The sequence below is a fragment of the Telopea speciosissima genome, chromosome 10 (assembly GCF_018873765.1).
Source record: "Telopea speciosissima isolate NSW1024214 ecotype Mountain lineage chromosome 10, Tspe_v1, whole genome shotgun sequence".
In the NCBI taxonomy this organism is placed as follows: domain Eukaryota; kingdom Viridiplantae; phylum Streptophyta; class Magnoliopsida; order Proteales; family Proteaceae; genus Telopea; species Telopea speciosissima.
Genome location: NC_057925.1, coordinates 44,074,766 through 44,146,854, shown reverse-complemented (window position 1 = coordinate 44,146,854; position 72,089 = coordinate 44,074,766). Strand labels below are relative to the sequence as shown.

The 72,089-nt window shown below is 40.1% G+C and overlaps 3 protein-coding genes and 1 long non-coding RNA gene across 4 annotated transcripts; 1 reads left to right on the top strand and 3 right to left on the bottom strand.

The window, feature by feature from the left end:
- Window positions 1-16,874: 16,874 nt before the first annotated feature.
- LOC122643617 (xylan glycosyltransferase MUCI21-like) lies at window positions 16,875-19,919 on the top strand. The gene is made up of 3 exons (XM_043837226.1): window positions 16,875-16,983; window positions 17,101-17,259; window positions 18,685-19,919. Exons 1-3 carry the CDS (start codon window positions 16,875-16,877, stop codon window positions 19,917-19,919), a joined length of 1,503 nt encoding a protein of 500 aa, XP_043693161.1.
- Window positions 19,920-26,983: 7,064 nt separating this feature from the next.
- On the bottom strand, window positions 26,984-47,508 carry LOC122641426. The gene is made up of 3 exons (XR_006329900.1): window positions 47,498-47,508; window positions 30,879-30,882; window positions 26,984-27,227 (listed from the first exon to the last, which is right to left on the bottom strand). It is a non-coding gene; the product is annotated as an uncharacterized LOC122641426 (long non-coding RNA).
- Window positions 47,509-56,856: 9,348 nt separating this feature from the next.
- On the bottom strand, window positions 56,857-64,952 carry LOC122643615 (peroxidase 29-like). Its single transcript, XM_043837225.1, has 6 exons — window positions 64,760-64,952; window positions 64,277-64,653; window positions 61,197-61,496; window positions 58,895-59,252; window positions 57,707-58,131; window positions 56,857-56,905 (listed from the first exon to the last, which is right to left on the bottom strand). The coding sequence occupies exons 1-5, from the start codon at window positions 64,950-64,952 to the stop codon at window positions 57,725-57,727; spliced, it is 1,635 nt and encodes a 544-aa protein (XP_043693160.1). The 3' UTR covers window positions 56,857-56,905; window positions 57,707-57,724.
- Window positions 64,953-68,641: 3,689 nt separating this feature from the next.
- Window positions 68,642-69,204, bottom strand: LOC122642129. Its single transcript, XM_043835550.1, has one exon. It carries the CDS (start codon window positions 69,137-69,139, stop codon window positions 68,774-68,776), a length of 366 nt encoding a protein of 121 aa, XP_043691485.1. The 5' UTR covers window positions 69,140-69,204; the 3' UTR covers window positions 68,642-68,773.
- Window positions 69,205-72,089: the final 2,885 nt, after the last annotated feature.

Genomic DNA, 72,089 nt, shown 5'->3' with positions numbered 1-72,089 from the left:
GGAGTAGACAAGAAGGTGGTCTCTATGTGCTAGCTGGGTCACCCTTTCAAGCCAACTTCTCCACCAGATTTTGGGTAACAACTGTAGATATTTGGCATCACAGACTCGGTCATCCATAGAGACTGGTTATTGATCTTTTAGCTTCTACAGGGGCTATTTCTATTTCTACTAAGAGACTGACGTTTTGTCCTAGTTGTCAGCTCAGCAAGAGCTCTAAGCTCCCATTTGTTACTTCTTTTACACATAGTACAACACCTTTATAGAGGATACACTGTGATCTCTGGGGACCGGCCCCTGTTACTTCTGTTCAAAGATATAGATATTACATATTGTTTGTTGATGATTTTTCAAAGTTTAGTTGGATATACCCTATTAAAAGAAAGTCTGATTTCCTGTCTCAGTTTCTCATTTTTCAACGCATGGTAGAGAATCAATTTGATAGTCAAATTAAAGTTTTCCAGTCAGATGGGGGTGGTGAATTCTCGGATCATAAGTTTAGACATCACCTTCATTCTCAAGGAATTATCCACCAATTCTCTTGGCCTTCCACTCCGGAACAGAATAGTATTGCTGAGAGGGAACACCGTCATATTATTGAGCTTGGGTTGGCAATGATGTTTCATGCTTCAGTTCCCCGCTATTACTGGGTTGAGGCTTTTAGTATAGCTATCTTCTTGATCAATCGGCTGCCCTCCAAGCCCCTTAATTTTGATTCTCCTCTTCATGTTCTTTTTGGAAAAGACCCGGATTATACTATGCTTCGCATTTTTGGATCTCAGTGTTTTCCATACATTCGCCATGCTACTTCCAACAAGTTTGAGCCACGGTCCTTGCCGTGTGTATTTTTGGGATATAGTACCCATCACAAGGGCTACCGATGTCTTTCCCTGCCCTCTGGGCGGGTCTACATATCTCGCCATATTGTTTTTAATGAGGCTCTATTCCCATTTCAGCATAGTAGTGTTGCTAATTCTTCTTCTCATCCCATTACAGGTGATATTAGTACCTTCACTGAATGGCAGCACCCTCCTGATGCAGATATTCCTAGCCCATTGGAGGCCCATGTTGACCCTTCTCCACTTCAGCCTTTTATACAAGCTGAGGTCCCTATTCCAAATGTACAGGCTGCTGAGCCCATCACTCCTTTGCCGGTTACTGGGCTACCTACTACTTTACCAACTGATGAGTCCACTGCTTCTTTGCAACTTACTGGGTCACCTTCTACTTGGGCTCCTACTGAGCCAGAGGCTGAGCCCATTAATGCTTCGCAAGGTCCTTGGCCTATGGGTTCTCCGCTCCTTGCTCCATGGGAATCTTCTACTGTGCCTCCAACAACACCTATATCTGCTGTACTTCATGCTCCTGCTTCTCCTACACATGGGATCCTCACTCGGAGCAAACATGGGATTGTCAAGCCTAACCCCAAGTATGCACTGGTTTCTTCTTCTATCCCCACTGAGCCTTGGTCGGTTAAGTTTGCTCTTTGTGATAGTGGCTGGAAATCTACGATGGAAGCCGAAATAGCTGCTCTCCATTGCAATAACACATGGGACTTAGTTCCCTCATTACCCACTCAAAATGTGGTTGGCTGTCGTTGGGTCTTTAAGACCAAATTATGTGCGGATGGTTCTCTTGAAAGGCTTAAAGCCTGGCTTGTTGCGAAGGGTTTCCACCAGCAACCAGGGGTTGATTTTTTGGAAACTTTCAGTCCTGTTATCAAGCCCAGCTCGATCCGTCTTATACTCACCCTTGCCACGGTGAAGGGGTGGCCCCTACGGCAGCTCGATGTGAAAAATGCCTTTCTCCATGGGCATCTTACCACTCCTGTGTACATGACTCAGCCCCCTGGTTTCATCAATACAGCTCACCCAGACTATGTTTGTCGTCTCAAGCGCGCTCTATATGGGCTCAAACAAGCCCCCCATGCGTGGTTTGATCGGTTCAGCCATTTCCTCTTATCATTTGGTTTTCTCTGCTGCACATATGATTCATCACTGTTTATCTATCATCACTTTGGAAAGACCCTCTTTCTGCTTCTTTATGTCGATGACATTGTGCTCACAGGTAGTGATCCCATCCTTCTCTCCAGCCTTGTTTCCCAATTGAGTTCTACATTCTCTATGACTGATCTTGGCTATCTCCATTATTTCTTGGGGGTAGAAGTCTCACACACCTCACAGGGTCTTTTCCTTTGTCAAGCAAAATATGCTCAGGACCTCCTAGACTGGTGTCACATGAGTAACATTAAACCCATCTCTACCCCCTAGCCATAAAACCATCCTCTGCCCCTGATGACAATGACCCTTTCCCTGATCCCACTTTGTTTTGGAGCATTGTCGGGGCCCTTCAATATCTTACCCTTACTCGGCCTGACCTCTCCTATTCGGTTAACTCTGTTTGTCAACACATGCATGCTCCCACCCAGGCTCATTTTCGAATGGTTAAACGCCTGCTGTGTTTTATTTGTGGCTCTCTTGATCATGGCCTTCATATTTCTCGACAGAGTTCCCTTAATCTCTATGCCTTTGCCGATTCTGATCGGGCTGGTTGCCCCACTACCAGACGGTCTACCTCGGGTTTTTGCACGTTTTTAGGCTCTAATCTCATCTCTTGGAGTGCAAAGAAGCAACCCACCGTCGCCCAGTCCAGTGCGGAGGCTGAGCACCGTGCTATGGCCTCCGCAACAGCCAAAATCACATGGCTTTCTTATCTTCTCCGTGATCTTGGGGTTGTTCAACTCCAGCCACCTACATTGTTTGGGGACAATAATAGCGCCCTTTACCTCACTATCAATCCTGTATTCCATGCTCAAACCAAACACATTGAAATCGATTACCACTTTGTGCGTGAGAAAGTGGCCCTTGGATCATTGGTCACTAAGTTTGTGCCTTCTAACCAACAACTTGCTGATCTCTTTACAAAACCTCTACCTCGTGCTGTATTTCACAGTCTTTGCTTAAAACTGGGCTTGTTCTCCCAATCCACACTCAGTTTGAGGGGGACTAATGAGGATACCATCTCAGCATTACACATCATCAGAGTACAGGGGCCCACCATGACTACATCAGTGCTTCCGCAGCGCAAGACTCAGCACACTAGCTCACGTGGTTCAGCTGTAACAACTTCCTTGGTTACCTAGAACCATTCATCTTGTAACTAATTGATTGCTTTATATCTGACCATTCATCTTGTAACTAATATACTGTATAGTCTATAAAAGGGAACTAATACACTGCTTCTCATTGAGAAAGATTTTCATAATTCTGAGTATTCATCTCTGTCTTTAGTATGCACTTTTTGGCCTTTCTCGCATGTTTAGAAGGTGAAACAGCCTGCCGAAGATTCAACAGTACTTTCTGGATTAGAACTGAGGAGATCAAGCTTCACCAATAACGAGAGAGAGAGAGAGAGAGAGAGAGAGAGAGAGAGAGAGAGAGAGAGAGATTATAATTATCTAAGACAGCCTCTTAGGCTGTTGTTGTTTTCACAGTTTCAAGTTCTGAGCAAAGCGATCAGCTCTAGAGGTTAAGTCTTGAAAAGGAAAATGGGGAAGAAGGCTGCAGAACCAACCAGGGTGGGGGTGACTGCTGCAACAATAATATGTTTTCTTCTTATTCCTCTCATATACACCATATCCCTTTCCCTACTCGATTTCTGTAATTCACCCATCTTTCTCTCTTTACATGTTTTCTTTTCTCAATCCATGTCTTGGTTTCTGAATTGATGCTTTGGAAACCAATTCATCCAGTAACTAAAGATATTTGACGCCTATATATATGTTGTTTTTTTATTTGGTTTTGAAGGGAAGCAAGTACCAAATAAGTGTGATGGTGGTGTAGGTGAAGCACATGCTGTAGCTGCTACTGCTTCTCCTGCTCCAGTTGCAAGCAGTGGAAACATCAAAGATGGCCACAGCAGTGAAGAAGATGATTCACTAACATCTCTGCTAGGAAGTCTATTACAAGGTTTTCCTCCGCATATGCTTATTGGTTGTTGTAGGTTGTATTTCTCTTGATCTATCTACTTCATTCAAATACCTTGTTTTGTCCTTTTTGTTTTTGAAGGAAAAATTCGAAAATAATTTTATTGTTTTAAGTTGGAAAACAATTCTTACATCCATTAATTTAGCTGTTTACTAACCAGCAAAATTTTTTTTTGAAAAATTCTTTAGAAATGCATGCCTGTAAACTAATCTTAATCCCAACAGCCACAAATAATTTATTCACCCAAAAAATAATTTTAGATAATTTTTATTTCCGACCCAATATTATTTAAGGGGAGATTGCAATGTCCAAGATGTGTTTTTTATTAGTCATAAGTTGCACTTGTCAAGTTTCCGATGACCTTAACAAAACCTAAAACTTTTCCCTAGTCTCTCCAGATCTTCCTGATTTCATTTCCTAGCCAATTTCACCAGAAGTTATTCTTCATATAATTATTAGAGGTGGGTTATAATTCTCCTTTGCAGATAAGTAGTCTTATGGAAGATGTTGTTCATCTCTGTAATCAACTTGTTTCTGTATCTTTTTCTTTTATTTCAAGAGAGAAAAACAGCGTTGCTGACTCCTAGCTAGGAGGGCGCCGTTAATTTCATATAAGACAGTTTGATTCAATAACATTCCTTGACTTTTAGATTTTGATCCAGATCCTCTACAGTGCGGGCTGCCCCAACTGCCATGCTGCGTAGACATAGAGCTGCATGCAATAAACACCTTACCCCTGCCCGAGAGCCTTGAGTGGGTGGGGGGAAGGCGGTCATTGCGCATAGCCTTGTGTCTTGCGTAGCACGGGGCAGTTGGGGTAACGCGCCGTAGAAGATCCAGATTGTTTAGATTTATGTTCTAGTCTTGCCATGAGTTTATATGAATCTTAATAAATCAGGAAACTTGGCATGGGAGACCTTCTCTCATGCCATGTTTCCTTCTTTTGACCGGATATGGTCCACTACAGTTTCCACTTAGTTAAGAGGTTATTATTCTGGTCATATTATACAGAGGACCTCAAATCCATCTCATTGGTCAAGTTTGAGCCTAGATTAAGCTTTTGAAGTTGTAAAAAGTCAGTATAATGGTTTATACAACAACGAGAAGAACACTTCTTTGCAATAAAGACTAATGGTATCTACTCTTTTTTTTTCATGGAACTTCCTCTACTTGTTTTGGACCAAAACTTCATTACTAAGACGATAGAGTGTGAGGTGTGGTAATTGTCTAGCACAGTGGTTGTAGTTTCGACTCTCCCTATCACCACATCTTGGTGTACGTACGTCTTTGTGGCACACCCTTTCCCCCTCCCCCACAAGGTCCTTCGGGTGCCCAATCCCTCTCTGGACCCAAAAAAAAGATATGGGTGTGGGGTCCTTGTCAATTTGGCAAACACCAAATGGAAACCAAGCTTGATGATGGTATAAGGATAGGTTTCCAAACTCAAGATTCAATTTCTCTCCATCCATGTTGAATAGTGAATCTCTTCATCCATCCCGTTTAATTTTTCAATTGAATTGAAAAAAAAAAAGATATTTTCAATCATAAACAATAATAAAGGGTGGGAGTTAGTGATGAATTTAGAGTTCAATCATAGCGTAAAGGATATCTTGTTTTCATATTTTGTTTGTTGTATTTTCAACTTTGTTCCATGGGAGACTAATAGCTTGGCTGGCTCCCTGAATTGGAGAGCACTGTCTGTGATGTATACGATGATTTGACCCAATTTCATTCCACGAATCCGGGAGATATGCTCTTCTCCTTCCTTTCGTGTTTCCCGTTGATTTTAATAAGACTTTTATTACCAAAAATTCATAGCGTCACGTTGTTAATCATACTTTTCTCATCTAAGTAGTGTGATAAACTATAGGCCTATTCTCTTACCAAAAAAATTTTAAAAGTTGTAACTCAATCTCATCTCCCCACGTGCCCTTGTAATATTTTGAAAATTCTTTGATAGAAAAACAAATATTTGAATGTTATAATTTAGAATTTTAGATTCCATTCCAATTTTAAACTCTAAAAGTGAGAAACGAATTTCAAACAGGGAAAGATCGAACGGAGCTAGAGACCACCGGATTTGCGTGTAAATCTGATCCAGAAAACGATGTCTGTGTTTCAAATCAACCCGTCTGGATAAAGACAGAAATGGGCGCCTTGACCGTATACCTCTCGTCGTCAAACAATGAGAGCCAGAACCTTCAACTCCCAGAATTGCAGCAGCAGATGCCACGCATGGTGAGGCCATATGTGAAGAAGAACGATGACCATGCCCGTAGATACGTCAAAGAGATTACCATTCAGTCGTACAACTACACAATCAATAATACTATCCCACCTACCTGCGATGTCACCCACGATGTCCCCGCCGTCGTCTTCTCCTCCGGTCTCATCGGGAACGTTTTCCACGAACTCAATGAGATCATAATCCCACTCTTTATCACCTGCCGTCACTTCCACTCTCGACTTCATTTCGTCGTCTCCGATTTCAATCACCTCTGGGTTACCAAGTTCCGTCAGGTTCTCTCTCATCTCTCCGACTATGAAATCATTAATGCTTCAGAAGACACTAGGGTCCACTGCTTCCCTGGAATCGTCACTGGCCTTCACTTCCACAACGACAACCTTATCTGCAAGAATAGTGAATTGCCCGTCAACTGTTCGATGCTTGACTTCAGACAATTCCTCCGAGAAGCATTCCACCTCAAAATCAAGAACATCGCTCAGCTGAACAAGAATATTTCCACTAGTTCTAATCAAGACCAGAAGAAGAAGCGAAAACCTGTTCTTATCATTCTCTCACGATTTCACTCTCGCAGGTTCTTGAACGAAGATGAGATGGTGAAGGTGGCGTCTCAATTAGGGTTTCGAGTTTTAGTGGCAAAGCCTGATCTAACGTCGAATCTAGACAAGTTCTCACGCGTGGTGAACAGGTGTGATGTTCTGGTGGGTGCCCATGGAGCGGGGCTTACCAACGAGGTGTTCTTGCCGGAAGGTGCGGTGCTGGTGCAGGTGGTACCTTTGGGCCTGCAGTGGGCCTCCACCCACTATTATGGGATTCCAACGGGGGAGATGGGTGTTCAGTATTTGGAATACCAGATCAGTCCCCAGGAGAGCTCGCTCATGGACGTGTATGGTCCCAATCATCCAGTGATCATTGATCCTGATTCCATACACCGCCAGGGTTACAATCTCAGTAGGCCTATCTATATTGACGGCCAAGATCTCAGACTTGATCTCTCCAAGTTTAGGGACACCCTTGTGCAAGCACTTAAACTTCTTGATGCAGTTTCTCTTCATCCACGGTGAAGCAAAATGGGTCTGGTGTCATGGGATGGGCATTAAAACAGTGGAAAAGGCATTATCAGATTCGTGTTGTGGGCTGACAAATTATGACCTGGATATGGATTTACTTTTGCATCACTTCTTATGTAAATTATGGGAAAAGTACATGTGCTATGTATGTGGCTCTCCTCCTTGAGACCCTATATGGCCCATCATAAGAATCTTGCAGCTTGCGAGTAATCCTCTACCCACGATTTCATTCACTACAGTGTCTGATGGGCAGGAGAGGGTATTGAGAGGGTGTTTTGAGAAAATATTAAAATCCTATAGGGGTTTGCGAACCCTAGGATGGTGGGTGAACAATCCTCTAAGAGTGGAGGAAAACTTTGTGCTATTTAGATTGAGAAAAATATTCACATGAAGCTAGAATGGGGATTGCAAATTATGGGAAGAGGAGTGCATGTGTATAGGGCAGCAACAGGGTCGGGTTGGGCCGGGCTTTATAGAACTCTATTCCAACCCTGAGTCCCTTTAGCTAGGCCTAGGCCCGACCCATCCCTGACTCAGAGCGTGAAAAATCCAATCCTGACCCGCCCTCAAGGTTGGGCCAGGTTGACCCTGATTGGCCCTGATCATGGGGAGGGGGAAGGAAATGCATGGGCTTGAATGGGCCTGGGAGAAAATGATTAATTTTATGTAAAATAAGACTATAATAAAATGCATTATATCGCTTATTATCTTCACATATAATATATTATATAACAAAATGTGGGTTACATTTAAAGTTTATACTATATATATCATATCAATATATATTTTATAGTATAACTTAAAACAGGGTCGCGCCGGGCCAGGTTTGGCTTGGCCAAGGCCTCAACCCTGGCTCGACCCGACCCTGACTCAGGGCCAGAAATTTTCAACCCTGACCCGCCCTCAGGGCTAAATATCTCAGCCCAAACCCTGTTCGGACCGACAGGGCCAAACTTGCACCCCTACATGTGTAGATCTCTCTCTCTCTCTCTCTCCTCCATGTCAATGTGGATTCTTATAGGAATCTTGAGGCACCTCATTCTAAGCACCCATTGGCTTGGCGTGGGCGATCATATTCATTACAGAGGATTATTTATAATGGGAAAAAGATCCGACAATGTTGTAGTGGGAATTCCCTCCCTTGCCTTCTCACACAATGAGCCGTGGAATTCATATTCTCATGCTGACACTCTCTGTCCTCATACAAAATGTGATCCCATTGATACTATACAAATCCATCTCCTACCTTCTCACTAGTGCGGTTTCACACTTGATGAACATATTTATATGTGGATTTAAACCTTTATCTTCTTGTATTTTCATGCTTGAACAGAGCTACTCGAGTTGTTTTTATGTGTTTTCAGGTTTTAGGTCCATTCTTGAAAGAGAAGCCCAAATTATGCTAAGAAACCTTTGTGGAACTGAAATGCAAGGAATCAAGTTTTAAAGAAGCCCATGCCTATAGGCCCAAGAATTAATTTCATATATGAGCTGGACCATTGGGCCATGAAGACCCAAGCAAGCACATTCGAAATTCAATAGGGGCAATATTCCCATCGAAAATTTTAAGGGGTATTTTTATCCAAGTGCATTGTTGGTGACATCTAGCATTTTCAATTGTGGAGTAGAACCCAAGTCAAAGCAAGCTACTCAAAACTTGGAAGATTGAAAAGATTTTCTTTGTGATTTGATTGAGATCTTCTATTTTTGGAGTTTTGGATTCAATCTCCACCTCCCTCTCTATTCTTGGATAAAAATCTCAATTTCTCTCTCTTTCTTCTTTAAAAAAATCAAATCTAGAATTTCTTGGCTGAAAAATATTGACCTAGGGAGTCTCTCCCTTGGCTGGCCGAATTTTGCAAGGGGGATTGGGGGTTGTGTTTATAAAAAAGTGGTCTTCTTCCCCTTGAAATTCATTCATTCCCTCTTTAGTTTTTGGTTTTAGCATTCTTTCTCTTGTTTTTTCCTTTCTAGTTTATTTGTCTAAACTTAGAACTTTGATGTAAATTTGTCTTTTTCATTCCTAGATCTAATGTAATTTAGGACTTTTAATTTTCTCCCCTTCTTACATTCAAGTTGTTGATTCAAGTTTAAGGCTGAACATTTTTCTTCAATGGTTCATGTTCAAGTTCTACACAAGCTAAGTTCTTTTATCTTTTGATTTTATTTTTTATAGTTTAGTTTTAATGTTCTCCTAATCAACCTCCTCTCCTTCTATCGTTTTTCCCATAGCCAACTAAACCCTCAATTCTTGGGGTAGGATGAAGCCATGAGGGAAGGATGAGTTAATGATTTACACGCTTGTGTATTAATGGACATGTTCATTGTTTGGGCTTACAATTGTTGACCGCCGCATTGTGCATGTCATCCTAATGGACTATCTGCAATATTACCGTCATGACCATTGTGACACCATTCATGTTCATGATTTTTAGATCTAATTGTGTATTGAATGTGTTCTACTCATAGGATATGTTAACTCTTTTCGCCGCTTCTCTTATAGACCTAGACCATGATATATGCAATGCTTTGATGTGTTGATCATTGACTTACCCTAACCTTGTAGTGGATTTGATGCAGACCCAAAATTGATAACGGAACAAGTGGCGACCCAACACAACCATCCTAAAAATACTTAAATGATCCAAACGACTAAAGGCCAAGAAAACAAGTTGAGGTTAGTTTGGAGCCAAAACAGCTGGTCCAGCTACTAGGCTGTTTGGTCCCAACACCAAGATGTAAAAGTGAGCATTGACTCTTGATCGAGTATGAGAACATATCTTGTTCTTTTAGTTTGTCACGTTTTTACTAGTTTTCTTATCTTATGGAGTTCCTATCTTTTAGTTTCCATTTGTCTTTTAGTTTTTCACAGTTTTATCTAGAAAGATTTTTCTTACTTATTTTATTCTCAACCATTTGATTATAAGGGAGTTGAGATTGAGTGTTGGGATTCTTAAACTTTCTGTTTTTTTTAAAGTGCTAAGGAGAGTTTGAACTGAAGTTTGAACTCATGACTTCTTAATTGTGGTTCTTAATTGTAAGATGGAGATTTTCATTGACGAGCGAGAGGATTAAAAAACAAAGAATGATTTGAGTTTCGATATGTATACTTTTTCCATGCCATGATCCTTATACCGTTGCATTTTGAAGTTATATAATAATTAATATTTTTCTAATTTAATCACCAGATACAAGGGAAAGCAAATCTGATTGAACACCAGGGACCAGATCTGGGTGAATATCTTTATCGCAAAGGCCATGACCTATATTCATTTTAATTAGAACCGACTTTGGAAGATACAATTATACAAAGAGCGCCATAGACTTTTGAGCTCTCGAGATATATGGCAGATCTGACAAGCTTCCAATGATCTCATCAATTCCCTTTATGTTTAAAAGAAGGTTATAAGACCGAGAGTTGCGGGTTCAAAGATTGATTTTATTGATCGTCAAACCTCTCTTAAATGAATCCCTGCCTTTTAAGAATTCAATTGTCCACCAAACATTTGAAAGAATAAAAAGACGTCATTGTCTTTGTTTTATGATTGGATTCTTAAGTGTGATGCACTGGATAATGTGAATATCGCACTTGAGAGGATGAAAATCCAATCCTCTCTCAAAAACTTAATCCTTATTATTCCACAACGACTAGCCTTGAGGGTGTGCCAACCTCAAAGCTATTGAATATTTCTTCTCGTTTTGATGGAGAAGATGGAACAGCTGCTCTATGGCACCCCTTGATCAACCAAATGAAGTAATTGGATGGCATGGATGATGGATCCAGGTATCGATATTGTATTGGCCATTTTGGCTGATACATATTTGTATTGTTGGACTTGATACCGATATGGGTAGTGAGTATCAGTCAAAAAGTAGAGCGTTTTTTGAATTTATGGTCCGATCTATATCGTATTAGTCTCGGTATCAATGATGTCCAATACAACCATTGATACCAAGACCAATAGTTTTGCTGGATAATGGACCAACCCCAACTTCGCCTTGAGGTTCTTTGAGAAAGAAGCATCACTATAGGAAACAATCCATCTTAGTGGTGAAACAAGGCCGGATTGGGTTAGGTTTGTCAAAACCCTAGCCAAACCCTGAGTCTTCTTAGTTTAGCCCAAGCCCCAACTGGCATTGAGGTCAGGTATATCTCAACCCAAGTCCAACCCTATTGAGCTCAGCCCAACCCAGCGCGGCCCTAATTGAACCAGATCAGGCCAGGTTGGCCTTGATTAACCCTAATTTGGCTAGGATTGGGCAGGCCCTGATTGACCTTTACTAGCCTTTTTTTTGCCATGTGTGTCTTTAAATGCATTAAAACAAAAAAAAGGCAAAAAAAACAAGATAGCATCACGATCGATCATTTTTTTAAATAATCCTAAAAGGGTTAAAGCTTTAAGTGTAATATGTAATAACTAATATATAGTTGGCCAGGCTCAACCTGATGCTTCACCCCAGGCCCAACCTCGAGCTAAAAATCCTAAACCAGGTCCACTTTGTGGGCTGAAAAATCCATCCTAAGCTCTTATTCGGGCTCAGGGCAAGCTCAAGTTCATAGGGCCAAACTTTACAACCCTAATCCATCCTTTGGCTCCATCTAATTGCAAAGGAAAAATTGAAGGATTGAAAATTTTTAAATTTGAAAAAGAAATTTGTATAAGTATTGCTTAATATAATTTAATTTGATTATTAAATTTTACTTTATTAAAAATTTAAATCGATTATACAATATTGTCAGGTAATGATTACCAATTTTTAAAAAAAACCAATTTCACTTTCCTTCCTTTTCCTTTAATTGCAATTAACGGAATTATAATATTAAATTGATCAAGATTTCTGTGCCAACTATAGTAATTGATTCTTAAAGTAAATAGAGCGGATTGTGCATATATATATATGGAAGTATAAATATAAATTGAAGAAGTGATGCATATGGAACTTATTAAAACAATAGAGTAATGATGCACATGGCTCTACCAAAAAAGAAAAAAGAATGATGCACATGGAATTATGTAATAAATAAAGCAAATAGTGCACATGACCTATTGTAATAATGCAGTAAGTGATGCACGTAAACCTAGTAAGCTTCTTTTTTTTTTGGGGGGGGGGGGTAAACAACCTATTAAACTAAATAGAGCAAATGATTTACATGGAATTATGGAAGCATACACAAGCATCCCTCCTACCCCCAAAGCTAAAAACAAAGAAAATGGAATCATAGGTACGTAAGAGATTTTCAATATTATATTACGTGATTTTTAATATTATATTAAATTTAATTAATTATACCTCAGCTATTGGTGTGGGTTCATAGGCATAAAATTCAGCTTGAGATCACTTTAAGGTTAATGGCAATATACTAATCTTTTCCATTGTGGTGGTGGATAGGATGTATTCAGGATTATCTATCTTTAAGTGATCAATTTCAAGCAATGCATTTTGTGCATGTATATCATCAGGCGAATTCAATTGCTTTTATCCTCTCCTGTTACAGCATGGTACTGTACTGCATCGTGCGACGGCTGTAGAGGTCATATGCACCATGTGGGGCCCACTGTGCCACATGACCTCTGCAACATCGCACGATGCAATACAGCACCGTGCTGTAACAGGAAAAGATAACGATTCATCTTTTAGCCAATTTTAATTCTAGTAATTGTCATTTTGTGTATTGAAACCTAACCCCTCCCCCCTTTTATCTCCCAAACTCTCCTCTTTAATAGTTGTAACATTGTCTAGTTGTTTTATCAAAAAATAAAAAATAAAAAATAAAAAAAATTGTCCAGTTGTCCTCCCCCATGAAGTGAGAGGCTTTTTCAATAAATTTCTTTCTTTACTAAAAAACAAGAAAAAATAGTCTATACGTACTCTCTCTCTCTCTTCCGAGGGTTGGTTGAAAACATATCCCAATCAGTGCCCAATGAAGCATTGAAAGATAACACACGTAATATTCTAATCTAATGGTTAGAATAAAAACCGCATATTTCAGATGCGCCAAAACCCATCTTTTTACTAAACCCAACTATACCTCTGACCAAACGGATGGGACTAGAAATTAGGATCACATTTTCCTCTTTTTTGTTTCAAACCCATGGAATCCTTTTTTTATTAACTTGTTACGTTTTTTTTGAACATTAACTTGTTACGTTGGATTGAGAGATGTTGATTTTTTTTTCTTTTTTAATACTTTTCAGTTCCTGGAATGGGAGAAACGTGTTGGGTTTTTTATTAACTAATTCTTTTTATTTAATCTCTCCAGGCTGTCTTATTTTTTTTGGTAAATTCTCTATAGGCTGCCGATCTCTTCTTTCAAGGTCGATGCTATTTTTAAGGGTCAATTGTCTATGAAGAAGTCACAACGGCTTGCTTAGCTTGACATTTACCCCCCAAAAAAAATTAAAAACTTACTTGACTTGGGATCTTTATCCCCTCAATTTTCTCAAGTCCATCTAATAAGGGGTTAGAAATGATCACCTTATTCTTTGTCTAAACACATTGCCTGCGGTGGGATCCACCTCCTTCTATTAGAGAGAATTGAAAAAATTGACGAACAAACAAATTGAGGTGATATTTTTCCCTTGACTTGACAGTTTATGATTGGATCAAATAAGACAAAAGGTTTATATAAAAGGGAAAAAAAAAGTTTTATACAAAACCAACTCAAAAAATGAAATTCTACATCCTCTCAGAGTCTCACATATTACTGTTCATATGAGGGCTGATATGTCATAAATACTTTCTCCTTTTGTCATATTTCAAAGGGGGTTTTCTTATTCACCTGAAAATGCACTCATAAACCTTTTCCCCTGGAACAAAAAAAAAAAAAAAAAGAAGCTAAATTTTGGGTACCTCCTATTTGATAGATTACATTTTTTAGGGAAAAAGATTGCTAACTGGTTGCGTTGTTCTTGTGTAGACACAAGATCATGCAAAATTACAACTCAACCCCCAATAAACTAAAAATTTTCATTCAGTCAAATGCTCCTGCATGCGTTCTTATTGGCCCCCACGTTGGTGTATGTGCTACATGATCGAACAACGATCTTTGCCCTTACATTTAATAGAGTGTTTTTTTTTTGGAGGGGGGGAATTATTCTTTGTTAGGGAGTGTGGCTTCTACTCCTGCACGAGACCCAATCGATGCCTTATTTTGGTTCAATCTATGGGGTTAGGGAGGTCCTTTTATAGAGAGGAGGAGAGAGATAGACACGAGTTAAAGAAACTTTCTTCCTATTTATTTTATAGGGAAGCAGTTTTCTGTACGGGAGTGTGGCCTATGCCAGCACTCCCATGTGTCTATCTCTCTCTTCAATAAAACAAGGGGGTAGAGATGTCTTTTCACATGGGGAGGAGAAAGATAGACTTATGGGAGTGCTGGCATAGGCCACACTCCCGGACAGAGAACTTTTTCCCTTTTTTATATTTCCAACTTTACCTATAGCACCATCTCCAAAAACTCTTTCATACCCTTGCTGACCCCACTGTTACATCGCTCCCATCAAGATCTCCATGGATGCAGTGCGCCATTGGCTCTTGCAAATACCTTCTTCCACACCTCTCTCTCCAGGAATCGTTATCCTCTCCTGTTACAGCACGGTGTTGTAACGCATCGTGCGACGTTACAGAGGCCATGTGGCACAACAGGCCCCACATGGTGCACATGGCCTCTGCAGTTGTTGCATGATGCATTACAGCACCGTGCTGTAACAAGAGAGAATAAAAATTCCTCTCTAGTGCACTTTCTATTTTTCTCTCTCTCCTCCCTTTTGTTTTTTACTCTCTCTCTCTCTCTCTCTCTCTCTCTCTCTCTCTCTCTCTCGGAAGGGGTGTCAGAAGGGTGTTGCTAAGTATAATATCATCTATGAATTGGAAATATGAAAAAGGAATCCCAAACATAACATTTATGAAGCGTGTCGTACCCCAAACATAATAGTAATAATACGTGAGATACCCCAAACATATATGGTATATCCAACGTGAAATACCGCAGTCGTAGTTTCCTATATTGTAATTCACCCAAATAAATAAAGAAAAAAAGGTAATTATATAATTTGATTGTACGGAAATTTTTAATTAGATGTGTAATACTATTTTTGCCTCCTAAAGGTAAAGGTGTCAAACGGTGCGGTTTTGATTATACGATATGGTTTTGGTTGGATGCATATTTTGTAACGTAAAAATCAAAATCGCACTGGATAAGAATCATCCAAAATCAGAATCGTTTTATATGCGATGCAGTTTTAGTGGTTTCTATTTGGTTTTTGTTATCCGGTTTACATGCAGTTTATAATACCAGTTTACCTTTGTACCTTTTAATTTTATTTACCATATCCTTGTTATGTGAGAGAAATTATATTGTTTCATACACATCTAAGTCTAGACAAAGATCACTTAGACATGCTAGTTGCAATGATAATTTTAAGTGATTACTCAAGGCCACAAAGTATCGCAAGGGAAACCAACCTAAGGACATCACCAATCCATACCCCACTCAATTCATTAACAAAGTCCACTAAGACATGCTCGTACTAAAACATTCCGTCCTTTAATGAATTTGGCACTCAAAGTGAAATTAAAAAAAAACATCCCACTAAGGAGTTCTAATAATTTAGAGTTCTTAATTCCATTCTTAAACAAATAAGAATATTCATAATCTTAGTTTTCTACTCGATTTCTAATCGGTAACTGACAGTTTTTCGGTTTTGAAACAAACCAAACCGATAATAAAACCTATAAAATCAGAATTGTATCGTTTTTATACGGTGCGGTTTGATTCGATTGTAAACGATTGGTTCCAGTTCCGACAATCGGTTTTGGTTCCATTTTGACACCCTTACCTAAAGGAAAAAGAACTACCCTTAAATGTCCAAAAGAGAGAAACTTCAGTATAATTTACGGTCATAGTGTAACAAAGTAGAATTCTAGAATGTATTTTCTTATCTCACAAGAAGATTTGGCCAGTCAGCCAGTCCGCCTAACACAAAATTGGAAGTAGAGATTGTGCATTTCACATATATAGAAAGTAGTGATTGCTAAGAATAAAAGAGGTAACAGACTATTATCACGTTCCCTTCCTTAGAAGTTAACTCAATATTGGTCAATATTCTTCCATCATCATTATTGAGTCATTACATTCAACTCTTCTCTACTAATTATCTGTACTAATTAAACAACATTAATTCATTAAACTATATCCCTTGGTCAATTCTTTCATGCAGCGTTAACCACAAAGCTCGGGATGTTTCTCCCTTACAGCTCACATTTGACAATATTTCTCTTTCGAAGCTTCTTCTTCTTCTTCTTCTTCTTCTTCTTCTTCTTCGTCAAATTTATTAGTAATCAAGTAGAGAAAACTTGTATGAAGACATGCTTTTCACATGGAAGACCGAGAGAAAGCATGTCCACTAGTATCTGAAGGATTATAATTAGTCAAAGAGATCTCTGATTTCCTTCAAGAGTTCTATTTCTTCTTCTCCTCCTTCTTCTCCTACTCCTCTTGGGCTAATGTTGTTTTCACAGTTTCAAGTTGGGAGCAAAGAGATCAGCTCTAAAGATCAAATCTTGAAAAGGAGAATGGGGAAGGGAGCAGAACCAACGAGGGTGGGAGTCACTGTTGCAACAACAATATGTTTGCTTCTTATGCCTCTGACATACACCATTTCCCTCTCCCCGCTCGATTTCTGTAATTAACCTTTTCTTCTCATTCCTTCCTTTCTCCTTTTCTGTTACATGTTTTTCTTTACTCAATCTATGTCTTATTTGAAGTTTAAATCGTTTTTTTTTTTTTCTTTTTTTGTAGTACCAAATAGGTGTGGTCACGGTGGGAGTGAAGCTCATGCTGTTGCTGTTGCTGTTGCTGTTGTTGCTGATCCAGAAGCAAGCAGTGGAAGCATCAACGATGGCGGCAGCCGTGAAGAAGAAGATTCACTGACGTCTCTGCTAGGAAGTCTATTACAAGGTTTTTCTCCTCCCACCTTTGCTTGGTTTTTATTGTTTGTAATTCTATTTTTCTATCTATTCCATTCAAAGCTACCAACTGCTTAGGTATACTTGGTAACGGCTCTGTTTGTCAAAGCAGAGGCTGATGGCATGTTTCCTGTTCCAGACTTCTCACCCCAGCCCCATACAAGGTTTTAGAATTGCGATCGAAATGAATTCACGCAGCCTGGCAGAGATCTCCCCTCCACCTCCCACCCAAAAAATAAATAAAATCATATTTGATGATCCCAAGGATAGGTTTCCAAGCTTAGGGTACAGTTTCTCTCTACCCATGGTAAAAAGATAATCTCTTTCTCTATTTCTTGCATGGGGCTCCCCTTAAGGGATTCAGTTCCTCTTCTTGGAGAAGACATCACCCAATGAGTGCCCAATGAAGCATCCAGCGGTTGGGTTGTGCCGCACATATTCCAATGGTTGACTAGACATGCGCTGAGATGTGTACGGCACAGCCCAGGCGCCCAGCTGTTGAATACCTCAATGGGCACTCATTGGACAATGCCCTCCAGGGAGAGGAGCCCAATCCCCCCCTTCAACTACTCCCATAGGAAGTGTCTAGTGAGCATTCAGTGGCTGGGCTGATTGAGCTCACTCTGGGATGTGTGTTTGTGCCCATCCCGGCACACAACGAGCCAACCCATTCATTAGATGCCTCATTGGAAAGGATCTCGATCCAAACTGGATCATAAACAAGAGAGATAGAAATTAAATAAACCACAGACCAATTATGAGGTCATGTTATTGTTGGTGAAGATATTCACTCTACACATTGGTGAAGGAAAATCCATTTGTAAATCAGAATTTTTATCCTCTCCTGTTACAGCACGGTGCTGTAATGCATTGTGCGGCTGCTGCAGAGGCCATGTGCATTGTGTGGGGCCCACTATGCCACATGGTCTCTACAGCACCGCACGATGCATTACAGTGCTGTAACAGTAGAGGATAACGAATCTAAATAGTATTAAAATCCTCTGCAGTATCGGTGGGCGGCAGTGCACATCCGACGGCACAACAGACACCTGGCCTTTGCTGTGCCGTCGGATGTGCACTGCCGCCCCGCCGATACTGCAAAGGATCCTGGTTCCATCTAAATAAGGTGGAAAACTATTAAATTCAGATCCTGTCCAATGACATTTGATCACCAGAGTCGATTTCCCACCATCAATGGGATATGGTCCCCGGACCACATCCCAGAGGTGGTCCCACACCCATGGATGGTGGGAAATATCAGACTCTGATGGCATAAACTATGGGCCTATCCAGCTAGCCAAAAATAAAATTGAAATACTATGAAAATTTCTCGAGGAAAAAAATTGTAATTTAGAATTTTAGATTCCATTACAGTTCCGAATTTTGAAAGAAAACTAATTAAACGAATTTCAAACAGGGAATGATCGAAGGGAGCTAGAGACAACCGGATTTGCGTGTAAATCTGATCCAGAGAACGATGTATGTGTTTCAAACCAACCCGTCCAGATGAAGACAGATATGGGCGCCCTGACCGTGTACCTCTCATCGCCATCCAATGCGGATCAGAGCCTGCAACTCCCACATTTGCAACAGCAGCAGATGCCACGTATGGTGAGGCCATACGTGAAGAAGAACGATGAACAAGCCCGTCTACATGTCAAAGAGATTACAATTCTCTACAACTACACCATCAATACCACTACCCCACCTGCTTGTGACGTCACCCACGATGTCCCCGCTGTCGTCTTCTCCACGGGTCTCATCGGAAACACATTCCATGAACTCAATGAGATCATCATCCCCATCTTCCTCACTTCCCGTCACTTCCGCTCCCGACTCCAATTCGTCGTCACCGATTATAATCACCTCTGGGTTAACAAGTTCCGCCGGATTCTCTCCCATCTCTCCGATTACGAAATCATTAATGCTTCAGAAGACACCAGGGTCCACTGCTTCCCTGGAGTCGTCACTGGTCTACACTTCCAAAACGAGAATCTCGCTTGCAAGAACAGCGACTTACCCGTCAAATGTTCCATATTTGAATTCAGACAATTCCTCAGAGAGGCATTCCACCTCAAAATCAAGAACGTAGACCAGCTGAACAAGAAGAGAATTAGTAGTATTACAAAGAAGAAGAGAAAGCCCGTTCTTGTTCTTCTCTCACGAAGGCACTCTCGGAGGTTCTTGAACGAAGGTGAGATGGTGAAGGTGGCGACCGAATTAGGGTTTCGAGTGGTGGTGGCAACGCCGGATCTGACTTCGAATCTAGACAGGATTTCGCGTGTGGTGAACAGATGCGATGTTTTGGTGGGCTCTCATGGAGCAGGATTAACCAACGGAATGTTCTTGCCAGAAGGTGCGGTGGTGGTGCAGATGGTACCTTTGGGCTTGCAGTGGGCTTCTACTCACTATTTTGAGATCCCAGCAGGGGAGATGGGTGTACAGTATTTGGAATACCAGATTAGTCCCCAGGAGAGCTCTCTCTGGGATGCGTATGGTCCCAATCACCCAGTCATTACTGATCCTGATTCTATATTCAATAAGGGTTTCAATGTTGGTAAGCCCATTTACATTGACGGCCAAGATCTAAGGCTTGATCTGTCTAAGTTTGAGGACATCCTTATGCAAGCGCTTGAACTTCTTGACCGCTAATTACCAATTTTGTTTTCTTTATTTTTCTTTCTTTTTATGTAAATTATGGGTAAAGGACGTGAAATGTATAAGTGTACATCCCTTTCACACTGTCCTTTCTGACCAATTTACGCCCAAATTTTGTGCACCTCATCTCATGGTTTTAGTGCACAGTATCGGTAACACGTAAAATCAATACAGTATCGGCCTGAATTGATTGTATCGGATAAAATTACCTCTGAAATTCCTTAAAAAATGAGTTTTTTGTCCATTTTACCACTTGTTCGTATAATGCTATTGATACGATATCGCCACGATATCGATATTGGTGACTAACAAAACCGATATGTAGATACGATACCGATACTTAGAACCTTAAGAAAGAGAAAAAGGTACAAAATTAATGTCTAGACATCCACTATGAATTCAAAACACTTGATTAAGGGTGATAGGAATTTTTATCCTCTCTATTAGATGTACTTGACGTCAAGTACGGACAAGCAAATCGAGAGGATAAAGATCCGGGGGTGACAGTGGGTTGCGAAAGTTGGTTTGTGCGAAATTTTTTTTTTAAGACTAATTCACCCCCTCTCTCAGTAGTGCAGCTAGTTCAACAAACTGTAGCATCAGTGCCATTCCCCGGTGAGACTTAAGCTGTAGTTGGTGGATCAAAGGGACACAGTGTATACATCTACATCTGCTTCCTCAACTAACACAGAGGAGAGAGAGGTATGTGAATAACATGCAGACTCTCAATGCCGCCATTTCAAGTGCCTTGGTAGAGTGTGAAATGGCAAAACTGATGAGTTGCCCATCAGGTAAACAAATGTGAGATAAGCTCATTAGCATATATGAGGGGTGATCCCAATATAAAGAAGCCCAAATTGCAAATTCACAGGGCACAGTTTGCAGGGCTTTGAGTGACAGTTGATGAGGATATACTTGGATACACGTTGGAAGTGAAAGATGTAGTGAACTCCATCAGGAGTTCATGGGGGCAATTTGGATCCTCTACTGCCGAGCTGCCTGGCAGGACCATGCTGCCCAGACACAGTGTTGCGCGTAATGTCCGCCTTATCCTTGCCCGAGTGGGGGTAAGGCGATCATTGCACGCAACACCGTGTCTGGACAGCACGATCCTACCAGGCAGCTCGGCAGTAGAGGATCTGGATCTGGGGTGGGGTGGGGTGGGGTGGGGTGGGGGGAGGGGACACTTTTTCCGTGGCTGCCAGCCTTATAACAAGAACATTACTAGCAAAATTTTTTGCGTGTTAGGAGGCCAAGGGAGAGCACTCTTCACGTTTTGGAAGGCTGTGGGGCTCTTTAAATAAAGGGTTTTCCTGTAACTCACTCCCAGTTCTCGAGTTGAATAGCTGTCCCACAGTTGTAATCTTTTTTGTTTTTGTTTTTTTTTTTTGGTTTTTTCACTTCGCTTCGGAATGCAATCTGAGAAGGGGTGCTTGGGAGTTTCATTCCAGAGCGTTTCAATAACTGGTTGCCGTCGTTGCTTGCTGCAACTCTTGAACTTACCTGAATCGAAGATTGACTCAAAAATGGTACATCAAATATTTTCCGCACCAGTGAGTTATTTCTAGTTTTATCATTTTAATGTGTTAATTATGTGGACAGCATTAGTGTGTTCTTGTTTTATTTAATCCATTGGTGATTTGATCATTAGTCATAAATGATTTCTTTGAATAGCATGCGATGATTCCTCTTTTTCCATTCATATATATTTGTTTTTGGATCCATACATGCATGCAATATTGGATCGTCTCTTTTCACTTCTATGCTGTTATATTGGATTGCGTACGTTATCGCATGGACTCATAAGATTTGGTCATATGATTACAATATCGTATCTCTGAATTCCTTCCATTAAAGAATGTGTTGCAGTTTTCAAAGGTTTAAGTGTTAATCTTTGAATCCTGTTTGAATTATGTGGGATATTGCTGCTGCGTTTGATAATCCTTTCGGTGGTTCTTAGAGTCACTGTTCAACAGTGCATGGTTCTCAGTCTTTGCTGTATCTTGTTGTATATCATTATTCATCATGGTCAGATACAGACATATAATTTTGATCTCTGTTTGGGTTTCTAATTGTATCCCTCAGTTTAAATCAGGGTTTTCTTTTTCAAAAATACCCTTTAAAATCCCATTTCCTGGCTGCCAGCAGGGGTAGTAGAATTTTTTTTTTTTCCCTACGTGAGGATAGTTTTCATGCACAGCCGTGTAAGCCGTGCATGTGAGAGGGCGCGCTGGAGTTTCCAGGCTTCAATAGGGGATATAGGATAGTTTTCATGCACAGCCGTGTAAGCCGTGCATGTGAGAGGGCACCGCTGGAGTTTCAAGGCTTCAATAGGGGTGGAGGGTTTGAGAGCACATGCAGAGGCGTCAACACGAATAGGATTTTTTATTTTAGGAGGGGTTGGACGGTAATTTTGTGCACTCTTGTATCTGAGCATAGATGCCACAGGACCAAGCAATGTTCCTTTTCCCATATAATAAAAACAAAAGTGCATACTACTTTCATAATCTATGTCATCGGGAAGAATGATCTCATTGTCACGTCGATCGATCATCACCTCCCTCTTCCCATCGCTCATCAGCTAGTTAGACATGGCTTCGAAAGGCATGCTTGGACTGTGGTGGAACTGTGGGGATCTGTTGGTGACAATTGCGTTCATGGACCTGTTGTTGGATCCGTAGATGCCAGAGCCAATGAAGACTCAAGAGAGATATAATTGACAAAAAAGTCGGCCTGACTTCTACCAAGAGAATGTGAGTTAATTGCTGCAAGGACTTTTAGTGAACATGAACTATAATCCCAACAAGATTTGAGGAAGAGAAACACATGAACAAAAGTAATTGAGGAATGAAATTGAACTGATCGTTCACTTGAACAACTGTGTACATATGAGTGATCCCTGTGAGGGATTGTTACACTAAGATCCTAAGATTACAGTAGCCTTACTCCTACTCTTAATGTTAAGATAAAAGGAAAAAGATAAGTAATTCAGGTGTGATTTTGATGAAAAATGTCTCGTTTTCTCTTTCGCTCTCCTATTTGTACTTGATATTCAAGCTTGAGCGGTTAGCGTAATTAGTCAGTTTTCCACGTTCTCTTAATAGTAGTTATAACTGTCCAGGTGACCGATCTTAAATATTGTTATCAAAACATGACAGACCGATTAGGGCTGCAACAGGGTCGGGTTGGGTCGGGCTTTTTGAAACCCCAACCCAACCCCGAGTCCCCTATCTAGGCCCATACCCGCCTCGACCGACTCAGGTCTTAAAACCCGACCCTAACCCGACCCCAGTGACCAAGCCCAACCAAGCCCGCCCTGATTGGCCCCGATTGGGCGGTCGGGAGTTAGCCCGGATGTACGACCTGTTTCGCCATCCAGGGCGGGCTGACCACCCCTGACCCGACCACGACCCTGTCTATAGATTAAGGCGTAACCTGATTCAATTATTATTACCAAAAAAACCTGTCTATAGATTAAGACTGTAACCTGATTCAATTATTATTACCAAAAAAAACTTGATAAACAAACAGAAAGGAGAACAAGGAGTTTCCATCAGTTTAGAAAAAATTATTCAGTCTTGTGGAGAAGCACAATACTCTAAAATTATGAAGTGTGAAACTAAAGACAGGGAAAAACTTATGCCACAAGCACAGCACCTGGAAATTATAAACTAAAAGACAGGGAAGACAGAGATGAACTTATGCTAAAAAGTCCAATTCCAAAACATTCTCAGACCTCTAATGCATCACTAAAGTGCTCCCACAAGCTGGATATCTCAACCAAATGCTTTCCTGTCCACAGTTAATAAACTAATAACCATAATTCTAAAATAATCAAAGCATTCACCACAAATCTAACTAGTATCAAATTTTCTTGTCCACAGTTAATAAAACAAAAGTAAAAAACAATGTAGTAAGCTGCTCTTTGTGATCTAGTTTTCACATATTAACAAAGTTCCATAAAGGTAATATCTCCAACAATAAAACCATATTACAAGGTAGATTGCAAACAAAAGATGTCAAACTTGACTCAAAACAATTCTTCTTCAAATGGGAAAGAGTACTCCCTTGGTCTTCACAAGCCCCCAACCCCACTGAAAAAAAATATCATTCTTTTCATCCATCAAAAGAGAATGCACGGGAAGGGGATACATCTTCAAAAGTCATTCAACATCTTGAAGCCAACATTCAACCACAAACCCTCAACTAGATGCTAAACTTATTAAATAGAAATACAAGAGCCTCCCAAAAGCTCCACGAACCAATCTAACAACAAAAAACCTTACAAAGTTATACAAATCCGCAGCAGAAGTTCTACTTTGAACAAACAAATAAAATTTAAAGCAGAAATGATTGAATCAGAAAGTGAAAAGCAACATGAAGGACAGCGGGAGCTTCACCGTGGGTTGAGAAGAAGGGAAATGAGAGCGGCCGAGCGGGTGCTTCACCGTGGGTTGAGAAGAAAGGAAACGAGAGCGGCCGAGCGGGAGCTTCACCGTGGGTTGAGAAGAAGGGAAATGGGCTAGGGTTCGTAGTTCCTCCGTTCCTATTTTCTAAGTGTGGGATTTAGGATTAGGGATTTGAGACTTTGAGTCATCTAACGGCCTCTATTTTCTCATTTTTTCATGTGAGATGTGAGTTGAGTTGGGTTTTTTTTTTTTGGGGGGGGGGGTAAGAGAGTTGTGTTTTCACAAAAATAAATTCAAAGAATCAGTGAGTTTGTGTATTGATTTATTTCTTTATTTCTTCTTTTCTTTTTCTTTTTTTTCATAAAAATTTTAAAGCATAATGTTATTTATGATTGCAGGGCCAAAATCAAGGTCAGGATCAGGGTCACAATCAGGGCCAAAATCGGGGAGTTAAAATCGGGGCCAAAATCGGGGAAGCTCAGGGGTTTACCTCCGGGGCTCAACCACGACCCGACCCTGACCACGACTCGGGGCCGGAATTTCGACCTAACCCGCCCTCGGGCCGAGAAATCCTTAGCCGAGGCCTGTTCGGGCTCTCCAGGCCCGGGCAGGCGGGCGTCGGGCCGTTGAGGGCCAAACTTGCACCCCTAAGACCGATCATAACCGTCTTGGTCATAATACATATAACCGCACATAACTACTTGGAACTAGGTCACATATAGACCGATCATCCTTTCAGACATCTTTTAAAACAATTCCTTTAGTTTGGTTGCTTTCAAGGCCTAGATCTTATTGGCCCTAATTATTGACTGAAAATGGGGTGTAAACAATGCCCCTCACAATCCTTTTGAACGGAATCCTCGAGTTCAATCGGGATTGTTGTTTGACTGATCAACTAAGTCAAATAACTTCATTTTTTGGGGTAAACTTTCTTTTTTTTTTTTTCAAAAAAAAAAAAAAAAAAAATCAAATTTCGATACTAGAAGCAACGTCCTTAATTGATAGACGTGGTCTGTGCCACATGTCTCCACCCCTTTACTTCCAAGTGTATTTGGTAGCTTTTCCATCGTCGTTTCCCCAGAGGCATAATCATGACCCTTTCCCTCTTCTAATTGCCAAGGGTTTAAAAGTTCCCTTTAAACCCTATTCTTCTCATCTTCTTCATCGAGAAGAAGAGTCAAGCCAAGGTTGAAAGTCAACTGAAGGAGGTGTGGGGCATGGTTTAGATTTTTGTTGGCCTGCATGCTAGTTGAAATCTGGGGTGTATGTAGTTATGTACCCCAGTGCCTTAACAATTTTCTTTATTTTCTTCTTTGTGTTGATCAACAGTTTCTTTCTTCTTTTCTTGTTAGGCCAATGAGTAGCCTCTCCCTTTTTTGTTTTGAAAGGGTCATTTGTGACTGTTTCTTTAATGAAGATTGATTGTTTTATCGGTCATTTCTACAGATTCCCACATAGTTGGGTAAATTTTTTTCAAATATTTTCCATTTATTGGCTGAAATTGGATTTGGTTGTGCAAGTCTCTTAATCTGTAAGCCCCTCCTTTTAATACCTGATGTATACCGATGGGTCCTTCCCACGTTGGAGACCATTTTCCATATTTTTGGTCTTTGGTACCTATGAATAAAATGGCTTTAAGGACTAAGTCTCCCTCTTCAAAGCTTTTAGGTCTCACCTTCTTGTTGTAGACCTAGGTCACTTTTACTTGTCTTGTATCCGGTCTAAAGCCAATTAATGTTCTTTGACTACATCCCTTGATGTAGGCTAGAGGTGTCAACCTATGCTGATGAGCTACCCGCATTGACTTTATGATCACCTCAATAGGTAAAACTGCATCATGGCCATAGGTTAATGCAAACGAAGTAATACCTATGCTTGACCATTTCGAGGTTCTGAATGCCCAGAGAACTTCTGATAATAGATCTGTCCATGCTCTAGGATTTTCTTCTATTACTTTGGTAAGATTCGCTTTCAAAATCTTGTTACTAGCTTCTATCTGATCATTTCCTTGTGCATAATAAGTGTGGAATATGTTATGGTTATCCCATATTCCTAAGAAAATTGAGTGACTAGATCTCTTATAAACATGATGCCATTATTGCTTATTATGGTTTCAAGAAGATCAAACCTATGGATGATGTTTTGCTTTAAAAGCTTGATAACGTTGGTCTGATTGACCTATTTCATAGGGATTGCTACAATCCATTTAGTAAAATAATCCGTGGCCACTAGTATATTGCAATGGCCTTTGGTAGATGGTGATCTGTTGAGGTTTTGGTGTCTTGACTTCTGATGATGGACTGCTATGTGGAGCCTCAACGTAGGGTTTTGCTATAAATCTGTAGCAAGAGTTCTTTCTCTGTTTTGAAAAACCTGGAGCCTCCGGGTAGGGTTTCGATAATTTTCCTGTATAGGGTTTCACTATAATGTGTAGTGAGAGTTGTTTCTCTGTATTGAAAAATCTGAGAGAGGTGTGAGGAACGAGCGACTGTAACCCTATTCTTCATTGATAGTGAAACAGATCTCATCTCACCATGGACGTAGGCAACCTTACCGAACCATGTAAATCTTTGTGCTGATTGAGTGATTGTGTTTATGATTTCCATTCTTCTCTGTACCGTGTTAGGTTTTGTAATTTGGTATCAGAGTTTTCAAGTTTTCTATTTTCTGAGGTTTACTATCACGATGTCAGGGAAGGGATTGAGTGTCAAGTACGACATCGATAAGTTCAATGGAAATTAAGAACAACTTCACTCTCTGGCGACAAAGGATGAAGGATCTTCTGATACAGCAGGGTTTGGCGAAAACCCTGTTGGGGAAGTCGAAGAAATCGGAGAAAGTGAGTGATGAAGACTGGGAAGAGATGGAGGAGAAGGCAGTAAGTGCAATTCGTCTGAATTTGTCAGATGGCGCCAGCAGTATGTGGTGGATCTTGAATCTGCACTGGAGGTATGGGAAAAACTTGAAAGTAGTCCCTAACGAACAAACTGTTCATGAAGAAGCAGTTGTATTCTCTACAGATGGAGGAAGGTACGGATCTATTAGAACATCTTAATACATTCAATCAGATCATAAGTCAACTTACTAGTCTGGAGGTTTCGATTGAGGATGAAGATAAAACACTATTGTTACTAGCGTCACTCCCAGCATCGTATGATCACCTAGTAACAACTCTCTTATACAGAAACAGAGGTCGGTCGAAATCAAAAGGGGGAAAATCAAAGTGGTCCTGTTACTACTGTAAGAAGGAGGAAGACCATCTGAAGAGAGACTGTATAAAGAGGAAGGCAGACTTGAAGAAGAAAGGTGTAGATAAGGCATCTGAAGAAGCCAGTGTGGCTGATAGCTCAGATGGGGATAATGGATATGTAATCTCTATATCATTAGGTAAGAATCAACTTTCTGATTCTTGGATTTTAGATTCTGGTTGTTCGTATCACATGTGTCCACACAGAGATTGGTTTGATACATACAAATCATACAGTGGTGGGTCTGTTCTAATGGGAGAATGATGCAGTATGCAAAACCATTGGGATAGGTACTATTAAAATTAAGTTGTTTGATGGGATGTAAGAACCCTATTAGATGTGAGACATGTTCCAGAATTAAAGAAAAACTTAGTATCTTTGAGGGCACTAGACTCCAATGGCTACAGGTATAGAACAGTAGGTGGAGTTCTCAAAGTTATTAAGGGAGCTATGGTTGTCATGAAAGGGCAAATAACAAGAAACCTATACAGGCTCATAGGGAGTACAGTGACAGGTGGAGCATCTGTGACTACAGATGCAGAGTCTGATACAGATGATACTCATCTGTAGCATATGCGATTGGGGCATATGGGTCAAAGAGGTATGATGGAGCTTCATGAAAGGAAATTGTTGAAGGGGGTGAAAACTTGCAAACTAAACTTCTACAAGTATTTTGTGTTCGGGAAACAGTATAAGGTTAGTTTCAGAACTGCAAAACACACGAGCAAGGGTGTGCTTGATTATGTACAAAGCGATATATGGGGTGCTTCAGCAATTAAATCTAAAGGTGGGGCAGAATATTTTGTGACCTTCGTTGATGATTACTCAAGGAAAGTTTGGGTCTATTTCATAAAGCATAAAAGTGAGGTGTTCACTAAATTTAGAGAATGGAAGGCTGAGGTAGAGAGGAAGACAGGAAAGAAAATCAAGTACCTAAGAACAGACAATGGATGGGAGTACAGGTACAAGCTGTTTCTAGAATTGTGCAAGGATTAAGAGATTACACGTCACTTCACGGTGTTAGATACACCACAACAAAATGGTGTAGCTGAGAGGATGAACAGGACACTTCTAGAAAGAGCTCGGAGCATGAGGCTGAATGCAAGACTGAGCAAGGTTTTTTGGGCAGAACCAGTGAATATGGCATGTCTCCATCACAGGCAATTGATTGCAAAATTCCCGACGAGGTATGAATAGAAAAACCAATAGATTATTCTGTTTTGAAAATATTTGGTTGTCCAGCCTATGTTCATGTGCAGGGTGGAAAACGTTCCAAGTTAGACTCAAAGTCTAAGGAGTGTACCTTTCTTGGTTTTAGAAAGGTGTAAAGGGGTTCAAGCTGTGGGATCCTAGTTCACAGAAAGTTATGATTAGTAGGGACGTGGTGTTTGATGAGTCTCACATGTTCAAGTCAAAAGAAGATGACGGAAAGAAAGAAAGGTCCACTATGCAGGTGGAGTTAGGTGAATTAGAAACAACAGGAGGAAAAGAGCCATCCAGTGGCTTACCAGAACAACAGAAAATAGTAGATGATCCCTATACCATGACAAAGGGTAAAGGGATACGTACTCACAAAGCACCTGTGAGATATGGGTTTGAGGAATTGTTGCTTATGTCCTCACTGTAGGTATAGGTGACCCATCTTCCTACCAAGATGCTATAAATAATGAGCAAGGTGATAAATGGATGACAGCTATGATGGAGGAAATGGAGTCTCTATAGAAGAACAAGACTTGGGAAATTGTTCAAAAACCCAAAGGAAGAAAAATCATTGGGTGTAAGTTGGTCTTTCGTAAGAAAGAGGCAGCGTTGGAGAAGGAGCGTGAAAGGTTTAAGGCCAGACTTGTAGCCAAGGGCTATGCACAGAAGGAGGGGGTAGATTACAATGAAATACTCTCTCCAGTGGTGAAGCACACTTCTAATTGGGTATTACTTGCTTTGGTAGCTATGTTTGATTTTGAGCTTGAACAGCTTGATGTAAAGACAACGTTTCTTCATGGGGACTTGGCATGGAGTAACAAATTTACATGGAACAGCCTGAAGGTTTCAAGGTGCAGGGAAAGGAAGATTATGTTTGTCTGCTTAAAAGGTCGCTTTATAGTCTTAAGTAATCTCCTAGGCAGTGGAACAAGTACTTTGACTCCTACATGGTGCAGATTGGCTACACAAGAAGTGAGTATGAGTGTTGTATGTATTACAAAGTGTCAGGTGATAATTTCATTATTCTTTTGATGCTTTATGTTGTTGACATACTCATTGTTGCCAAGGATAAACATGATGTTATCTCTCTAAAGTCTTTGTTGAATGCTGAATCTAATATGAAGGATCTTGGTGCTGCGAAAAAGATCCTTGGCATGGAAATCCTTAGAGATAGAAGTGCAAGCAAACTTTGGGTAACCCAGAAGAGATATGTTGAAAAGGTGCAGGAGCGTTTCAACATGGAAAAGGCTAAATCAGTTAGCACTCCATTAGTTAGCCACTTCTAGTTATTTGAAAAGCACTTCTCTAACACATGAGGAGGTGGAGCAGATGTCTCTGGTTCCCTATGCCAACGCAGTTGGGAGCCTCATGTATGCTATGGTATGTAGCAGGCCAGATTTGTCTCATGCAGTCAACGTTGTTAGTCGATCCATGAGTAATCTAGAAAAGGAGCATTGGAATGCAAATAAGTGGATCTTCAAATATCTGAGCAAGACTATAGGTTTGGGTATTATGTTCAATGGTAAGGGAAGTTCCACAGAGCTAGTAGGATATGTAGATTCTGATTATGCCAGTGATTTAGGCAAGAGGAGGTCTACTATCGGTTATGTGTTTACATTAGCTGGTGGACACATCTAGTGGAGGGCGATGCTTTAGTCTACAATTGCATTGTTTACTACACAGGCAGAGTACATGGCAATAGTTGAGGCAGCCAAGGATGGAGTTTGGTTGACTGGATTAGTTCGTGAGTTGGGGTTGGAGCAAGGAGGTACGGTGCTACATTGTGATAGTCAAAGTGCCATCCATCTTGCAAAGAATCAGGAATTCAAGCAAGGACAAAGCATATTGATGTGAGATTTTATAAGATCAGGGAGCTTGTGTCAAAAGGCAACATTCACTTGAGGAAAATTCATACAAATATCAATCCTGCAGATATGTTAACTAAGCCGGTTACCACAAAGAAGTTCGAGCATTGCTTGGACTTGATCAACATCACTCATTGTTGATAGAGTGATGGGTGCACCCCGGATGTCTATGGGATGTGGTGTTGTATCTTTCTTTCGGAATGTACAGGAGGACATGGAGGCATCTACAACTTAACTTCAAGGTGGCTGGTCAGAATTCAAGCCAAGGTGGAGATTGTTGAGGTTTTAGTGTCTTGACTTCTGATGATGGACTGCTATGGGGAGCCTTCGGGGGCCGCTATATGGGTATTTTGGTAAATTTTATGTATAGGGTTTCGCTATAAATCTTTAGTGAGAATTCTCTCTGTATTGAAAAATCTGAGAGAGGTGTGAGGAACGAGTAACTGAAACCCTATTCTCCATTGATAGTGAAACAGATCTCATCTCACCTTGGACATAGGCAACCTTTGCGAACCACGTAAATCTTTGTGCGCATTGTGTGATTGTGTTTGCGATTTTCATTCTTCTCTGCATCATGTTAGGTTTTACAGTGATCATGAAGTAATTTTCCCGATCAAATTCATGGCCCATTCTCTGAACGAACATGGTGTCATGACTGGATTGGATTCAGTTGTTGGAACCTATACACTGTGTCTTTGACAAACATGGCGTCCTTTTGCATACATGATACAATATTCCAGGATAAACTTCTGCCATGACCAACTTAGACTTATTCAACCCAATACATTTAGTAATTTCTCATCCTTCCCTTTTTTTGTATAATTCTTCTCCAAACAGCACATAGTTAAGGTTTTGTACATTATCTTACGGTCAACCTTTATTGTAGGAGTTTTTAGGAACTGGATTACTAGAGTTCTCTAATATGGACGGAATTCTTCTAACTCATTCACTTCTACTGGCCTATCCTCCAGAATGATGAAAACAACTTTCGTTTGTATCTTGATGGTCAGTTCAAGTAAATCTTCAGGTATCCTAGTACCTGATTTCATTTGAGACAAATTGTAGGTCATGTTGTTTACTATGTGCAGCAGTTGTTTGATAGAGACATCATCAAATCGGTCTAGCTGACTCTTTGCCAAATTATAATAGCGAATCAAATGATTCACTCTCACATCAGACACTTGTGAGAGTTGTGATCAGTTTATTAACTAGAACCGTCATTTTATAATTAAGTAGGATGGTCCCATTATATTGTTTATTTTTCTATAATATGATTTTAACACTAGTCTTTTTAAATTTTTGGTAAATAGCAACAACACTAGTTTTTTATTTATTTATTTATTTTTGATAAATAGCGCCAACACTAGTTGACTGAAAAGCAATATTAGGAAGGAAAGAAAGAAAGAAAAAAAAAAAAAAAAAACACTTTACAGCTCACTTGCTGATTAGTATCTTAAGCAGGAAGGTCCCCTTATAGTATTTGATATTAATTATTTTTTTCTTTTTATAATAAATACCGAACTAAAAATAAGGGAATCTTATAAAAAAAAAATAATAGATTTTTTTTATATAAATAAAAAAAGAAGAGATACTTTTTTTTTGTAAAAAATATATATTTTTCATGTAATCATCAAATCTAATGTAGATCAAATAAAACACATGTTAAGTATATAATCTGATCGTATATATATATTTAATTAAATCTATAATACCTATCTTCTATTACAAAGAAGACGTACCGCTCACTAAGGGCTACAAATTTCATAAAACCAATCGTGATTAAATTTACATAGCAGAGCAAAACCCATAAAAAAAAAACATTTTTATTGATAAAAACACCCACCATAGTGGTTTTAGTAATGAGTATTGGAATGGTCAACTGGGGATGATGCCGATCTCATATCGGTAGATCGATATAGACCAAGGGTAAAATCGTAAAAAATTAATTTTTAAATAAAACCAACGTAAATCTGTCCAATACGAGCCGATCGAGATCAATATCAAACAAGATAGATATGGTAAACAATATAGATTCTAAAATCCCTGCACAAGATAGGATAGGTGGCACATAACTTTGAATAAACGCCAACTACATTTCTCAACACATCGTTACTAATGAGGGAAAGGTTGCCATCTCTGGTTTCCATACATCTCCATCTTATAACCATTTTAATATGACGAGTATGATCGTCTAATGCCTCCAATGGCTCTACCAAGTGAAAAGTATATATTTAATATATCTTATTGTTTTATTAGCTAGACTTCCAATTTCATTTCTAGAGATATTAATGGTTGTGTCCATTCCCTAGCCCAAAAGGTCTTGTCCATGACATGTAAGACAGTGCCATATTCCACTTCTTGATTTCTAAACCTGGATGTTTTTGAAAGCTTGTGTAACACATGTCTTTTATCTTAATAGATTTTTTTCTAATAAAAAAAAACATTTCACAACAATTATGGAGTGGCTACTTAAAAATGTTGAGGCAAGTAGCCAACTACCACCAAAATTTGGATAGGGACATGAGCCATGAGCCGGAAAATTATGAAGAGAAAATCTCTTCAATGTTGGAAAAACACTTCCCTTCCTGCATGATTGTTTTGATGATAACAAACGTGTTGGCATAAGCCATTGTGTGTTATTATGTCAACAGGTTTGATATTGGAATAAAGAAGATCAGGTCAATAATTAAAAGACATACAACACAAGGAAGTTCAAGACAAAGCTTGAAAAGATCAAGGCTTTGAAGACTTACCAAGATGTTCAAACAAATATGATCTTGAAGAAAAGAATGATTGCAGAATAAGGTTTGAAGATTGAAGAACATCACTTGAAGAAATCAAGTTGAAGCTTCTTCCTACATGAAGATGTTCGAGGGCATATACATAGACAGACACTCGCATAATTGTAATTGCATTTGCATACATATTTCTGAAATTGCATTTGCATCATGAAGAGACCTTAGGAGGTTGTTTTACAATCCCCCATGACCTTAGAATAGGTTGGAAAAAGGTTGGAGGAAAACCCCGCAAAACTCCCTCAGCCAAACTAATAAAGTCAAGCCAAACAGGCTAACGGGACCATGATCCGGTCGACCAGATCATTGGCCATTTCGTCCGGATGCTGGCAGTACCTTAATTGGTGCGTACCAGTTATTTGATCCGATCGATCGGATCAAATGGGATGATCATCCAGTCGACTAGACATTGACCGAATAGACCAACAATTCTCCAATGGCTCTCTAACGGCTATTTTATCCGATCGACCAAATCATTCTTCAGGTCGACCAGATGGACAAAAAATAGATCCGATAGAGTACATTTTGCACATGTTTTTAGAGCCTTAAATGAGCTTATAAATAGAGAACATGTGAGAACTTATCACCTATCCACTATAGTCCAAAATACTACTTTTATGAGAGGTGAAAAGTCATTTCAAAACTCTACTACATTGAAGTCTAGTGATCTCCCACAAGTCCATTCAAGAGTGACTTTAATTCTCAGGCCTTCACAAGCATTCTTTATCAAGAGATATTATAAAGAAGGTCAAGTTCATATGTATTCATATACAAATCATTCATCACTTGCAAGGAATACATGTCGCATTCCTTGCCTAGGCAAACCTTACCGTTTCTCATTATTTTTACTGTTTATACTGCTGATTTGAGAAAGCATTGGTGTATTAATCTAGACTGTACTTAGATTAGTACAAAGACTCTCTCATCCTTAAGAGATTGATAGGATTCTCTTATCCTGGTAAAAAGAGTTAGGATTCTCTTATCCTATGAAAAAGATTGTTAAGGTGTTCCCCCCAACCTATTGTATTGAAAGGAAGCTACTAGTGAAATTCTCTCAAGATTGAGAGGAGTGGATGTAGGCTAGGTTAGCTGAACCATTATAAATCCTATATTTTCTTATTTGAGCATTTTATTTCTATATTGCTTTACTTTAAAGATTAAATTAGAAGATAAATCAGAAAATAGTATATTTCACTAGTGGTAATCTATTCATCTCCTGTAGGTTATCTCACATTCAAGACTTCAAGTATAGATATTGGACCTTGTGAGTAAACTGAGAGAGTAATTTATTGAAAAGCTTTCATTAATCATTGAATTGGTTTATTCTCTCCATTCGGTCTCTTCCTTCAAGATTGTTGCTATTTTTAAGGTTCAGTTGTCTATGAAGATGTCACAATGGCCTACCTAGTTTGACGGTGTGTAAATGATTGGATCAAATAGGACAAAAGTTTTATATAAAATTAAATAAGGTAAATTACACTTAGGGTATCTATGGGTTTAGAGAACTTATGTTTGGATAACTAACTTTTGACTTATTATATTTGGTTTTTTTTTTTATTTAACTTTGCCTATACCATCATCTCTAAAAACTCCTTGCAACCCATAGATCAGAGTATCCATATCATATCAGCCAATGTCCATCGGTATTGCCGATACCAAGTATCGATACTGATCTAGAGTATAGGCCAAAAAGTGGTTTTTTTAAATGCCTGATACGAGCTCGTTGTGCCATAATATGACTTGATGTGTATCATATCTTTATCAATATTGATGGTGACCCATACGTGCACTAATACCGATACTTATAACCATGTTCCCACTGATTTTTATCTTCTCAAATGTACACTCGCCCGGTGCAGTACCCATGCATAGTTGGGCGATCAACACATGGCTAAAGTAAATTGCACGGCTGAATGTGAAAAGTGAATTTCACTTCTCCGCAACCCTAACACCCTATCTTTCTCTCTCCATTTTATATATTTCCCGCAATTCTCTCTCCACTCTCCACTCCTCCACTCCTCTCTCACGCAAATCTTTCCCTCACTTGATCGCCTCTCATTCGCGTGTCGGAAAAGCTGCCAGAGACGACAACTAGAAGCTCTACACCCTCCGCTCTTGTTGAGTGGTTAGCACCTCTTTTTTCCTCAAAAGTCCCTTAGCCAATTCTGCTGCAAAGAACACTGAGGAAGGAAGTACCTTGCTGCTACGAAGAACACTTAGGACGGTAGAACCCTGCTGCTGCGAAGAACATTGAGGAAGGAAGAATCCTGCTGCTGCTAAACCCAACCTCACCCCGCTGTGGAAGAACCTGAGTGCTCACCACCACGAAAGCCCTACCTCGATGGCTGAATTTGAATTCTTCTCACCCCATTGTGGAAGATAGAACCCATCTGTTGCGAACCTAGCCTCACTCCACCATGGAAGAACCCGAGTGCTTTGAATCATAAAAGCCCTAACTCGATCATAGTGAGCTCAAAGGTGAGGTTATCTCGATGGTACATCTACCAATTTTGGTGTAATCTCATTTTTTCCATTTCTGAGCTTTCCACGAGGTGAGGTTCTCAAAGGTGAGCTCAAAGGTGACTGCTCACCAAAATTGGTAGATGTACCGGTCAAGAGAACCTCACCTTTGAGCTCAATATGATCGAGTTAGGGCTTTTGTGATTCAGAGTATTCAGGTTCTTCCACGACGGAGTGAGGCTAGGTTCGCAATAGGTGGGTTCTATCTTCCATGGTGGGGTGAGAAACATTCAAATTCAGCCATCGAGTTTGGGCTTTGTGTTGGTGAGCACTCGGGTTCTTCCACGGTGGGGTGAGGCTGGGTTTCGTAGCAGCAGGGTTTCGCAGCAGCAGGGTTCTTCCTTCCTCAATATTTTTCGCAGCAAAAGGGTTCTTCCGTCCTTAGTGTTCTTCACAGCAGCAAGGTACTTCCTTCCTCAGTGTTCTTTGCAGAAGACGGCTCGACCTTTCGCATCGGCAAAAGGAGTTTTGAGGAAAAAAGAGGTGCTAGCCACTTGACAAGAGCGGAGAGTGTAGAGCTTCTGGTTGCCATATCCGACCGCTTCCTCGACATGCGAATGAGAGGTGATTGAGTGAGGGAGAAGTTCACGTGAGAGAGGGAGGAGTGGAGGGAGGAGAGAGAAGTGCAGGAAGGATCCAAATAGGAGAGAGAAAGATAGGGTATTAGGGTTGAGGAGAAGTGAAATTCGCTTTTCAAATTCAGCTGTTTGATTTACTTTTGCCACGTGTTGATCACCCAGTTATGGACTGGGACTGCACTGGGCGATTGTGCACTTGAGACGATAAAAAACATTTTCCCACCACCACCTCCCCTTCTGACGAAATAAATGTGATCTTATTGCTTCCTCCTCCAAGGAGTGGATCATCACTGGTCCCCCCCCACTGCTTCCTTGATGGCCATCTTCCATTTCTCCCTCTTCCTCACCCTTTGGATCTCCTCATTCCTTCCCTTTGGATCCGGCCACCCTATGCTCCCTCCCACACCCTAACTTTTCCTCTCTTAGACTCACTCTGCTTCTCTATCGCCTATGTTGGGATCGGTTGTAAGGCTTCGCCTATGTTGAGATCGGTTGTAAGTCTGCCATTGATTCATGTTATTGTATTCTCCTTGTTAAGATCGCCTATTTGCAAACGCCACTGGCGCTTGCAAATACCTTCTTTCCACATCTCTTTCACTCTCACGTACTCTCTATTTCTATCCCCCCCCCCCCCCCACCATTTTGTTTTTTTTTTCTCTCTCTCTCTCTGACATTGCACTCTCTCTGCATCTCTCCCTCTTCCATTGTATGTGGGTGTTGCAGGAGATCAGCTGAAGAAGGGGAATCAAAAGAGTATCTCTCACATTGCACTTTCTCTACATCTCTCCCTCTTTCATTGTATGTTGGTGTTGCAGCAGATCAGTTGAAGAAGGGGAGTCAAAAAAGTATTCCCAATATAATAACATCTGTGGATAAAAATAGAATTAAAAAAAAAAAAAATTTCAAACATAACATTAATGAAACATGAGGTATCTCAAACATAATATTACCCAAATATAATAAATCAAATGTATGGTAATCGAGTTGAAGTTTCTCTAAATGTTAGGTATATGTGTAATTTACCCCCAATAAATAAAGTTAAATTATGTAATTTGATTGTACGAAAAACTTTTAATGAGTTGTGTAATCCCATTTCTGTCCCTTACAAAGAAACCCCTTTTAGGGAAAATTTAATATAATTACAGTCTTAGTGTAACTAACCATAGTTACACAAAGCAGGATTCTGTCTACTGCTTTATCTCTAGGAAATTCATTGGTTTTGCGGCTCTGCCCATCCCTTAGCCAGAAAAACTTGTCTGTGACATGTAAGACAGTATGGTCATACTCCACGCCTTGGTTTCTTTTACTTTGTATCCAAACTTTGTGTATCTCATGCCACTTATTTGAATGAATTTTTGTTTACCTAAAAAAAAAAAAAATAAAAAAAAAAAAGGACTCCAAATCATAGTTGGAAAATCAGGTTTTCTAACTCGACTCGTCTTTTAGAATAACCTAGTGACTCAGCCTTGGTCAAAACGAGTTAAATTGTTTTATTTTGTAATGCAATAAACATGTATAAATAAGACTCGGTGTGACCCAATCTTTCCATTTTTACCTCGACCTAGTCTACATGATTCTTGACCAGATTTTTCAAAATATTGACTCGACTCAACGACTCATCCTAGTCAAAACCTAGTTTTAATTTCTAACTGTGCTCCAGATAAATCAAATAAAATATGGATCTTGTGTTTCTTCAACGTTAATGAATCATCACATTCAATTCGTGTGTACTTATTATAAATTAAGCAGTGGCTATAAATAGACTATAGTATAAGTGTATAACTATACCCTGGGTCAATTCTTTAATGCAGTGTTAAATCAATGATCTGGATATATGCTTTGCCCTCACAACTCACATTTGACAATATTTCTCTTTCGAGGCTTCTTCGTCAAATTTATAATAGAAAACTTGAAAGAAGACATGTTTTCCACATGAAAGCAAGAGAACTAAGTCCAATAGTATTGACGATATAGCCCTCTCCTGTGATTCAATCTCCTATTTCAGGCAACTGTTATCACATGTGATATGGATTCTATCATAAACTGGGAAACCGTGATCACATGCAATATGGATTCCTCTCCAGATGGAAGCTTTATGAACAATCTCTGTCAATATGTAAATCATATATTCTATGTAATCTTGGTTATTTGTTTCCTTGCACATCTCAACCTCTTGTAATCTGTATATATTCCTCTATTGAGGAATCATGATTTTATGGGAATAATATCACTTTAACATAGTATCCAAAGCCTCCTTGCTCCAACGAGCTGCTCATCTCTAAATTTTTTTCCTATCTTCATTTGTTCGACCATGACTGGCTCCACCCCTAACTCTAGCACTACCTCCACTATTGGCCAAGACTCTCTCTCTGCTAGTGGTGCGGCACCCTCCTTTCAACATGCTCACCATTACATCTCCTTGAAGCTCACCTCTAAGAATTTTCTTTTCTAGCAAACTCAGATTGAACCGTTACTTGATAGCTAGAATCTCTTTTGTTGTCTTGATGGCGCAGTCCCTTGCCATAAGGATCCAACCGCTGCTACTGCCTGGCGTTGCCAGGACTCGCTTATCCGTAGTCTTCTAATCTCCTCTGTTACTAAAGAGGTTTTCCCTCTTATTCTCAGGAAAACTACAAGCCGCACTATTTGGCAATCTCTGTGCACTGGATTTTCTTCTCCTTTGGAGGGTCGTCTGATGTCTCTCACCCTGGCCATGCAAGACTTTACTCAGAAATCTAATGAATCTGTGTCTCAGATCCTCAAGCGTGCCAAATCCATCTCTGGCGAACTAGGTGCTGCCAGCCATCCTTTACGCCCGAGTGCATTCAACCTACATGTTTTTCGTGGATTCAAACCTGATTTCCATTCTATGGTGGATTCTCTCTTAACCAGGATGGATGCCATTGCTTATGATGATCTTCATGCCATGCTCTTGAGTTATGAATTCCTTAATGGCTCCTCTTTGAATAAGTTGGCACTATCTGCGTCTTCTCCAACTGATTTGTCTCTGGCCGCCAATACGGTGCAACGCTCTTCCACCTCTCCTGGACCCGGTTCCTCCCAAGTAAACTGTGGTGGCAGGGATTTTTGTGGTAGGGGTCCTGGTGGCAAGGGGCGTGGTGGTTTTCCTCCCGGTACTTCTGGACAACAATACAACTGATTCTATTACACTTATTGTGGTCATACCAACCACTCCGTCGAGCGTTGCTTTCTTCGCCTCAAACAGGGTACTCACAGGGTTCTCCATAGTACAACCCTAACCAACCACCCCTTGCTCACTACACCTACCCATCTATTGCCCCTTCCTATGTTCATTCTCAATCGCCACTACTCCCTACCCCTCACCAGATCGCCCCCTTCCCTAGTATCCCGACACCGATGCTTCTCGCCATGTAACCCTAGACCTACAAGCTTTGTCCCAGTATGATGAATACACTGGTGCTGATCAGTTACAGGTTGGCAATGGTAAAGGCTTACCTATCTCCCAGCTTGGTTCTATATCTCTTCCTTCTCACTCTTCCAAAATTTTTTATTTGAATAAAGTTCTTCGTATTCCTTCCATTACCAAACAATTACTTTCCGTTCAACAGTTTGCTCGTAATAATCATGTATTTTTTGAATTTCATCCTTCTCATTTTCTGTTGAAGGATCAGGTCACCAAGTCGACTCTGTCGTCCGGACCGAGTAATGGGGGACTCTATGAACTTTGCTCCTCCCTATCTCCTTCTACTAATGCTGCTATTTGAACCTCCATGGACCTTTGACATCGTCGATTGAGGCACCTAAATGAACGTCTTCTTCGGCATATGATTAATATTAATAATTTACCGAGTTCTTCATCTCGTATTAGTACTTTGTGTTCTGCCTGTCAGTTGAGCAAGTCTAGTAAATTAACTTTGCATGAAACCTTTAGTAAAAGTATTTTCCCATTGGATTTGATTTTTATTTTTTAGTGATGTTTAGGGGCCTTCCCCTACCCCATCTTTGAAAGGTCCTAATATTATGTAATTTTCATTGACGATAATACCAAGTTTATATGGTTTTATTCCCTAGTGCGCAAATCTGAGGTGCTCTCTGTTTTATCTAATTTTAAAGCTCTTGTGGAAACACAATTTGGTCACCAAATCAAATGTGTGCAAACCGATTGGGGGGGTGAATTTTGTCCCCTCCCCACATTTTTCAAAACCTTGGAATTCACCATCGCATATCTGCGCCTCATACCCATGAACAACAAGGGGCTGTTGAACAGCGTCACCGTCACAGCGTTGAAACTGGATTGTCCCTTCTTGCTCATGGGTCTGTACCCCGCCATTTTTGTCCTTTTGCTTTTGACACTGCTGTTTACTTAATAAATCGAATGCCTTCCTCCATTTCTCTTGGTGTATCACCATTTCAAGTGGTTTTCCATAAACGCCCTAATTATACATTTCTCAAAGTTTTTGGCTGCCTTTGTTTTCCTTATCTTAGACCGCACAATAATTAATAAAATGGATTTTCGGTCTTCACCATTTGTTTTCTTAGGCTATAGTCCATCTCATATGGGTTACCAATGCCCCAATCTACAAACCAATTGTCTCATTTTCACTAGTCATGTTCAGTTTGATGAGGAGAATTTTCCCTTCTCCAAATCAATCTTGGGCACGCCTCCTTCTCCATCTCCATCTCCTCCACCTTCTCCTTGGGCATCCGCCCCAATTCAGATCCCATCTCCATCTCCTACTCTTCTACCTACGCCCTTATCGAACTTCCCCCAAGTCTCACCAGTGCTGTTATCTTCACCAACCACTCCTCTCCCTACCCCTGTTTCAAGCTTCAACACAGTCTCCCCTTCTCCCGTACCCACTGCATCGCCAGCCCCTATCTCTCCTACACCATATTCACCTTGCTTATGCACCCGGCCACTTAGTGACCTCTACCAAGCTTTACCCCAACCTGACCTGGCCCAACCATCTACCCAACCCCAACCCCAACAGCATCCAACCTCTACCCATCCTATGTAACTTCGCCAATGTCCCAAGCTTCCCCATGCCCTCTCAACTAATGTTGTTTCTGTGGAACCAATTTATTTTACACAGGCTTTGAAGAATCCTAAATGGCGACAAGCAATGGCGGAGGAATTTAATGCCTTGGTTTGTAATGGCACATGGTCCCTTGTTTCGTGGACCCCTAATATGAATCTGGTTGGTTTTAAATGGGTGTATCAAATCAAGCGTAAGGCAGATGGTTCTCTTGAGCGCTACAAAGCTCGCCTGGTTGCAAAGGGCTTCCATCAACAGTATGGTATTGAGACTTTTAGTCTGGTTGTGAAGCCCACTACAATCGGTTGTGTCTATCTATTGGGGTGTCTTAGGGCTGACCAATTTGGCAACTAGATGTTCACAACGCTTTTCTACATGGTTTGCTATGGGAGGAGGTATACATGACCCAACCATAAGGTTTTGTTGATTCCAATTATCCATCTCATGTGTGCAGACTTCATCGTTCTCTATATGGCCTTAAACAAGCCCCAAGGGCTTGGTTTCATCATTTGTCGGCCTTTCTTCTTCAGCTTGGTTTTATTGGTTCTGAGACAGACACCTCTCTATTCCTTTGGCGCACCAGTTTTCATGTCTGTTACATTCTGGTTTATGTGGATGATATATTGATCACGAGCAATGACTCTTCTGCCGTTCCCGCTCTCCTTGCAAAATTTTTGGGCAAGTTATCTGTTAAGGATTTGGGACCATTGCATTTTTTCTTGGGAATTGAAGCTACATCTTACTCACGTGGGCTCCTTCTTTCACAGTCTCATTATATTTTTGATTTACTCCGGCGCACTGGAATGGTTGATTGCAAACCATTAAAAACGCCAATGTCTACTCTAAAGGATTCGAACTCAGGGGGTGCTTCCCACGATAACCCTACTGAGTATCGCTCTGTTGTTGGGGCCCTTCAATATGTGACTCTCACTCGCCCAGATGTGGCATTTGCAGTAAATTGAGCTTGCCCATATATGCATGCACCAACAAAGAATCACTGGTAGCTTGTTAAACGGAATTTGCGCCATCTTAAAAGCACCTCCACCCATGGACTTTTATTGGAACGATCACCCTCTCGCTGGCTAAAGGCCTTCTCTGATGCGGACTGGGCGTGTGATGGGGTGGATCATAAATCCATGGGTGAGTTTGCTATTTTTCTTGGGCCAAACTTGATCTCCTAGACATCGCGGAAACAACATACTGTAGCCCGCTCTTTGCCGGAGGCCGAATACAAGGCCTTGGCGGATGCCTCTGCCGAGCTAATATGGTTGGAATCTCTATTTTTTGGAACTTGGTTTCCCTCTTTATGGTTCTCCCGTGTTGTGGTGTGACAATATTGGTGTCACTTACCTCTCTGCTAACCCAGTTTTTCATGCTCGCACCAAACACGTGGAAGTTGATTTTCATTTTGTTCGTGATCATGTGGCCAAGAAGCAACTCCAGGTTCAATTCATCTCCACTCATGATCAGTTGGCAGACAAATTCGCTAAGGCTCTCTCTATTGCTCATTTTGAATTCTTGAGGGTTAAGTTGAAGATTCGGTTGCCCGATTCTCCACCTTGAGGGGTGTATTGACGACATAGCCCTCTCCTGCGGCTGTACATTCCATGTACAACTCAATCTCCTATTTCAGACAACTGTTATCACATGTGATATGGATTCTATCACAAACTGGGAAATGCAATATGGATTCCTCTCCTGATGGAAGCTTCATCAGCAATCTCTGTAAATATGTAAATCATATATTCTATGTAATCTTGGTTATTTGTTTCCTTTTACATCTCAACCTCTTGTAATTTGTATATATTCCTCTATTGAAGAACCATGATTTTATGGGAATAATATCACTTTAACAAATAGAAAGCAGACACTGAAACAACCAGAGAGAGAGAGAGAGATTATATATAAGTATCTAAGACATCACTGTTGTCACCAGCAGTTTATTTTCTTGTCCTTCCTCCTCTTTGGGTTGTTGTTGCTATTGTTGTTTTCTCAGTTTCAAGTTCTGAGCAGAGAGATCGTTCTAAAAATCAACTATTGAGAAGCAGAATGGGGAAGGCAGCAGAACCAATGAAGGTGGGAGTGACTACCGCAACAACAATATGTTTGGTTCTTGTGACTGTGATATCCGCCAGTTCCTTCTCTCCATTGGATTTCTGTAATTCCCCCATCCTCCTCCTCGCTGCTTCTTTTCTCATTTCTTGATTCATGTCTTCTTTTCTCAATCTAGCTTGTCCAGTAACTAAAGAGAATTGATGTTTATATTGTTGTTTTTTTGTTTGGTTTTGAAGGGAAGCAAGTACCAAGTAAGTGTGGTGGTGGTGGTAGTAGTAGGGGTGAAGCTCATGCTGTTGTTGCTGCTCCAGTTGCAAGCAGTGGAAGCATCAACGATGGCGGCAATCGTAAAGAGGATGACTCACTGACATCTCTGCTAGGAAGCCTATTACAAGGTTTTCCTGAACCTATGCTTGGTTGTTGTAATTCCTAATTCTGTCGATCACTTTATCTAATCCAATCAAAGCTGCACAGTTGGTAATGGCTCTACTCTCTAATGCGATGCACTGCTCAATGCACATTTAAAGTGCATCCAACAATGGTCACTGCACTTGAGAGGATAAAAATTCCAAAAACATATTCTTAGTCACCATCGGATGCACTTTAAGGGTGCATTGGACAGTGCACCGCACTTGGGAGGATAAAATTCAAGCCGATGGCATGTTTCCCCCATCCCTTTTAGTTAGTCTAGTGACCTTTCGAAAAAAAGAAAAAAAATCTAATCCATGCAAATATTTTTCTTTTTCATTTTTTATTTTAAGAAAAAAATCAAAAAATGAAAATTTCAACAAAAAAAAACCATTTCTTGTTTTTTATTTCTTTGATCATTCCTGTCAAGGACCCAATGACCCATAGGCCACTAGGAGCCTAGGATGGTAGCTAAGAGAGCTTGGCTTGGTTTTCTTGTTTTTTTTTTCTTTTCTTTGCTCATTCCTGTGAAGTAGCCATAGGACACATGATGTCAAAGATGATGTAGGGGTTGGAGGTGTGTCGAACAAGTGATCTCTCCCTCGGACTTAGGCACAATCAGCCACCAGCATGCCAAGAAGTGCTTCCACCATTTCTATAATCACTTTTAGGATCAAAATCCTCTCCAATGAGGAGATCGCCCAATGAGGAAATCGCCCAATAAGTGCCCAATAAAGCATCCAACAACTAGGCTGCTTGGCACACATCCTGACACACACCCTGGTATCCCAGCCATTGGATGCTCATTGAGACGATGCCCTCATTGGAGAAGATCCCTATCCTCACTGTTTAAGTCATTTCATTTCTCTCTTCTTTTTTTCCCCTTCTTTTCACGGGACTTCTTCTACTTGTTTTAGACCAAAGTTTTATTGCTAAGATATGTGTGAGGTCCTCTATGATAAAGACAACCCATAGTAAGAAAAAATCTCTGTATATGTTCATCCCATGACTCTTTGATTGGAATGGAATGGTATTTTGGATCAAATTCAATAGCGGTAGAGGTTAATTAATGATAAACCCAGGGTCCAATCATACCAATCATAGAGTCCCGTTATCGTTAGTGAAGATATTCTCTCTTCACTCTGGGTGAATGAAACTCAATCCATTTTTAAATCATGCTGTGTCATATACTTTGAAAATTGGTTAAGATTTCATTACGGTTTTGAACTCTGAAACTGAGAAAGCTAAACGTTTTCAAGCAGGGAAAGATCGAAGGGAGCTAGAGACCACCGGATTTGGGTGTAAATCTGATCCAGAAAATGATGTCTGTGTTTCAAACCAACCCGTTTGGATGAAGACAGATATGGGCGCCTTGACCGTGTACCTCTCATCGCCATCCAATGAGAGCCAGAGCCTGCAACTCCTACATTTGCAGCAGCAGATGCCGCGCATGGTGAGGCCATACGTGAAGAAGAACGATGAACAAGCCCGTCTACATGTCAAAGAGATTACAATTCTCTACAACTACACCACCATTACCACTACCCCACCTGCTTGTGATGTCACCCACGATGTCCCTGCCGTCGTCTTCTCCACCGGTCTCATCGGAAACACATTCCACGAACTCAATGAGATCATAATCCCACTCTTCCTCACCTGCCGTCACTTCCGCTCCCGACTTCAATTCGTCGTCACCGATTATAATCACCTCTGGGTTAACAAGTTCCACCGGATTCTCTCTCATCTCTCTGACTACGCAATCATTAATGCTTCAGAAGACACCAGGGTCCACTGCTTCCCTGGAGTCGTAACTGGCCTACACTTCCAAAACGACAACCTCGCTTGCAAGAACAGCGACTTACCCGTTAATTGTTCCATGTTGGACTTCAGACAATTCCTCAGAGAGGCATTCCACCTCAAAATCAAGAACGTTGCCCAGCTGAACAAGAACAGAATTAGTAGTGTTACCCAGATGAAAAAGAAGCGAAAACCCGTTCTTGTCCTTCTCTCACGAAGGCACTCTCGCAAGTTCTTGAACGAAGATGAGATGGTGAAGGTGGCGTCTGAATTAGGGTTTCGAGTCGTGGTGGCAACGCCTGATCTGAGTTCCAATTTAGACAGGATCTCGCGTGTGGTGAACAGGTGCGATGTTTTGGTTGGTGCCCATGGAGCAGGACTAACCAATGGGGTGTTCTTGCCGGCGGGAGCGGTGATGGTGCAGATGGTACCTTTGGGTTTGCAGTGGGCCTCCACCCACTATTTCGAGATCTCAGCGGCGGAGATGGGTGTACAGTATTTGGAGTACCAGATCAGTCCTCAGGAGAGCTCTCTCTTGGACGTGTACGGTCCCAATCACCCCGTCATCACTGATCCAGATTCCATATTCCGTCAGGGTTTCATTGTTGGTAAACCCATTTACATTGACGGCCAAAATCTCAGGCCTGATCTCTCTAAGTTTGAGGACACTCTTATGCAAGCTCTTGAACTTCTGGACCGTGAATTACCCATTTTGTTTTCTTCTTCTGTAAATTATGAGAAAATGCTTAATTTTTTAGTAACCTCATCTAATGGATCGATTGATTTGAAGTGGAAATTTTTTTTTGCTGAATATTGGAGATAAAATCTTAACAGAGATTTTATAATTTTGAATTCTTTTGAATTTGATTTGTTTGGTTGTATAGGTAAGATCATAGTAGCAGTAGATATGCTTCCTTTCTTAGAATCCCTTGATTTTTTCTTGTAAATAAGGATTGTCTTGGTGGCTTACTTGATTTCATTCATTTGACTTGTATAAATATACCTCAATCAAATAAAATCATCATCATATTCCAAACAATTTGAATACTTTCCTAACATGGTATCAGCCTAAAATAGATTCTCCGCCCATTACTCAGTTTTTTGCTTCTTTTTTTTAAAGTTTTTTTCAAACCATTCTTCTCTTCCATGGTCGTTCTGCAACCATTATTGCTGCTGCTGTCGCTACTGCCACTACTGCTGTTGTCGATGGTTCCTCACCCTTCTTCATACATCACTCGGATAATCCTGGTGCCATTCTTGTTACCCAGCCTCTGCGCGGTAACAACTACCCTACATGGAGTCGTGCAATGCGCATGGCTCTTGAAGCCAAACACAAGCTTGGTTTTATTGATGGTTCTATAACCAAACCACCTAATCTTGCTCTATGGGCCCGTTGCAACAGTATGGTTCTCTCATGGCTAGCCAATTCTCTTACTCCCGACATCGCCAAAAGTGTTCTATATGCATCATCGGCCCGTGATGTTTGGGTCGATCTTCAAGACAGTTTTTCACAACAAAAAAAAAAAATGCACCATGGATTTTTGAGACCCATCGTACAATTTCTAATCATCGTCAATGCACTTCAACATTGGCTTCTTATTACACCATTATCAAAGGACTTTGGGATGAGCTTGCTTCATATAACTAATATCCTGATTGCAATTGTGATGTTCTTCAACATCATTCTGATCTTCTCCAACGAGATCAATTGTTAGAATTTTTTATGGATCTCAACGACTCCTACACTACAATCCGCAGTCAACTCCTTTGGATGGAACCTCTACCGACCATCAATCGTGCTTACTCTCTTTTCCTTCAAGAAGAACATCAAAGGTGTTCTTGCAACACCAGATTCATCACTGAATCAATCTGCTCTTGGCGCTGTTGGTGGTCGCAGCAACTACAAATCTGGTAAACCCAAGCCACACTATCAACGTACATTTTGTGGACTTGATGGCCATTCGGAGTCCCGTTGCTTCAAAAAGCATGGATACCCTCCAAAGAATTCCAACAAGGCTGCTACGAACTCCTGATCAACGATGCCCGTTGTCCAATCCCTTACGGCTTTTGTTGCAAGTCCAACCATGGCTCCATCGTTTACAATAGACCAGTATAATTAAATTCTTTCGTTGCTTCAATCTGGTAATGTTACCCTATTAGCAAATGTTACAGGTAATTTTCTAATATGGGTCATTGATTCCGGCGCTACCCACCATATGGTGTCGGACTCCTCGTTCTTTCTAAATGGCATTCTTAAACCTCATTTGTCTCCCATCACATTACCTACTGGACATTAAACCAATGCCACACATATTGGTTCTTGTCTCCCCATACCCACCTTGTCTTTATCTAACGTTCTCTTTGTTCCCTCTTTTGGTTTTAATCTCCTTTCAGTTCCTCAGATTGTTGAAACCCTTCATTGTTGTGTAATTTTTAATTCATCTCACAGTATTTTTCAGGATCTACAAACGAAGGATATGATTGGATTGGGTAAGATGCATGGTGAACTTTACATATTCGGCGTATCCCCTTCAACTATTGCAGCGACCACGGTTCATCCCTCTCTTGATCTTTGGCATGCCCGCCTGGGGCATCCCTCTAATTCTGTTTTGTCATTTTTAAATAAATTGAAATCTACTATCAATATTTCTAAACAACATTTTTGTTCTATTTGTCCATTAGCTAAGCAAACCCACCTACCCTTCCCATCAAGTGTGACTTCAACGAATGCATGTTTTGACTTAATACATTATGACATTTGGAGACCATATTTCATAGCTGCCCTATGTGATGTTTCATATTGTCTTACTATAGTGGATGATTTCTCTCGATGCACTTGGATTTATCTCTTAAACCATAAATCTGATGCTTGGACACATCTATGAAATTTCTTTCTCATGGTTAAAACACAGTTCAATTGTTCAATCAAACAATTAAGAACAGACAATGGTCGGGAAATTTTTTAACCATGCCTCTAAAGATTTTTTTACCACTCACGGGATAGTGCACCAACACAGTTGTGTCGACACCCCCAACAAAATGGGGTCGCCAAACGCAAACACCGCCACTTGCTTAATGTAGCACGAGCCCTATCTTTTCAATCCCGCCTACCACCAGAATTTTGGGGTGAGTGCATTCTTACTGCAGCTCATCTCATAAACCGCGTCCCTTCCCAAGTGTTACAAGGCAAGTCCCCTCTCCATACTCTAACTAACAAAACACCTCATAAGTACCTACGAACTTTTGGGTGTCTTTGTTATCGACACAATCACAACATCCTTAAACACAAGTTTGACCCTCGTGCATCCCCTGGGGCTTTCATTGGTTACCCCTATGCTCAAAAAAGTTACAAGGTGTTTGATCTTAAGTCAAAAAAAGTTTACATCAGTCATGAAGTCACATTTCTAGCGGACCAGTTTCTTCTTTCAAACCACCCCAATCCCACAACTCATAATTTTGTCCTACCCCTACCCATTTAAGACACAACCGGTCCCTAGCCAACCACCATCCCAACTCCACTAGCCAATCCAACCCCACCGAACATTACACCACCACCATCCCCACAAGCTGCACCATCATCCCCATAGGCTGCTCCACCATCCCAACAATTTGCACCACCATCCCAACATGTTGCACCACCATCACCACCAACTGCACCACCAGCACCATCATCCCCACCAACGGAACCAACTCCACCACCGGCCCTTATGCTGCCTCCCTGCCCCCGTCGAGAATGGCATCCCCCAAAACGTCTTGAAGACTACTAATGCTATGCCTCCCACTCCACGTCATCTCCTTCTAATGCAGGTACCCTATCCCCTATTATTTCTTCTCTTAATTATGACACTCTCATCCTCTCATTTCAAGTTCATCAGGTGTTTATCTGCCATTACAGAACCAACCAGCTTTGCCAAAGCATCTCTATCACCCAATTGGAAAGAGGCCATGCTGAAATACAGGATCTTGAGCTCAATAACACTTGGACTCTTACGCCATTACCCCCATCTAAGAAACCCATTGGTTGCAAATGGTTATACAAAATCAAGCAAAAATTTGACAGTACTATCGAGCGATACAAAGCCCGCTTGATTGGCAAAGGTTACACACAAACTGAAGGCATCGATTTCCATGAATGCTTGCCCCAGTTGCGAAACTCATTACGCTTCACACCTTAGTAAGTGTTGCAGCTATCAAAGGGTGGACTCTCTACCAACTCGACGTTCAAAATGCTTTTTTACATGGCGATCTGGACGAAGAAGTATATATGACATTACCAACCGAGTATAAAGGAAAGGGAGAGAATATGGTCTGTCATCTCAATAAATCCCCATATGGTCTAAAACAAGCATCACAAAACTAGTTTGCAAAATTCTCTAAGGTTTTTGTACAGCTTGGTTTCACCCAATCCAAAGCCGATTATTCCCTTTTCTTTACATGGCATGAAGCTTCTGCCATCTTTGTGTTGGTGTATGTCGACGACATATTGATTGCAGGTCCTAACACCACAGCAATTTCCATGTTGAAGACTACTCTACATCAATAATTCCGCATAAAGGACCTTGGCCGAATAAAGTATTTTCTCGACCTTGAAGTGGCCCACTCCAACCAAGGGATTTTTTTAAATCAACGACAATATACCATGGATATTCTCTCTAATGTTGGATTCACTGCAGCCCGACCGACTGCTTTCCCTATGGAACTACATCTTAAATTGACCATAATTGATGGTGAATTACTACCAGATGCAACATCATATCGTCAATTGATTGGATGACTCATTTACCTAACCATCACAAGGCCCGACATTGTGCACTCCATAACTCTATTAAGTCAATTCATGCATCAACCGAGGCAACCACACTTGAATGCAGCTAATCGGCTTCTCCGGTATTTGCATGGTACGGTCGGCCAAGGAATTTTATTATCAGCCTCCAGTTCCTTATCTCTTGGGGCTTATTGTGATTCTGATTGGGCTAGTTGCCCAATGACACGCAGATCTACTACGGGTTATTGCATTTTTCTTGGTTATAGACCAATCTCATGGAAGTCCAAGAAACAATACATCATTCCCGCTCTTCAGCCGAAGCTGAGTACCGCTCTATAGCAATGACTACCTGCGAACTACTTTGGTTGAAAACTTTATTACACGATTTGGGTGTTTCCACGACACAGTCGATTCCCCTATACTATGACAATCAAGCGGCTCTCCATAAGCTTACAAAATACATAGAGATTGATTGTCATGTCATTCGAGATAACATTCAAAATGGGCTTCTTCGTACACAATATATCCCTAGTCATTCCCAAATAGCTGATCTCTTCACCAAAACTCTTGGGAAAGATTTATTTCTACAACACAAGGCCAAGTTGGGTGTTCTTGACATTCACAGCGCAACTTGAGGGGGAGTATTGGAGATAAAATCTCGGTTGAGATTTTATGATTTTGAATTCTCTTGAATTTGATTTTCTTGTTTGTATAGATAAGATCCTAGTAGCTGTAGATATGCTTCCTTTCTTAGAATCCCTTGATACTTTCATGTAAATAAGGATTGCCTTGTTGGCTTCCTTGATTTCATTCATTGGATTTGTATAAATATACCTCAATCAAATAAGATCATCATCCTATTCCAAACAATTTGAATATTTTCTTAACATTGAATGATCATATTTATAAAATTAAAAACAGAAAAGAAGTACAAAATTGATGTCAGTCCCCAATCTTGGTATCCCTAGATGAATACAAAATACTTGATTAAGGGTGGGTCCACCTTCAAGTCAGGGAAGCCCCTAATCACAAAAGTTAATGATGAAACCGAAAGCTAGGCCCCAAATCAATTTTGACATATATTACCAAAAAAATTAAAATTTGACTTATGAACGAAGGAACCAAGTCAACTTGGATAGAAACAACCATTAACGTCATAGTCACATTCAACTCAGAGAGATCACAAATGAGACCCACAAACTCAATTTCAAAGTTGGTTGCTTGATCTAAGAATTCATTGAAATCTAGAACAATTTGTCCCATGTGAGTCTTTCTTGGATTACCCAAAGAGCAACCTTCTATGTTAAGCTTCCGTTAACCAGATTTTAGTTTGCACAAAAAAATCTCTAAGATTTTCTGAGGAGGACGAGGATGAATTTAAAATCTAAAACACCTAAGAACACATGAGATCTAAGACCAAACTCACCATGCCCTTCATAATACAGATTCACATCTGAAAGATAACGCAAAACAAATTTAAAAATCCTAGTTGGACTTCGTCTTTTACAATCAAATCGACAAGCATTTCTTTCAAACCATAAATTGTATGTAATAAGAGAAACCAGAAATCCAAACCCATTTTAAGGAGACGAACCTAGGACTTTTGATTCCACCAATTGATCGAAGAGATCCAAAATTGATGTTTGACGATGCCAAATAATGCCAAAGCATTTCTAGAATTTTGACCACCTCCCTTGAGTGAAGGCACTCCAAAAACAAATGATTCAAGGATTCAAACTCACTTTGACATAATTCATTGTGGGAAACCAAATGAAACCCTTTACAAAAGATCAAGTCATCAATGGGAAATTTCTTTCCTAGAATAATCTCCATCCAAATGTAGTGTCTTGGATGAAGACTTTTATTCCAAATGAATGAAGCCCAATGGACCTTGGGGCTTCCTTTCCTGATTACTTCCCAAGCCGAAGAAACCGAGAGAATACGGTAGGGAGTGAAACTCCACACACAATAATCGTTCATATCCCATTTGAATTGCAACCCTACACATGTTTTGGAGAAAAACAAAGTAACACTTGGAAAATTCCATCGATTATTTAGAATGAAATCTAATACCTTTGATTTAAGATTTTGAAAGTAAATTGCATCCAAGCAAGAGGCTTCTTCAATTGAATGGTTTTCGAGCCACCTATCTTTTCAAAATTTACTTTTTTCACCATTTCCCATGACCTATCTCTCCTTTAGACAAACAAAGTCCCAAACTCTTTTGATTCCGGTCAAATCGACGAAGATTTATAGAATTTCTTCAAGAATACTAATTCCCCTTTCCAACCAGCCATACACATCTTAATTTTGTCCAAAAGAGGGAGCAAATGATCTTTCTTAACTCTTCCTTTGAAAATCTCTACCCCTAAATATCAAGTTGAAAAATTACAAATGTAAGGTAGCCATTACATGTGATTATTATATTGCAAAGTAATCCCCATCCATTGGGGATCTTATTCTGAATCTATTACAAATGGGAGATGGCCATTACATGTAATTGTTATATTGCAAAGGAATCCCCACCCATTGGGGATCTTATTCTGAATCTAAATAATCCCATATAAACTATTCATTTGTTCTCTTCTCATGTAAATAAATTATGGGAAAAGGATGTGTATTATGTGTACATCGTTTTCACTCTCTCCTCCTAACCACGTGGGCTCTTTATAGGAATCTTGAGCACCCATTGGCTTGGCATGAAAGAAAACCATTACATTTGATTATATATAGATTGAGAAAATGATCCCTACGATGCTAAAGTGGGATTCTTTCCCACACCTTCTCACATAATGAGTCGTATGATATATTGAACTCACTCTCTCCTGAAAAAAAATCCGGGTGCAGTATGTTTAAAGTCTCTCAATACAACCAATTATTTAAAGTATATTGTTTAATTTATTACAACCAATTATTTAAAGTAAATTGTTTAATTTATGTAATTATTAACATGATTCATTTATGGGCCTTGTTATTCGCTCGATTTTAACCTAAAACTGTTCACAGCTAGAGACGAAATTGGACACCCCCCACTCCAGCCAACGGGTATTATTACGATCATGGAAAGATGGGTTCGCAATTTTATTTGGACTGGTGAAGCAGACACGTCCAAAGCCATTACAGTTAAATGGGATCCACTGTGTAAACCCAAAAAAGAGGGTGGTCTAGACATCTGTCAGTTGCGCGATCTCAATTTGACGCTCATCGCCAAGCTTGCTTGGGCAATCATAACTGATAAGTCTATTTTTTCTTCATTTTTGAGAGGCAGATTTATGCAATCAAACGGTGCTTTGAAATCTGCTGCTGGAACTTCTTCTATTTTTCCCGGTCTTAGAAAAGTTTGGAGCATCATTCAATCGGCGGAGAGATGGGCAGTTGGTAATGGAAACACCATTAATTTCTGGTACGACAGATGGCTAGGCAATGAAAGTGTGGAAGAACTTCTCCTTCCCAGACGTATTCCAAAGCTTTTGAAGTCCTCGGTTGCTGATTTTTTTGAAGAAGGAAGGACATTACCTGCTGTCCCTGATCCTGTGCTTAAAGGAGTGCTTGATCAGGCTGCTAGTAGAGGAATCTCTTGCTCCAACAGAGAGGATAAAAAATTCTGGGCACAGACTCTCTCAGGTCACTTCACTATTAAATCGGCTTGGGAAGCTTTGAGATTGAAGGCTGCAGCGCCTGGTTGGGAAGCGATTATCTGGAACCGCGACCTCCACCCGCGCACCTCTGTCTTCGGCTGGAGACTCGCCCATGATGCTCTCCCCACTGATCATAATGTGAGACGCAAAGCTATTCCTCTGCCTTCGCGGTGTGATCTCTGTCACGCTGCAACCGAGTCTAGCCAGCATTTGTTTTTGGAGTGTGCTTTCTCCATTCAGGTGTGGAGGGAGGTTCTTGGAATTTTCAATCAACCTTGGATTGGTTTCCCTTCTATGGAAAGGTTGTTCTCTTGGTGGAGCAGGAAAGCCAGGTTAGTGCCATTGTCAAATGCTTGGAACACCCTGCCTCTTATTTGCTGCCACCAAATTTGGTGGGAAAGAAACAATCGAAGGCACGAAGGTCAGCGCAGAACTCCAAAGCAAATTACTAAAGCCTGTGTTCAAGAGATGGCAGACTGCTCTAGAGGGAGAGGAGAAACTATTCGTACAGCTTCTGAACTTGCATTGGCTAGAACTCTGAAGATTCATATTGCTAAGCCCATTGCTAGAACCATAGTTGAAGTAAGGTGGCGAGCTCCTCCTTTAGGGTGGTGGAAGTTGAATATAGATGGGTCATCTCTAGGAAACCCAGGGTCCATGGGTGCAGGAGGCATCCTTCACGATCACAAGGGAGCTGTTCTAATGTGTTTCGCTGAATACCAAGGAGTTGGAACCAATTTTAAAGCTGAAATGGGGGCCTTTTTTTTCAGGTATTAGACGGGCTGCTGAGCTCAAAGCTGAAGAGCTGTGGATTGAATGTGACTCTGAAGTTACAATCCAGTGCATTCTTTCGAGGAAGTTCCCTTGGGTTCACATACAGGATTGGTGGTCTGTGAGCACTTTGCTTGACACCATGCAATGGCGTATTACCCATTGTTTTAGAGAATCCAACTCTGCTGCAGACTCTCTAGCTAATTTTGCAGCCAACAGGAAGACCACAACTATTTGGAATGCCCCCCCCCCCCCCCTAGCTTCATTTTACATAAAGTTAGTTGGGATGCGGTTGAGCGCTCCTACTATAGATTTAATTAACTTGTTAGCCTGCCAGGGGCAATGCCTGGCTCTCTTTTAGGCCTTCTGTAGCCTTTCCTTGTAACATTATTTTTCATCTCAATATATCATTTGCTGATCTTTAGCAAAATAAAAGGTATCACATTGTATGTGTATAAGAATGTAGATTCCAAGGCACAAGTGTAAGTGAACATATTGTGTGTTCATTGAATCAAATCATACAAGAATTTCATATGTATGTTATTGTTGATTAATTTGGAATGAAATTCTCGTCAGTAGTGTACAGTTAGTCCTTTGACTTGAAGGATTCTTATCGATGGGATTACACATTATGAATTTTGGTGTACCAACGTTTGATGTCTCCTTGACTATAGATATCAATGTGCTGGATTCACACTGCTTTAACCGTATTCAAAAGAGATGTCCAAAATGGAATCTGTTGCCCCTTAATTGGGAAATGTCAAAAAAGTGAAAGAAAGTTTGCAATTGATTTGACACAAATCCAGAGGCATTTTAATAATTTTTTTAAGTTTTAAAAAATTAATATCATTTATTAATTAATGTTTATTTTCACAAACCTTTTTGAAAATGTTTTAAAGGTCCAATCAGAATTGCAAATTTATATAATTGTATATTTTTCGGTAAATAAGTACATAATCTACATTCTTTTATGTGATATTATATAGCGGAAGGACTGATGCGCACTTACCCACTTAATTTGGGAGATTTTGGTTACACTCTTTTTGTTATGTATGTATTGATAGATAATACATCGGAAATGTCACATTATGTTGACACATGGCATGTTGGATGGAATCCCAATTGGTTAAACCCAATATGATAGCATATAATTCTTTATGCCATCATCCTTGGGAGGTTATCCCTTGGATTGGAATCTCGATATGAGATGTGATCTCATACCAAGATTTAGGGAAATTGTGAGATTGCCCATTAGATTGGAATCCTTTGATTTGAGATGTGATCTCAGGTTATTATTAGGGAGATATAGATGTGTGTGTTTGAATTTAAATTCAAACAAACCTAGAATCTTGTCTTGAATTTAGGAATCTCTCTCTCTCTCTCTCTCTCTCTCTCTCTCTCTCTCTCTTTGACGCAGTAAGAAACTAGGGGGTTAGATCTCGTTTTAACACCAACAAACCTTAAATCCAAGAGTAGAGGAAACTGGAAGACTTCTCCAATTCAAATTGTAAGCTGCTTACGGAGGAAAACTCGAAGCCCTTATATAGAGAGGTTTGCTTACGGAAGAAGAAAACAAAAGTTCAAAATTCAAAATTCAAATTTAAATTTCAAAATTTTGGCAGGATTTTTCTCCTTCGAAACGCACGACGAGATCTTCGATTTGATATATAATTCGCCATATTTTTGCTTAATACCTCCAACTAGTGCAAGTGGACTTGCTGGTTCAACCGGCTCTCTCTCTATCTCTCTTGTAATGAAGTGATGTATGGGAAACAAATAGAACTGATGACTAATTATCTTATTCGTTTGACAAAAACAAACCTGCTTCTTCAAACAGATTCTCGTCCTCTAGACACCATCTTGGTAACTTGAAGATATACTATACAACAGGGAAAATGAGATAACATACTTTGTTAATTGTTGGAAATTTTCATAAAAATCTTGTTTCAAAAATGCATTATTATTAGTCTTTTTGTGCATTGCTTTTGTCCTCCTCATGTGTTTTTTTTGCTTGAGGAGTTTAATCCCACATCACTTGTGGAAGGGATAGATGAGTAGTATATTTATAGGATGTGGTTCTATAAAGGTGTAAGCCCTTAGAGGAGAGTTCACCAAAAAATAAAATAAAATCCTTAAAGAGGAGAGACTCTCTTTTCACCAATGTGTAGGGGTTTTGGGGTAGGGTGATCGAAGCTGTATTGGCCAGGCCTTTTTATTTGCTTGACATTTTATTTTGTCACGGGCTTGCGTAGATTGGGCTTATTATATAAATTAATTTTTATTTGGGCTTGGGCCCATTTAAACGGTAGAATAAATTAATGGAATTCGTATATATGGACATCTCTTTACAAATTTAAGTACTTAGGTTCTGCAACTCTAAGGTCCCTATGTTTTTGGTCTTCTCCATCTCTGACTTTGAGCACAGCCCCAAATTATCGTAATGGGGCCTAGTCAGCGAGTGCACATGGACTAGAGGGTCAATAGGCTATTTTATTTTGGGAGACCAGTTCACACCAATTCGGTTGCACCAATAAAGGAGAGCTAAGATTTTAAGTAGAGTGACCGGTGGCACGACTCAGCCCGACCGATATCTCCTAACTTTGTTCGAATTCTGGTGGCGAGCTCAACAATATTTCAGCAAACTTGAATTTCAGTGGTGATCATCATCAAACAAATAAGTAAAGTTATAATCTTACTACAAATTACTGACTACATTAACCAACACAGAAGCTCTAGTTTACTTGGTTGCATTGCCTTCTAATCTGACCCTTTTCTCCTGTAAGAACATTCGATGATGAAAGCTTTACAAATGCAGAAGAAAAAACCTGGAAAAAGTATTCTTGATCTGCTGCAAACTCTTCCACAATGGGTGCTGTTCTATGGTCCATTGAGATGCTGGAATCTATGTGAAACAAACCTCTTCCATTCATCACATCTCTGTAATACTGATTATCAAATATCAAAGAGGTGATATCATTTCTCACAAATGTAAGGTTTGTGAAAGGGACTCTTGTAGGGCATTTGAGCCTTAATAGAATTTGGAAACCAAGATTGATTCTCTCTTCTTCTGAAGGCTGCTTCTGGTTATATATTCTATCCACAATGTTTATGCAGTGTCCAACACCTAGTGTATGTGCTCCTGCAATTTCAATAAATACATTTACCCATAATAAATCTTTGAATCAAGCTAGGTAATTACTAGTGTTATAACTAGGGGTGAAACACGGCCGAGTTGGGCTGGGTTTTTTCAAACCCTAACCCAACCCTAAGTCCTCTTAGCTCAACCCAAGTCCAACCCAGACCTAGGTCGGGCTGAGATATCTCAACCCAGGCCCAACCTCGACGGGCTCAGCCCAGCCTGACCCTGATTAACCCTAACCGTGCTGGGCTGGGCTGGGTTGGCCCTGACTTGCCCCCCTTTTTCCTTTTTTCCTTTTTTTTTTTTTTTTTTTTTTTTTGTTTTTTTTGTTTTGCATTTACGTCATCTTATGCATTAAGAAAATGAGATACATTTAGTTGGATATGATTTGTTTTATATTCAATTGACTGTTAGACTTTTCTTTGAGTTAAAAAATTTAGCCCAATCTTAAAATTATAAATATTTTAATTCAATAGATAATTAGTCTTTTTTTTTTGGTAAACCAGTAGATAATTAGATACTAAAAAAATTGCAAAATGAAAACATTAATTGTAAAGCATAACCTAACACAGGACCGGACTAGACTGGGCTTAGCCCGAGGCCTCAACCCTAGTCCAGTTCGACCTTAAACCAAGGCCTGAAAATTTCAATCCTAACCCGCCCTCAAGGTTGAAAATTCAACCCAGACCTTGTTCGGGCTCGGGCGACTGGGCAAATTTACACCCCTAGTTATAACTAATTAATTGGTTAATGAATTGCTTACCTATTATTGCAACTGACTCCTGGAGATTCATTCCTTTAGCCATGAAGATGTTAAGAAATCCATCCACGTTAATGCTCTGTGGTGGAAGATGAGAATCGGCCATTTGTTGTTTAGAAGAAGTGGAATCCCTTCTCCCGAGAGGAATCTGGATTGAGGGACCTCCAGAGAAGGAAACTGATTCCTTAGCAGCTAGAGCAATGACATCTGCACAAGAGACTTGACCAGGACACACAGCTTCTAAAATCGACTTTATGTGACCAATGGATTCCCTCCTTCTAATTCCAAAATTTCTGATCGAACCAATCTCAGAATTCATATTCTGGTTATCAGAATCCAAGAGTATCGATGCATCACATCCCTGTGGCCAAAACAAAATATTCATAATTGAGGTATCAATGCCTAAAATAGAGACTGCTAGCTAATTGATCTATGAAAAATTGATCAGGGTATCAAATTCCAGCCGACCAGTCAAACCAACCAGAACCGGTTTACAGAATCGAACCAAACTGTAAATGGTTCAGCTGTTTAGAAACAAGTCGAATTGAACCGACCAGTCAAAACCAGGAAAAAAAAAAACTAAATGCAAAAAATCAATAAAAAAAATTCTATTATTTTATGGAAAGGGATTGGAAGAAGAAACCAAAAGGAAAGGTTTTATCCACGATTCATCAAATAGGGGTGGGTGTTATTTCATTTCCATTGTCAGCGGTGGACCAGAAAACTTTCTTCCTTATTTTATATGTATGTGAAAATAGAAATTGAATTAGACTGACATTAATATCCTACAGATAAGAGTCTGTTAAGTAACACCATTAAAAAATCGGAGTCAGATTGGATCGAAACCTAATCAACCAAAACCGAACTTCATTTTAACGGTTCGATTTTAATTAGACCCAATACATAACTACAACCGATTCAACCAGACTAAAATTGGAATGAACCGATCAATTGACATCCCTATATAGGGAGAGATAATGCAACTTTTTTTTTTTTTTTTTTTTTTTGGGTAAAGGAAGATAACGCAACCTAGGTGTGTGCGTTGTGTGGCCTCTGTTGTGTAAGACATAAGGCCATGTAAAATAATCACACCGCCCTGAGATTTTTTGTATTTCAATGGAAATACAACGGTCATTTCACACGGTCTTATATCTAAATGCAAAGTCCGTGCACCACTTGTGCTCAGATCGGGTACTTTCTCCCATGTGTGTGTGTATATATATATATATATATATAAACTAAGAAAATTGACTCACTGAGTAGCTAGCCAATTCAGCTGATTCCCGAGGCCTCATTAATGGTCCCGCCCCCCTCCAACTCCCAAAAGAGCATAATGGTGAAGGTTGTGATCATTGCTCAGTAATGGTTGTGATGGATAGAGGATCACGAGTGCTCATAAATGAAATGGGCAAAGCCATTGGCCATGCTGTGGTTGGGAAGAAACACCAAAGTCCTGTGAATTGTATTAATGAATGAATGAATGAATGGTGATTGGTGATTGGTGATTGGTGGTGGCATCAGCAGCGCTGCATTTAGCAATAGAGGAAGAAAATGTGGTTTTGGTGGTGATGGTGATGGTTGCTGGAGAAGAGCCAATGAGCCTCTAAAGAAGGTGATTGTTGCCTCACAATTTGAGAGTATATGAGTCTACAAACAGGAGATATATATAGTAAAGGTATTGGAGTTTTCAATTATATGGGTTTACTATGATTGTTGAGTATTCAAATAGGGTTTTTTTTTATTATTCATCACCAATATATGAACAGTACAAGATACATTCAATCCTCATATTATGTATATTGTTTAAGATAAATTACACGTCACCTCTGATTTTCAAACAAAACTCAAATCACACCCTGATTTTTTTAAATACTTAAATCATCCCCTGTATTAGACCCCAATATGACAAATTAATCCCTATCGTTAATTTTATGCTGTTAAGTGATGATGTTAGCCAATTAAATAAATTTAAATCTCTAAACTATCCTTGACATTCAAACATAGATTTTGAAGGGTAATATTATAAATTTAATTCTAATGTTTTAGTACAAGGGTAAAATAATCCTTTCACACCAATAATTAATAGCAGACTAACACTGTTACTGTAGAGGGGGACGGATAGGTATTTTAAAAAACCAAGGGTGATTTGGGTTTCATTTGAAAACCAGAGGGTGACGTATAATTTACCCTATTATTTATCGTGTTCTAGACTTCTGTATGATGTTAGGGTTTCAATCTATAACCCATAGATTTGATCTAACACAAGCAAGCAAGAGAGAGAGAGAGAGAGAGAGCGTGTGGTTACCTGAACTTGGCAGTCATGGAACAAGAGGCGGAGGAAGGCTGCTGGAGCAGTAGGATCGTCAAGGAGAATGGGCAGAATTGCTTTCTTAACAATATTCTCTACATCTGGACATGAATCCTGGTAGTAGTCATATGTGAGTTCAGGCACTTCTGCAATTCCCACTACCACACCCATCACCATCACTACTACTACTACTACTAAAGTAAGATATTTGATGAACAACCACATTTTTACTTTCCTGAAGGGAGAGACAACCACAACCCGCCTTTTTCTCTCAATCTCCGATTGTCGTCCCACTACCTATGAATGTGCAAGGAGATGATGATATATAGTACTCTTTATTAAATGGAGGTTTTCACGTTCCATCAATTTTTGTGTGGATCTGTCCATGTCAGGAATTGGGGTTGTCCCCACAACCCAAGCTGAGGTTACCTCATCCATTGTACAGAGCATGTAGAATAACTTCTTACTATTTCTCTTTCTCCTTTCCCTTTGTTGGAGAGAGAGAGAATGAGAAAGAGAAAGTGCAATACTTTTTTGAACTAACAGACTCCCCTCTTAAAGACCTTAATTTGTGTAGTTACAACTATAACTAAACTACATCTGAGAAAAGTTCTCTGTGGGGGGAGCGTACCACCTACGCCCACATAAGAGGACGAAATGACCGTCCTGCCCTCCCTCCCCCCTCTCCCCTCATGAAAGGTGGAAATCCCACCCTTATGATGTCAACACGCGTGCTCTCAGTGGCCCCCACACACACACACAAGATCACACTTTCCCATAAAAACAAATAACTCCAATTATTATTATGGAGAAAAGTTCTTTGTAGGAGAGTGTGGCGTCCATGCCCAGACACAGAGTAGGGTGAAATATCCACCCTGCCCCCATGAAAGAAATCCCATGCCCCATAATGCCAATTTCTATGCTCTCGTGCAAGGGCCACACTCCCCCACAGAGAACGTCGATCCATTATTATTTGCACCCAATGGCCACCGTAAAGGAGGGTGAAATGACCAACCCACCCCCATGCAAGAAATCCCATCCCCCATAATGCCAATTTTTGTTCTCTCATTGGCCTTGTGCACGTGCAGGGGCCACGCTCCCCCCACAGAAAACGTCAATCCATTATTATTTGCACCCAATGGCCACCATAAAAGAAGGTGAAATGACCATCCCACCCCCATGAAAGAAATCCCATTCCCCATAATGCCAATTTTTGTGCTCTCATTGACCTTGTGCACATGGAGGGACCACGCTCCCCCACAAAGAACGTCAATCCATTATTAATGGCCACCGTAAAGTGGGCTCAACTTGTACCTTGCTTGCCTTTGCCTGGGATGTGGTCCAACTCCATGCACTGTTTGTAAATACAACTATAATCAAACTCCATCTATTTTGTTTAATAAACGATTCAGTTTTGGTTTTTCCTTACTGCACTTTGAATTAAACCATTTAAACCAAAACCGTACCATTTAACACCCTTCCCACAACCACAAGACCATAGCAAAATGGGCTCAGCTTGTGCCTTGGCGTAGAATAGGGCCCAACTCTAACGACTTATAATTGTGTAGCCACTACAAGTATAACTGAACTCCATATAATATGGGAGAGGATGGGATTGGAAGGGCAAGGGATCATTTCCATTTTGGGGTGGGAGAGAGACAGATTCGGCATGCCAGCCTCTACCCTATTATTATTTGCACCCACAAGGCCACGGCAAAATGGGCTCAGCTTGTGCCTTACTGCTGCCTTATTTTTCCTAGTCCGATCTCCGGATTCTGAAGTGTAGATATCAATTGAGGCCCCGTTTGTTTATAGAGGACTTAGATAGAGTGGGACAATTGGGGTGAGAAAATATTGATGTGACACTTCAAAATCCCATCCAAATCTTATTTGGTTATGTTACAAAAACTCAGGAAACTTCATTAAATGCATTATCTACTGATGTGACACTTTAAAATCCTAGGATATCAAAATCAAACAAAAAATGTTGACCGAAATCCAATCGAACCGTTTAAATCGAAACCATGAAATCGTTTAATAAATGGTTCGTTTATGGTTTCAAAATTGAGGTCATTTAATTAAACAGTATAAATTTGAATCAGACTGTTTAATCGAATAAACCGTGTGACACTCTTAAATATAAATAAAAGAGCCAAAATCAAACAAAAACTGTTTGCCGAAACCAAACCGAACCATTTAAATCCAAAACCGTGAAATCGTTTAATAAATGATTCGATTTTGATTTCAAAATTGAGACCATTTAATTAAACGGTTCAAACCGAACTGGACTGTATAACACCCTTACTCCTCTCCTATCCAAAATCCCACCAATGACTTTGATTACTATTCAAAGGAAAATTAACTTTACCTCAATAATTCCACCCCAACAAAACCCCACCAATATATGAGTCTCATCTTCTCAGCAATCCCACCCCACCTTCCCTTCTAAACAAACGATGCCTTATAGTCTTTCACCTCTTGAGAGATGAAGAGTTGGAAAGAAGACTCCAATCACAATTCACTCATCACTCAGTCCCACACTACTACTACTACGATCATAAATGGATGAGACTTGAGACTTTGGAGTGAGACCAATTAAAATCAGCAGGTTGGTGAGTTTTTATTTTTGGTTTGGGTAAATAGGTGAGTTGTTTGTTGTAAAGATTGATTGTGAAATAGTATTGTTGAGCAGTCCTTTCAGATTTTGCAACAACTTAACTATCCATCAATAGTTATTATGTAGCTCTCATCTCTCTTGCCAAATAATTTTCAAAGGGTGGGGTACCATTAAAATTAAAGTAGTATGGTCGCTTGTGATGCCTTTTTTGTTTGGGTAGAAATAGGCATATTTATTAAAACCACCGTGTATTACATTTTTTTTTTTTTTTTGGGTAGAAAGAGGGTTATTCATTCATTCGCGTCCAACGCCAAGCAAAAGAAATAAAAATACATAAAACAAATAGAAGACATGATAAACACAAGGTGTGGATATACAGTATCCAAAACCAAGGAGTGAATATTGACCCGGTCTTACATGCCATGGACTGGGTCATCCAGGTTAGGGGATGGATCACAACCATTTCCCTAGATAAAAAGCTGTAGATACAGCTAAGATTAAGCACATGCACATGCGTGTCAATTGAGGGGGCCCCATATGTGTCGAAAAAACCAACTCCAAACTGCCCACACATGCCTAGTTGCCACAGCCTGCTTTCAAACAGACTTGTCAGATCGACAACAATCTGCTGGATCGACAAGTGGAGCTTCGACCAACGGCAATAAGACCACCAAAAATGTTGCCACAACCTACTTTCGAACAAATCTGCAGGGATCTGCTGGATCGGCGAGTGGAGTTTCATCTGGTGATAGGAGGGGTTTGGTAGAGATTGAACAACATCTGGAGCTTCGGAGCCAACGGTAACCTCAGTGCTAATAGCACCTGAGTCGGCAATACCTACAAATACACAAACAAAGAAAAGATCAAAATAAAAAACTCCCTTATTTGGGAGCCCCTCAAACTAATTCCAAGCAAGGTGGAGGGGCGTCAAAGTAGGAGAGACCGGCAGAGAAATGGAACCGGAGCTCGAAGTCACCGGTCATTGCGGCGGCAGAACTCACATCACCGCTGGAACCATCTCCCCTGCCTGTGAGACTTCTAAAGTCTCCCACCAAGAAAACCCTATCACAGTTCCAAATCAGATACCAAGATATGAAGTAAGTGGGAGCATGTAGCCGAGTTTGGTTTGGAGCCATAGATCTGAGCGAGGTCTGGAGCGAATCAGATGAAAAAATGATAGGGAGAAGTAAAATGAAAAAAGAAAAAAAAAGGTATTGATCTGCGAAGGGCTGAGGAGGTGCAAGTGAGATTAAGAGAGGAAAGGGAGAAGGAAAAGGAAAGGTGAAGAAGGAAAACAAGAAACTGATCTGAGTAGGTGAAGCTGTGCGAGTAAGATGAAGAGAGGGAAGGGAGAAGGAAAAAGGAAGATAAAGAAAAAAGGAAAACGGCACGCCACTGGGGCGGAGGGGATCACGGCACTGCGGCGGAGACTGTGCACGCCACAGGGGCGGAGGAGGGGCTACATCTTGAGAGGAAAACCATTCACCGTGCTATTCCTGGTGCTGTGCCTTGCCGGAGAAGAAAACTTTGAGTTTTTGGAGTGCGGCGGCTAACAATTAAGGTTCTGTGTATTACACATAGGATGGAGAAGAAACTGACTCCAGTATCCACGGATTGGAAACAGGCCATACTGTCACACACTTATGATGCTTTGATGCACCACACTTATCAACTGTATTAACTGTGGGATATGTGGGGAATAATCTTATTAATAAGCACCATTAATTAAGATTAATTTGCCTGTGTTTTTATTAATTATAAGCATCATTAATTACGATTAATTTTTCCCAATACATCCTTAATTTTTAACCATTACTACTTACAAGAACATTAGTGAGATTTGGAAAGAGAAATCAAATTGTCAGTGATAAGTTCTCTAATTATCTTTGTTTAATGAAGAAGACAAAGATAGAATAAATAGCCATAGGTAGAGCAAGCTAGTTATCAAAATCACCTTTGTGGGCAATTTCTTTCTATATCTCTAAACAATGAGATACCAAAATCCATTTGATCTTTGATAAAACCTACCATTAAGGATAGAAGACAAGCGCTCAAGAGGTTATACAAAAGTTATTGTTACGTGCAAGGATAACCTTTAAAAAAAAAAAAAAAACAGAGAGATAATAGGGGAAAAAAAGAGGGAGAGAGATATAATAGGATAGGAGTTTTGCCAAACGTCTTGGCTTGGGTAAGGAAGTCTCCTCATCTCTTTAGAGATATTTTAGGATTCAAAAGTCTATTTTTATTATCGCTTCATATCTATTTAAGGATTACAATAAGGAGTTGTAATAGCTCCCACTTCTCAATAATCGAACCCATACCTATCCCGTCTAACTCCATCAATTAATTGTCATCCGACTAACTCCGTATAACTACCCGTACGTAACATATTACAAATAAAATTATTATTTTAAATTAAATAATACGTAAAATTCCTTCTTTGTTGAAAGTGTCATTGTACGCAAGGACAAAGAAGTTATAGAAAATAATAATTCCACCCGGATCCTATATCTTAATATGGAACATCTCAATTAATGAGTCCAGAATGATAATCTCACGATGATATATCCTTGAAGGATAACTTCTTCTCCTTCTTCTTTTTCGTCATCTTCATCTTCTTCTTTGTCGTCTTCATCATCTTCTTCTTCATCTTCTTCATCTTCTTCATCTTCTTTGTTGGATGTGTCAGGTACACCATTATAGCTACCTCTTCTTCCTTCAGTCTCTATACTTTGCTTGAAGATGTTTTTATTACAAGGTTGTTGGCTAACGTACGCAATCCAATTCTATTAAACAACTCAGTAAGATTTTACATGATTTGGGTAAGGTTCCACATAATTTGTTGTTACCCAACGTAAAGTGAATGCACAGTTTCTTCCAAATTTTGACCTTTTCTCTCATTCCTGTCTCTGATACCATTTGTTACGTGCACGGATAACCTAAGAGAAAACTAAAAAAAAAAAAGAGAAAAAGAGAGAGAAAATAGGATAGGGGTTTGGTTTTACGAACCAAGCCGGACATCTTGGCTTGGGTGAAGAAGCCTACCTCATCTTTTTAGAGATATTTTAGGATTCGAAAGTCTATCTATATTATCATTTCCTATATATTTAAGGATTATAATAAGGAGTTGTAACAGCTCGCACTTCTCAATAACCGAATCCATCTCTCTCCCACTATCGTCTAATTCCATCAACTTATTGTCATCCTACTAACTCCCTATAACTACCTGTACATAATATATTACACAAAAAATAATTATTTTAAATTAATTAATACGTAACAGACAAATTTCAAGGGATCAGTCACTCTAAAAATGAGAAGGTTCTTCATCATCTTTCCCCTTTCGTTAAGCCCTATTTGTCCAAAGATCAAAGAACATATTCTTGGTCTAGGTCGCTTAATGGAAACTACCTCCATTCTTAGTCAATGACCACCCCTTTAGGATATGAAAGATATCTGTAAGAGTTCAGATGAGAAGCAATGCCTTGGACATAAGTAACCTCCTAGACTATAAATAAGAAGCGCCTTAGAAATTTTGGAAATCTTGAAGAAAAAAAAAATCTTGTTTTTTTACTAAGAATCCTTAAAAGTGGTCCCTTGTTCTACAAGCACCTCACTATTGCCTAGACTTGAGCTCTTCCAAACCCCCCGAACCTAGCATACTCCAACGTCCCTACACCCTTCATGAGTTTTGAAGCTAGGTGAGTCTTCTTCCTTTTTTTTTTTTTTTTTCATTCAATTTTATCTGTTGTGTTGTGATATATCCTCTTAATAGTGAGGGTACAACACTGTCACCCATTAGTGGGGTAGCGGCGACATGCAATGAATTGGAGCATGCCCGTTTAGTTCCTTATGGGGATTTTTTTTATTATAAGATAGTAAGTCTATTTTTAGCCTTCATCTATGAACTTTTAGGCTCTTTTTTTTTTATGGCTTACTTTATTGACAAATTTCATGCTTATAACATTCATTTTTTGTGGGTTTTGTTTGGCCGTTTGATTTAATTTTCTAATGTTTGGGAGATTAGTGTCATGTTGTTTTACAGTCTCTCATCATGTTTTCATGGCTTTTATCGATGGTTTCTATATTGTTTATTCTCCTTCCATTTTCATTTCTTCCTTGCATGCTTAGGCTAGTTTTTGCATATAATGGTATTTTAGTAATTTTGCATGTGTATAAATTTCTATGATTTGGGGTGGAGTCAATAGCTTGTTTTGTTTGTGAATCCTTTCTAGACCTTAATATAGGTGGTGACTCTTGTCAAGAAGATTTTATCTCTTGGGGAGTCTAAGACCTCGATCTATTCCCATAGATGGATAAAAGGATCAATCAAAAGAAATTAAAAATGACTTGTCATTATATCATTATCAAAAGTTATCATAATCTTACCAAAAAAAAAACCAAATGTATTACAATAAAAGAAAAAAAAAAAAAAAAAACCCTTCAAATGATTTGACACCTCAAGGGGTGTCAATAAGAAAATTCCTTTTTCATCAAAAAAAAATAAGAAAATTCCACGTAAAAACAAAAAAAACAAAAAAGCAGATTAATCCGTGCATCACTAATCACTCATAAAATTTGCCTTCAGCCTAGCATGTGAATAAGACCTAAATTCTAAAATTCATTTCGGTTTACTCCCATATAAATTGAAGTTCAACTGTTCAAAAGTTTCCGAGGAACAGAGAGAGAGAGATAACTTTATCTATTACATGAATTAATTCCTTCAAAAAGCCGAAGGATGTTTCTATATCAATTAACAGACTAAGATGAATGCAACTGTGGATAGTACATTCCACCATCTCCTCCATCTGAAGTCCCCCCTCCCCTCTCTCCCAAAATGCTCCTCTTCGAGGTGCAAACCCAACTAGGAAATTCTTCATAACTACCAAATTAGTGTGCTGTATGGATGAAAATTGCCCTTCGAGACTGTACCAATATATTTCCCTAGTGACCCTTCCTACACAGCCTGAACATATTGAGAGTGAGCACGAGACTTGGTGGAGCCTTCTTTCCACCCTCTTTGACGAGCCCTCATCTCCCAGGTTGCAGTCAGTTTTTTCTGTGCCAATAATGCAGCTTCAGCCTTTTCTCTCGCTTCTTCACAAGTCTCCATCCCTGAATTGCACTTGTCCGCCTCCTTTTGATACTGAGATGCCATCTTCTTTGCCTCGAGCAATGCCATGTCAGCATGCTGGTGATTCTCTAAGGCTTCAGCTTCCATTAGCTTCAATTCCTCTGACAACAGTTCTGTGAAGTTCTTCTCAATGTCTTCACTCACCTCTGTATCATGATTCCCACAATCTGCAGAGACACAAACCGGCATAATGCGAATTGCATATGGAATGAGCCTAAAATCATCAATAACCTCATGTTCAACCTTCAACCACCAAGAGAAGGCCTCAGGTTGGCAGAGGACCTAGCCTAGGCCATGTTCACTTCGGCTGAGGACTTGGGTTCCCCAAGTCAACCCTTAAATATGTCTGCATATATGTTGGCTCATGTATGTTTTGGATAAACCATATCATACAATCAACAAATCTATTTCCAATATGGTGACAAAACACTGGTACTTTCCAATTCAAGTCATGAGGAATTACAAGAATATTTAGAAATAGATAGATATGGACAACAAGATTTCCTATAAATCTTTCAGGTATATACGTACTGGATAAACCATGTATCATACAATCAACAGATCTATCACTAATATGGAGATACTAAAACAGGTATTTCATATTTATAATTAGAGTAAAGACTGGGCACACCGGCACTGTGCCCAGCCTAAGTCTGTCTCTCTCCCACCCCCTATGGAAATGATCCCTCTGCCCTTCCCATCTCACCCTCTCCATTGGGCACAGCCACTAGCTCAAGGAAAACTAGCAGGGTGCCCAACCCTCCCATAAAGGTATTATGGTGTGATGAATGGTTTGGCCATCTGCAACGGAGGCCTAGGGATGCCCCAGTAAAGAGGAGTGACCTGATTCTGATTGATGGAGCTAAAAGAACGAGGGGCAGGCCTAAAATGACCATAGGTGAGGTTGTGACACCAGGTAGCCTAAAATGACATGCAATGTCTGGGGCTTGTGCCAAGTATGACCTCAGATAGAGCCTATAGGAGGGCAAGGATCCATGTTGTTGACACTAGGTAGCTGAGATTTTCTGGGCTTGCCTCTTTCCTCTTACTCTCATTTTTCATTTTTCCATCTATCACTTTTATTATCTCATTTCTTTTTTTTTATTCCTCATTCCTCTGTTTTCCCTACTTTGTTTTGTAAGGATCCATGTAGCCAACCCCATTCAGTTGGCATAAGGCTGAGCTGTTGTTGTTGTGGTGTGATGAATGGTAATGGTGCTTTCCGTTATAGGAATAAAATGCTTTCTTGTAGCAGTAAAATAGCTCAAAGCCAAGCTAGGCCAACTGAAATAATAATTAAAAAAAAAAAGGCCGAACCCAATGCACGAGGCTCCCGCCACTGCAGGATCTGGGGAGGGTCATAATTTACGCAGCCTTACCCCCGGTTTGTGGAAAGGCTGTTTCCAGACTCAAACCTGTGACCACTTGGTCACAATGGAGCAACCTTACCAGTGTGCGGCTGCTGGGCTAATGACCCTAGGAAGGGCCTCTCCAGCCGGAAGCTCAAGCATTTGGGTTGGACCCTGTCAAATGGTATCAGAGCAGCTTGTACGTACACCAGCCATGTGGGGGTCCATGGCCCAAAGCTAAAAGGAGTTGATGCAATGAATGCAACTCCATGGCCAGGATAGTGTGCAGCTGCTGGCCTCTCCACCCTGAAAACTCAAGAGTTTTAGGTTAGACACCATCACATAGTTGGGTTGGGTACTCTACTCTTGAGGTTGGACCTGGGTTGGCACCTCAACTCAATGAAGTCGCATCATGCCCACTGAGTCGGTGACAATAAGAAAATTAAAGAAGAGAGTAACCCTAAGCAAAGTAAAAAATGAAGTTACTAGGCAATTTCACAAATTTCAGCCTCCAAACCGTTTCTTTTTTTTCTCTGTGGGGTTTTGGCGGGCGGGGGGGGGGGGGGGGGGGGGGGTTTTTTTTTTTTTTTTTTGGTGGTTCTTTTTTTTTTAGAAAATTTTGGGGGGTTTTGGTGGGGGGGTTTTGGGGTTAAATTGTTTTTTTTTTAAAATTTTTCAACCCTAGGTTCCAAAACCCTACTGATTGGTCACTATGGGCTCACCACGAATGATAGAAACTCAAATAATCAAGGACAATGGAAATTTCGTAATTTCAGAAACTATTCAGCACCTTATGAGTAAGGTAGACAAGTGAGGATCAAACTGTGAAAAGGAGTTTGAAAATGGGAGTTTTCTGGTATTTAAAATGAAGTGGGAATAAAAGAGAATTGAAGTTAGAAGATTGGGGCTTTTGGCAATTATAAGATCGATCTTTTTTTTTTTTTTGGGTAGAAAGAGCTGTGTCTTTAATAGCAATATGAAGTGAGAACAACCACAGCGGAGAAGAGGTTCCCCTTGTGGTTGAGAGAACTCTCTCAAGTAGAGCTCGATCAGCTTGAAAATTTAGGATAAGCTTGCTTACTTGATGACCTCTAAACCCCAATTAGTATTAAGTCAAACCAGCAGCCTAGGAATCAACAAAAATTCCTGAACTTAACCTTGGCGGAATTTTCAGAATTGAACATGACTTTCAGTTTGAAACTCTTAGTTCAAGCAGGGTTTTGGGCTCTGGGGTTCTGCAGGTGAAGTCGCCCAAGGGTGTCGATTTACCCTCCCAGGTTTGGAATTGAAAGATCAAAGCAGGAGAGAGATAGACTTATCTCGGTCGTTGAACCCAGTTTAGTATTGGAACAGGGTAAAAACCAACGCGAGAGAATAAATAGCAAGTGGGAAACAGGAAAGAAATAGAGAAACAGGGAGAAGAAAGGAGAGTTACAAAGAACTTACCAGAGAGGTAAGGTTCTGAATCGAACCAGGAAGAAAGAGAAACAAGGAGAAGAAAGGATAGTTGAGAAGAACTTACCAGAGAGGTAAGATTCTGAACTACCCAGGAAGAATGAGAGAAAGAGGGATCAGCAGCATGCACCACTCACAACCTGTAAGGATAATCTCAAGTTTCATTCCATATATAAAGACGGGGAAAAAAAGACTCCTGCTCAAAACTCCATATAAATGAAACAACTCAAACAAAGAACTACATCCCTATGTATCTAACTTAATATAAAATAAATTAAAAATGAAGATTACAAGAATAACCCTACCATCCCTGATTGGACCAGAATCCAAGTTTG

Bases quoted from the DNA above. Each gene is read 5' to 3' on its own strand.
- LOC122643617 (XM_043837226.1), top strand. From the start codon at position 16,875: ATGGGGAAGGGAGCAGAACCAACGAGGGTGGGAGTCACTGTTGCAACA. The intron at 16,984-17,100 runs GTAATTAACCTT...CTTTTTTTGTAG, and splicing joins CCTCTCCCCGCTCGATTTCT to TACCAAATAGGTGTGGTCAC. The intron at 17,260-18,684 runs GTTTTTCTCCTC...AATTTCAAACAG, and splicing joins GCTAGGAAGTCTATTACAAG to GGAATGATCGAAGGGAGCTA.
- LOC122642129 (XM_043835550.1), bottom strand. From the start codon at position 69,139: ATGCCGGTTTGTGTCTCTGCAGATTGTGGGAATCATGATACAGAGGTG.
- LOC122643615 (XM_043837225.1), bottom strand. From the start codon at position 64,952: ATGGCTCCAAACCAAACTCGGCTACATGCTCCCACTTACTTCATATCT. The intron at 61,497-64,276 runs GTTGTGATCCAT...GCACATTCATAG, and splicing joins GCTTTTTATCTAGGGAAATG to GTAGTGGGACGACAATCGGA. The intron at 58,132-58,894 runs GTAAGCAATTCA...TTGAAATTGCAG, and splicing joins GGAGTCAGTTGCAATAATAG to GAGCACATACACTAGGTGTT.